The sequence below is a fragment of the Impatiens glandulifera genome, chromosome 1 (assembly GCF_907164915.1).
Source record: "Impatiens glandulifera chromosome 1, dImpGla2.1, whole genome shotgun sequence".
Classification (NCBI taxonomy): Eukaryota; Viridiplantae; Streptophyta; class Magnoliopsida; order Ericales; family Balsaminaceae; genus Impatiens; species Impatiens glandulifera.
Window position 1 is genome coordinate 46,800,830 of NC_061862.1, and position 72,089 is coordinate 46,872,918.

The 72,089-nt window shown below is 30.9% G+C and overlaps 6 protein-coding genes across 9 annotated transcripts; 4 read left to right on the forward strand and 2 right to left on the reverse strand.

Moving 5' to 3' along the window:
• The first annotated feature begins 3,982 nt into the window (after nt 1-3,982).
• On the forward strand, nt 3,983-6,586 carry LOC124921618 (scarecrow-like protein 13). Of its 2 annotated transcripts, none has more exons than XM_047462394.1 (2): nt 3,983-4,046; nt 4,938-6,586. In XM_047462394.1, the coding sequence occupies exon 2, from the start codon at nt 4,991-4,993 to the stop codon at nt 6,491-6,493; it is 1,503 nt and encodes a 500-aa protein (XP_047318350.1). In that variant the 5' UTR covers nt 3,983-4,046; nt 4,938-4,990; the 3' UTR covers nt 6,494-6,586. The 2 variants fall into 2 exon arrangements, with proteins under 2 accessions (XP_047318350.1, XP_047318287.1); XM_047462331.1 differs by having other exon boundaries at nt 3,995-4,046; nt 4,945-6,586.
• A 2,448-nt stretch (nt 6,587-9,034) lies between these two features.
• On the forward strand, nt 9,035-10,751 carry LOC124921769 (heterogeneous nuclear ribonucleoprotein 1-like). 2 transcript variants are annotated; one of them, XM_047462500.1, is made up of 3 exons: nt 9,035-9,312; nt 9,454-9,682; nt 9,752-10,750. In XM_047462500.1, exons 2-3 carry the CDS (start codon nt 9,461-9,463, stop codon nt 10,463-10,465), a joined length of 936 nt encoding a protein of 311 aa, XP_047318456.1. In that variant the 5' UTR covers nt 9,035-9,312; nt 9,454-9,460; the 3' UTR covers nt 10,466-10,750. The 2 variants fall into 2 exon arrangements, with proteins under 2 accessions (XP_047318456.1, XP_047318521.1); XM_047462565.1 differs by lacking the exon at nt 9,035-9,312 and having other exon boundaries at nt 9,456-9,682; nt 9,752-10,751.
• Nucleotides 10,726-12,218, reverse strand: LOC124921927 (ras-related protein RABA5a-like). The gene is made up of 2 exons (XM_047462665.1): nt 11,318-12,218; nt 10,726-11,234 (listed from the first exon to the last, which is right to left on the reverse strand). The coding sequence occupies exons 1-2, from the start codon at nt 11,649-11,651 to the stop codon at nt 10,906-10,908; spliced, it is 663 nt and encodes a 220-aa protein (XP_047318621.1). The 5' UTR covers nt 11,652-12,218; the 3' UTR covers nt 10,726-10,905.
• Nucleotides 12,219-17,879: 5,661 nt separating this feature from the next.
• On the reverse strand, nt 17,880-19,794 carry LOC124922016 (U-box domain-containing protein 4-like). The gene is made up of 2 exons (XM_047462773.1): nt 18,360-19,794; nt 17,880-18,275 (listed from the first exon to the last, which is right to left on the reverse strand). Exons 1-2 carry the CDS (start codon nt 19,668-19,670, stop codon nt 18,207-18,209), a joined length of 1,380 nt encoding a protein of 459 aa, XP_047318729.1. The 5' UTR covers nt 19,671-19,794; the 3' UTR covers nt 17,880-18,206.
• Nucleotides 19,795-61,743: 41,949 nt separating this feature from the next.
• LOC124926842 lies at nt 61,744-62,566 on the forward strand. Its single transcript, XM_047467156.1, has 4 exons — nt 61,744-62,001; nt 62,088-62,202; nt 62,289-62,370; nt 62,467-62,566. The coding sequence occupies exons 1-4, from the start codon at nt 61,744-61,746 to the stop codon at nt 62,525-62,527; spliced, it is 516 nt and encodes a 171-aa protein (XP_047323112.1). The 3' UTR covers nt 62,528-62,566.
• Nucleotides 62,567-65,537: 2,971 nt separating this feature from the next.
• Nucleotides 65,538-67,952, forward strand: LOC124920922 (rho GDP-dissociation inhibitor 1-like). Of its 2 annotated transcripts, none has more exons than XM_047461511.1 (5): nt 65,538-65,952; nt 66,021-66,087; nt 66,161-66,382; nt 66,461-66,585; nt 67,653-67,952. In XM_047461511.1, the coding sequence occupies exons 1-5, from the start codon at nt 65,746-65,748 to the stop codon at nt 67,728-67,730; spliced, it is 699 nt and encodes a 232-aa protein (XP_047317467.1). In that variant the 5' UTR covers nt 65,538-65,745; the 3' UTR covers nt 67,731-67,952. The 2 variants fall into 2 exon arrangements, with proteins under 2 accessions (XP_047317467.1, XP_047317468.1); XM_047461512.1 differs by having other exon boundaries at nt 65,548-65,952; nt 66,164-66,382.
• Nucleotides 67,953-72,089: the final 4,137 nt, after the last annotated feature.

Consider the following 72,089-nt stretch of genomic DNA (forward strand, 5'->3'; position numbering starts at 1 on the left):
GATTCTGTGTTAATCCGTCCATAAACTTAAAACGGTTAAAAATAAAATTAAAAATGATATAGGTATGTTTGAACTCGCAAACTAACAAAACAAGTACAACTCTTTAACCAACTAAACTAATAACACTTTATATTTTAAATTCAATAACAAATTTGATGAACGCGGGATATTTTTAACTAACTAATATATATATATATAATGATTCTTAATTTTTAAAGTGTCCGGATTGTCGGGACGAGAGTTGTGGTTATTTTGGATATATATGTAAAATTAAATGGATATTTGGGTTGGATTCTGGGTTGACCCGCCCATAAACTTAAAACGGTTAAAAATAAAATAAAAAATGCTATAGGTATGCTTCGAACTCGCAACCTAATAAAACAAGTACAACTCTTTAACCAATTAGGCTAATAACACATTATATGTTAAATTAAACACCAAATTTGATGAACACGGGACATTTTTAATTAACTAATATATATATATATATATAATGATGCTTAATTTTGAAAGTGTCCGGATTGCCGGGTCGAGAGTTGTGGTTAATTTGGATATATATGTAAGAGTAAATTGATATTTGGATCGGATTTTGGGTTGACCCGTCATAAACTTCAAACGATGAAAAATAAAATTAAAAATGCTATATGTATGTTTTGAACTCGCAACCTAACAAAACAAATACAACTCTTTAACCAACTAAGCTAATAACACATTATATTTTAAATTTAATAACAAATTTGATGAACGCGGGACGTTGGAACAATATATTTTTATCCGTGTGCATCGCACGGGGATCTTCCTAGTTATAACTAAAACACATTAATCACAAGTGGTCTGATGGTTAAAGTGATCATATTTCACACTCGAGACTTGTGTTTGAATCTTTGCAAATGCAAATTTAATTAAATTATATTTGTGGATAAGAGGCCCACACTCAAGACAATAGTTCGAAATGATACTTGTTATCCTGATTAGTAATATGAGAAGTCAATTATGTAAGAAATTATACTTTTAGTTGATTGAGAAATAGGGATAAAATTAGTGAAGTAATGAGAAAAAAGTTAGATGAATGTCTCCTTATCAAATTTGTTATCCTGTTTCACTTTTTTTTTGATAAAAAAAAACAAAACAACGTTAAATGAGAGGAGTTTGATGACGACGACAAATATGTGAGTATTGTCTATTTTAAATTTGTAAATGTAATTTTATTTATTCTAACGACGCAGAAAGATTATGTTACTTAAGTTAATAATCATATAATAATTTATGCGAATATAGCACATTTATATATCATTTCTCATCATTTATATAATGATTCAAAAAATAATTTATTACTTTCATATTATTTATATAAATAAAGTAAAATCACATTCTAATTTGAATGATGCTTCAAAAAAGTTATTTAAATCATATAGCTTATCTTTCATTTTTTTTAATTAAATGAAAAAAGTCAAATTCAATATTTCTATTTCTATTTTAACTAGTAATAAAATAAATAAGATTATTGTTGATCTATTAAAGTCAAAAATGGGTACCATTGATTGGGAAATAAAAAATACATAAAATCTCAATCAACTCTAATCAGAGTTTATTTAGGGAAAAAATAGTTTAAGACTATTTGCTTTTATTTAAAGAATTTGAAGTATTTATAGAATCCTAAATAATATAAAAAAAATGTTCCAAATAAAGCATAGGATCGATGTTGAAATCTTTAAGTTTAATTCAATGTTTTATAATACAAGGCAATTACAGATGAAGTATGGTTAACTTCCATTTATTTACAGGCTTCCTTTAAAGCTTGGACTAAAATTAAGTGAATATTATTAAGTTAAATTAAATTCATTTTGAAATTTCAATTTATGGAAGTTAAATTTGACTCTTTATTATTAGTTTTTTCCACCATTTTTTTAATACACATCTTTTCATGTGTAACTTAGATTAGTTTATATAGAAGCTTTAAAAAAATATTTATATGATATCATGAATTGTCGTTTAATCACATAATAAAAATATTAAAAGAATAAATAAAAAGACTAGAATAATGATTTATAGATATAATCTCTAACTTATTATAATAAATTCAACTCAAGGATTAGTACATCTTTTTCGTTAGGAATCATTTCGGAAATTTCGCGACAGCCATAGTCAAGTTCAACCAACTTTTTCCTTGTCAAATTAATTAACTATTAAGATAGCTTGGGTTAATATATCTTAACAATTCAGTCATTTTAGAAGTTGAGGAAAGTCAAATTCATTTATTTGTAGTGTTTTAAATTAAACTTTAAAATATATGTTTGCATAATATTGACTTATAATCTAATTTTAATTTGATAAATAAAATGCACCTTGTCTATTAAAAAAAACAATAATATTTCATTTGACATAAATCACTTCCAATATCTCAAATTGTATATACTAAAAATATTTTGTTTACATAAATATTCACAATTATTCTTATTCTCTCTTATTTTAATGCCATTTATACTAATAGCATGTTAACTAGATAGAACCCTCCCTTATATGTTACATAGTAATTGTTTTCAAATAAGTCAAATGCTATCTCTACCATATTTGTAAATTTATGAATTATTCCATTTTTAAGTATGGAATCCATAAGTTATTTGAGTTTTATTAGGAATGTTAGTTGGATTTCTACCATATTTTATCAATAAATTAATGAAACCTTACACTTATGGTTGAGCACCATATTCTCAACACTGATTTTGTCGAGATTGTTATTTTGATTCGGATCGATCAAAAATCATATATAATTTCTATAACCGATTTTTTCTTTTTTTATGACTTTCGCTTAATAGTTCAACGGTTGAATGAAACATAATTTTTTGTTTAGAAAAAAATGTCAAATTAGGTGTTAAATATAGTGTACATGTTTTCTTAACCATTATTAATAGGACAATTTATAAGTTTATTTATTAATATTTGTTTAATTTTTAATAAAGAGTATAAAATGACCTATTTAATATTGTCACAATATTACATCATCATGATTTAATTTTAAAAAATCTTTAAAATTAAAATGGAAGGTAATTTATTGTTCTTATAAAGTTGTTTAAATCGTCATTCATATTATTTTATAGACCATTATTCAGATTTTATTGCGTTCTTATGTTAATTTGATATGATTTAAAAAATTAATTATGTAAATTAGTGTAATTTTTTTATAAATATAAAATAAAATGAATAATAATCAAAATTATAACAACGAAAACAAATAAATAAACTAAATACTTCATTCTATACATTTTTTTAATGGTCCATCCAAAATGATATAAATGAGAGTCGTTTAAGCTCAATGATAAAAACATTATAAAATTGAAAAAAAAACACAACACAAAATAGTTTACCAATGATCAAACAAAAACAACAAATTTTAAAGAGCACGGAAATCTTCAATATGCTTAATGAGTTCTCCAACTGCCTCAATTGATGTACCAAATAAAACCTCTGATTGTCATAATAATATAATTATGAATTAAACGATAGGTCGATAACGATCATTAAACATTCTACGATTTTTTTCGATAATGATCACTAAAAACAAATATAAATTTTGGTGACGAAATCCAATAAGTTGATCAAACCGATTCATTTGTACATGTCAAAATTCGGATAATAATTTATTTTGTTATAAACACTTTACTATTCACCTAACAATATCAAGTAATCTAACCACAAACATCCATACAATTTCGAGAGATTTTAAATTTAAGAAAAAAAATGATCTTAAATGTTAAAACAAATGAGACCTAAAACCCAAAACAATAAAAGGAAAAAGAGAAAACATTTGAAGAAAAAGAGTGGCAGGTGGCGGTAAAAAGTAAAAAATTATTGAATCCAAGAGGAGTAATGATTTGGACGTTATAATTGACCTTTAGAAGGGCAAGTTATGTAATTTATAGGGAATATTGAGGTCATTTGTTTATTAGTCGGCATCTAACTTCTTCTATTATTGAAAATGGCGTCTTGACAAAAACCAGAGAGAGAGAGAGAGAGAGAGGCTTTACGAAGTAGGAATCGAAGATCAGGTATGAACAAAGTTCGCCATTGATTTGTTGTTTCTGATTCTCTATTCGACATATGTGTTTGCTTAATGATTTTTCCTTTCGTGGTAACATAATTGGTTTATCTAATCGATTTTCGGATGTTAATACGAACTATTTATTGTCTTCTGTTAAGGATGCCTTTATGGGTTTGGAAATTCATGTTTGATTTGAAGTTTGGGATTTACAGAAAATTGATTCATCTTGTTCCATTTGTGAATGTAGAAATCAGTAAACAGAGAGATTAAAGATTCAGATAGAAGAAATGAATTGAATTGAAAGGAAGAAGAAAATCTGAAATTGTTTATCATCAAACCCTACCCTGTAATGATAAATTTTGAATTTGATAGAGTATAAAGTCGGGTATATATAGGGTTTTGGTATTAACAGTCTTTACTCAATCATATTTGTCTTTCAGTTAATTCAATTACACTTAACAATTGTTATATATTATTATTTGTTAGCACTGGTAGACTTGATTTCATTAGGGTCTTTGTAAGAAACAGAGTTTCTTCAATTTGAATACTTATTTGAAGATGTTCAATTAGTTTATAAGAATGTGAAATCTAAGTTCATGAATGGATCAGAAAATTGACAAACCGACCATTTGATATATGCTTGATAAGGGTCTTGATTGGGCCGGGGATTGATATTAGTCAAATAATCGAACCATCATTATCCAATATCACCCTTACTTATGACCCTTTTTCTCGATTTGCTTGGATTTCTGCAAATGTTAAGGACTTAGGATTGGTAGTGGAATGTTATTGATAGGCATCTTAGTATCAAGAATTTACAAAAGAGTTGTCAATTTGTGTTGCTACCTTTTTCTTTTCCTTTTTTTTTATCATAATGAACTTATTTTGTTACCATTAGTTCGCAGGGAACTTTGAAACAAACTGGCATTAGAATTTGGTGGCGCAGCGGAGATGCGGACGCAGCCCCAAAATCAAGGCAGTTACTACCACCATCAGCCTATAAAGAAAGTGGATCAATACTGCTACTCTTCTTTGCACATACTAAACAACAATATGTCCCCTGATCATAAACTTCCCCCACAAACTCAAATTTCTTTCCAGAGACAAGAAGATTCATACTTTACACTCGAGTCATCTACACTTTCTAGCTACCCGAGCCATGAATCCCCTCCTGCAGCGAGCGTCTCATCTAGCAGAACCCCCTTATCATCGCAAGAAGGTTCACAATCTCACAATTCAGACCCAACCCATAATTCTTGCAATAACACCCATGATTCCCCTGTTAGCAACTCTTCAACTTCAATTGTGGATGATAACGAAATCCTAGACTTGAAACAACTGCTTATCCGCTGCGCGGAAGCGATATCAAATGGTGAATTTTCGAAAGCGGTGAGGATGACTGAGACTCTAGAACACATGGTCTCGGTTTCAGGGGAGCCCTTTCAGAGGTTAGCCGCGTACGCGTTGGAGGGACTCAGAGCGAAGCTCCTATCCTCGGGAAACATAATCTACAAGAAGTTGAAATGCGATGAGCCAATCACAAGCTCTGAAATGATGTCATACATGTCCGTCTTATACCACATATGTCCTTATTACAAATTCGCATACACGTCCGCAAATATCATCATCATGGAAGCCACTCGAAACGAAAATCGAATCCACATTATTGATTTCTGCATTGCCCAAGGAAGCCAGTGGATGGACTTCATTAAGATGCTGGCAAAGCGGCCAAATGGGCCGCCTTCCCTTCGATTAACCGGAGTTGACGATTCCGACTCGTTCCACGCACGCGGAGGAGGAATGGATATAGTGGGGACTCGTCTTAAAGAAGTAGCCGATTCATGCAAAGTTCCGTTTGAATTCCATTCCGCGGGCATGTCAGGTTGTGATGTGGAACTCGAGAGGCTCGGAATCAGAACCGGAGAAGCCATAGCAGTGAACTTCCCATACATGTTGCACCACATGCCAGACGAGAGTGTGAACACTTGGAACCACAGGGACCGGTTAATAAGACTTGTGAAGAGTTTATCTCCGAAAGTGATGACACTAGTCGAGCAAGAATCGAATACGAATACTTCTCATTTCGTGGCGAGGTTTTGCGAGACTCTGGATTATTACAATGCCATGTTTGAATCTATAGAGGCGGGTTGTCCTAAAGACGATGATAAGAGGAGGATCAAAACAGAGGAGCATTGTGTGGCTCGGGATATTGTGAGTATAATAGCTTGCGAGGGAGAGGAAAGGGTGCAAAGACATGAACTATTTGGGAAGTGGAAGGCTAGGCTTATGATGGCCGGTTTTAGTCCTTGTCAATTGAACCCTTATGTGAGTATTGCAGTTAAGGAGATGCTTAAAAGAGAATTCAGTCCTAATTTCAAAACAGCAGAGATGAATGGAGCGTTATACCTCGGGTGGAAGAACAGAGCCATGGCGACTTGTTCTGCATGGAGATGAATTAGTGGTGCCAAAAGAGGTACAAACATATGTAAAGAAAGGAGAACCTAATTGGAGGTTGTTTCTAGTGATTAGGTTTCAAATTCTATAAAACTTGTTTAAATTCGTTTCATTTCTTTTTTTAAATGGTTCATGAAAAATTAAGAAATCAAAAGTCAAAAAAAATTAACATTCTCCAACCTACTCTTCGTTTTTTAGAACAAATTTCAAATAACAACATAATAATGACGTAGATATATTATATACATCGGTGTAATTATGTAGTTATGAAAATTTATAGTACAATTTTATTATATTTTTGTCTGAAAGCGCAAAAATACTACATTTAAATATTGATTTTAAAGTATGTCAAATATCAAGATTGATTTTAAAAAGTTAAATATTACGAATTTGATTCACATCTAAAACGATTTAAGTTGAAAGAAAATTTATGACATTATATGTATGCTAGATTTTTATATTAGGATTAAAAAAATGATTTACAAATATAAAAGAAGATAATTTGTTTATAAAGATAATTTGTTTTAGGGAAATTAGAATTAATAAAATGAAAGTGGGGAGTGTCAAAATTACATGCCTTCATATTTGATTCTAATTGAACACATTGATTTAATCAATAACTTTGTCAAATGTGGTATACTCACTTTAAATTATTAAACAACAAGAAGTGTATATATGTTCCTAAACTGACATTGAATTGAATTGAGGACCAAGTCACCTAGGTAGATGTTGATTCATTCTTTGCCTTTAAATGAAGCTAACAACACTTTGTTTAGTTTGACAATATAAATTAAACTATACAATCAAAACATTTATTAAAGTGTTCATTAGTTACAAACTTTAAATAACAATGGTCCTATAAAAATATTCTATTAAATATTTAATTTATTAGATTAAATTATCACAGTTAAATTGTCTTAACAAATATAAAATCAATCATATAACAAATTAAAAATTGAGACATCATCACAACCAAGCAACCACATTTATTTTTTAAAGAAAGTGTCATTTTATGACCACAAAAGTTCAAGGAGACGAAATTGAAAAGAAAAACACGAAAAAAGAGAGTATAATTTAAAAATAAAATACATGGTAATAGTTTAACTATTTTTACCTTTCTTTAAAGAGATGAATAACTATTGACATCGGTTCACGATTTTGATATCCCGACATGATCTTCATAAAAATAATAATGATATGGTTATTATTATTCTGATTGATTTAGCTTTAAACTTAAAGTCCTACTATTATTTTTTTAAGACAAATAATGAAGAGACATTCATTATTATCCGATCTACTTTCCTCACATAACCAAAGTTAGGTGGTGTGAAATATCGTCCAATAAATTCCAATAACACTAAATTGAGATAATCTAAACCAAGCAACCACATTATCTTTTAAGGAAGTATCATTTTATAAATAAAGTCGATCTTAAGATTACAAAAGCTTAAGTAGATGAAAGTGAAAAAATAATAGAGAACATAATAAAAAAAATAAAGCATATTTAAAAAAAATAGAGAGAGCAACGCTAACTTTATTACTAACCATCTTTAATGTTTTAAGAAGATCAACAATGAAACGTTTTAGAATTTTGATTGATTTAACTTTGAATTTAAAATCTTGATTACCTTTGTAAGATAATTCAAACGATAATAGACAATCAATGTTTCTCGAATGTGATCATTTTATCGGATACACACTTTTCATAACTCAAAGATATTGTTGGAGAATTGTGGAATGAATGTTACTATCCATATAATATCATATGCATCGTCACAATAAATTAGAATTTACGGCAAGCTAATTCTTCCTTTTAAACATATAGACTAAGGAGACACCTCTTCAAAACTAATTTGCATACAGATTTGTTTTTTAATACAATTTAGATCATGTGACTTTTTTTACATCATATCACCTCTAACAATAATTTGTTACATGGGTTTATTATAACATCTTCCATTATTAGATAACAATGAATTGGAACAGTAAAACACAAAGCCCAAGAATGATGAAACATAATACATGTTACCATGTCCTTACAATTGGAAGCTTCAATTTGAATTCTGTTGTTAACCTAGATAATAATGGAAGAAGAAACCTTCATGTAGGTCAAAATTCACATGTAATAATTCCCTAAATGTAATAATGGAGTAACCTATATACACTGTTTAAATAATTCCCTTCAATCATTATTAACTTATTATATTGTCACTCTCTTCTAATTAATTATATTTTATTAATTTTAGATTATGAATTATCTCAAATAATAATACCATAGTAAAAAAAAATTAAAATTATTCTAAAATCCCACTAAAAATGGATGCCATTACAAATGTTTTGGGATATGTGATCTTAACATAAATAAATAAAAAAATTGATTTGATGAAAAGAAAATATAAGAAAAAAAAGAGAAATTAGGAAGAAAATATAAAGTTTTATTTGAAAAAATGGGAAAATTCACCATCATCTTCTCTTCTTACAATAGAGAGGGTTAGCCGCTTAGCGCCACATTATAAATATTACAAACAATTTCAGATGTAAAAACCCATCATTTCATCGCCGCTGCCTCTCTTCCTTCACTCACTCTTTATCACTTGATGTCTTTGATCTTACTTCACCCATCTGGGTTTTCTTCAATTGGAAGAATCCTTTAAGCTCAAAGAAACTTAATTTTTAATCTGCTCCCTAAATTCCAATCAAAGTTTGAGTTTTTCTTGCTTTGCCAGGAATCTTTGTTTATTGGTACATCGGCTATCCATTGATCTAGTACCCGTTACTTAAGTTCACACTAGTTCCTACTAAGTGGATTCTTTGATAAGGTATGATTATCCTTCAATCTACATTACATTACATTACAATGGTTTCAGTTTGAATTCACAAGTTATTTTCCATTCCCTTTGTAATTTCATATTTGTGATTACTATTAGATCTGATATACTCATTTTCTGGTTGTGTAATAGGCAGAGAATGGAAATAGGACCAGGAAAGCTGTTTATAGGTGGTATTTCTTGGGAAACAAATGATGTTCGTCTGAAAGAATATTTCCAAGTTTATGGAGAGGTAATGGAAGCAGTGATAATGAAGGATAGGATCACCGGCAGGGCTCGAGGTTTCGGTTTTGTTGTTTTCGCAGATTCATCTGTTGCAGACAGAGTTGTTAAGGAAAAACACATAATAGATGGTCGAATGGTGAGTACATCAATTCATCATGTTCATTTCTTTCTTCCTTGTTCATGCTGAAATAGTTTGTATGTACAGGTTGAGGCAAAAAAGGCTATTCCTAGAGATGATCAAAGCATTAATGTAATGATAAAAAACAATGGCATCATTCATCCTGTTCGAACTAAAAAGATATTTGTTGGAGGATTGGCATCAACTGTTACCGAAACTGAATTCAAAAGGTATTTCGATCAGTTCGGAACTGTTACTGATGTAGTAGTTATGTATGATCACAATACACAAAGGCCTCGAGGGTTTGGATTCATAACTTATGACATAGAGGAAGCAGTTGAGAGAGTATTAATGAAAACCTTTCACGAATTGAATGGAAAAATGGTGGAAGTTAAGAAGGCTGTCCCTAAGGAGCTTTCTCCTACGGTTCCTAACCCAAACCGAAGTCATCATGCCATGAATAGAGTACTCGCAAACTTACTCAACACCTATACTACTAGATTGAGTCCAATTACAGTTGGGGAAAATGGGTATTATGGAATGGGACTGAATTTCGAGCCTGGCTTGAATAGACGTGTATTGAATTCCTTTTATGGTGGTAGTTCAAGCAGGTTTTTACCCAAAAACCAGAGTTTGTGGCTGAATAATGGCGGTCAGGATGAACTTACAGGTTCTATCTGGGGTTCTAACTATAATGGAGGGAATAGTCTTATTAGTCATAGAAGAAACGCGATGTATTTGGAATCGATGTGGAGGATGCCGTCTCTGGAATTCGAGAAATTTGATTTCCTAAGGGTCTGAAAATTTGAGTTCAAATGTTGGATCAAGCAGAGGTAAGAAAGGTGGTTGTTTTACAGTTGATAATATGCTTGTTTTATGAGATGATGCAGCAGAGATAGTAGTTACCTAATACATTACAGCTAATTGGATGAGTCTGAGTATTACAATTTCAAAACAATGTCGATTTTTTTTTTGTTTTTTTTGTTTTAGATCTCTTGTTCTTGTTAGTGGGATTGTATCGAACAAGATTGATTGATTTCTACGGGAAAATCTTTAATGGGTCCCTTGAATAAAAGTCCTTATTTTCATTATTTTTAAACAAAGTTTATTATCATGATCTCCAGGGAAATGGGAAAATTTCTTCTAAGCAAAAAAGAAAACATGAATTAAGGATTGTAATGAGAAAGGCTTTTTTTTTTTTTTTAAAACAATTTACATTTGACAAACATTGAAGAATTCTATCAAGAACAGCAACCGCTTCTTTCAGCCGAATCTCTGTCGGTTTCTCCTTTTAAAACGACAGTTTTTCCCGCCGCCCATGAAGGAGGAGTGCCCTGCCTCTTGAGTTCTTGCGACTGTATAACTTTCCGACTCAAAATCCGGTAGATTTCTCCGACAACCGTCTGAAAGGCAACGGCTACATTGGATGAATCAAGAGCAGATGTTTCGATGAAAAACAAGCTTTGTTCTTCAGCCAAAACCTTGGCTTCTTCTGTCGTCACCTCCCTGTCTTCTCTGAGATCTGACTTGTTACCGACAAGTATTGTGACAACATTCATATCCGAATGAGCTGTTCATAAGTAACCCTAACCCATATCAGAAAAATGATTCGAAGAAATATGGGATTGAGAAGTTGAAGAAGAAGATACATACAGTGAAGTTCTTTAAGCCATCTTCCAACGCTATCAAAGGTCTGTCTTTTACTGATATCATAAACAACAAGAGCACCAACTGCTCCTCTATAATAAGCAGACGTAATCGCCCTGAACCGTTCTTGGCCAGCCGTATCCCAAATCTGTGCCTTAACCATCTTCCCTTCAATTTCCAGTTTCTGGGTCTGAAACTCAACTCCAATCGTCGATTTCGAATTTGGGTAAAACTCATTTCTCGCAAACCTGGCCAGCAAATTTGATTTCCCAACAGCCGAATCGCCCAACAATACAATCTTGAAAAGATAATCCCCCTCCGTTGGATCATCTTCCGCCATTGTTGAACTCTCTGTAGGAGGATGGATAAAAGGGAAACAAACAGAGACTGTGTTCGTTTTATATAGAAAAAATTCCTCTCTCCGCTGCCATGAGTGGTCACAAGTTCTTATCCAGACATAAAAACATGTCGGGGGACCAATGATTAAGTAACTAGGTGACGAGAAGAGGAAGAAGGTAAAGATGATGAATTGAAGAAGAAGAAGAAGATGAAGATCTGAATGTAGGGAAATTAAAGGGAAGGGGTGAAGAGTGAAGAGAGTGGCAAGTGCTATAAATGGCACAGAAAATTGAATGGCATTAATGTCCCATTGTGGGAATGGCTGCAACAATCAGGAAATGTACAGTGGCTGCAGAGCCAGGTTGTCAGTTTTTATGGAGATTGCAAAATCCTGCAAATTATACACACACATTCACACACAAGAGAGAAAGAAGATGATGATGATCAAGTCTATAGATATATATAGAGACAAGCATAATGATTGTGATGATAGATTAATTAAAAGATTGATTTAGTCATATTGCTATGCCCCCACTCAAAGTGTACTAGTTGTACACAACTCTTTAAATAAAGAAACATATTAATAAATGCTATCTAGCTTCTAATATGATTTTGGCCTAAACCCTAAAAATCAACCCATCCCCACAAATGTTGCTCCTCTTTTAGCAATATTATATATTTCTTTCCATCCTATATATATAAATAGTATAGTTTCTTAGTTTCATTAACCTTATTCAATCAAGATTTTTGGATAATCCCTTTGGTGGAAGCTCTTGTAACAACTTATTCACAACTACAAACTTATTCATAACTACAATCGGATGACTATGTGAACAAATTTGGTTTGAGTCCTTGGGGTACACATTATATTTGTTGAAATTCTTGAGAATAAATTTACAATATTACAATTATAATATGTTTATGATACATAATCTTAGTATATCTTATAGTAATATATTCAACAAAAGAAAATTATATATTTATGTCTTGATATTAGGAAATCAGATTAATAGAAAAGAAAATTAAATATTTTGTTATGAAAATACAATTAGGAAAATATGGTAAAAATATTTTGGAGAACTATCAAAGAAATCTGGACAAGATATTGATATTAACTTAATTTAATTGAAACTTATTTAAAAGTACAGTCGAACACTTTAGAAAGTTAAGTGTTTGTTTTGAGAACATCGTTTCCTTGTAAATTGTTTATGAGTTTTCATTATAAGAGAATCATTGTAATATTCCTGTAACATTCTTGATAATACAGTTGAGAGTCTATTGTGTTTCGAAAATGAATGTAGGCATGTTTCGAGTCTCTTGTGTTCGCGTTCTTTACTTGATTTTTTTTTCATTTCCACAAGTGTTGTGTTGTTATTTTTGCATTAAAGAATATTTCATCTCCTGATATCCCAAAACAGTAGTGTGGTGAATTCGATATGTTTAGATATCCAATGAGTAGGAAATGAGTTAAAACAAAATGGTAATCATTCATGTAAGTGGGAAGATAGTGGTTGAGAAATTGGCAGCACAACAGTACACTATGAGGTATTTTTGCGTTCAACTCAATTAGCACATCAACATCCAATTGCCACAACTAGCACATACTTAGCACATCCATGTTTTAAATGAGACTGGAACTTAGATGTCATGGTATATGATAAACCCTTAATTAGTCCAATGCTCTTATCCTTGATCTATCAATGGTTGGCTGTGGGTCATTTTCCTACATAGAATTGGATGAATGTGTTTCAACTATATATAATGTTCTCTTTAATGGGTGGATGTAGACATGTAGTTTTCTCTTCCTTTTCATTTCTTATGGTGAGTTGGATCATTTTGTTAATCTCTTGTAGATTGGAGTGTTTAAATACTTTTAGTAGATATATTAATTTATAGTAAAACTATAAAGAAATAAATTATGAAAACGCGGGACAACATAAACGGATATAAAAAGAAAAAGAAAGTTGAAGACAATTAAATTAATTTATAAAATTAACTAATAACTTAGTAGTAAAATCCAATAACTAATGTCTTCAGGTCATTAATTCGAGTTTTCGCGGGGACCATTTATAAAAAAAATTACATTGTTTGAAATATCTCTAAGACCTTTCATTTGCATGCCTCATTATGACTTCTTCTTTTTATTTATTTTTAGCAAATCCAAAATCATTTATGATAGTTCAAAACCAGGATTTAGTTCCTTTTCATTCTGATATGAACTAAATAACTAACTATGAAAGATGGTTTCTTTAAACCTAGGTCCCCATGCATTGGGTGAGTTGTCCTTAGTTTGAAAATAATTTGTTTTTCCCTCTCTTTGGTTGTATGAATTATTAGATGTAGACTATATATCAAAGGGAGATGGTTTTCTTTAATCACCGGTCCCCAATACATTGAATGAGGAGGTATACACGTTTCAATATGTTTGCTTGAGGGTCAGAACCAATGTTAATGATAGCAAAAAAGAGGCTATTACATCTTTTAATGATTGGTAGTAGGAGAATTGAAAGTGATTGAGACACACCTTAAATCAATATGGGTAAATCCTTAAATTAGATAATAATTAGAGCAAAAGCGAACCGGTGAAGAATGTCGATGAAAACACGGAGGAGGGGACTTGAAATGCGTATAATTTGCGACAATTCTAATATTATACAAAGTTTTAATTCTGAAAAATGATAATTGGTGCACTTTAAGATTCTATTGTGTAGTTGCTAAGTTGTAAGATTGTTATGAGGGAGGTGTGGCAACTGGCAAATCCTTTCAGTCCTAAAGCTATTATTATTGATCCATCATCCATGTGTTGTCAAACATCTTGGCCAGCCTTCAGTAGCTTGCTTCCAAGTCAACTTTTTATTTAATTTTTCAATAAGGAAGTTTGTATTTATGAAATTCTTACCTATATATATATATACTTTGCAATAAAAATAAAAATGTTCAACTTCAAAGAAAGAAAGAAAAAATCTACAAAAATGAAGATTATAATGAATTAAAAATTGAGGAAACGACACCATATATATATAGTGACAATTAATAAAACTACTAAACACGAACTATGTTTATGAAGCTTCTACCACAAATTATTATGTAATTTTGAAGTTACAACAAAATACCAACAACTAAATAATGCAAAAAAAAAAAGAATTTAAAAAAAAATTACCAAAAACAAACTTAGAGCGAAGAAAAAAATAAAAGTGAGAAACAAAGTGTGGCCAAAAATTTCTACAAAATTTAAGTCTCCATTAAATTAGCTAGACATTTGGTGTAGCTCATTAAGAATACCACTATGAATTAGAATGAAAGTCCATTGTTTATTTAGATCCACTAAACTAACAACTTCAATATATGAATTCTAGCAACCCGCAATTAGGGATGGCAATGGGGCGGTTCGGGGCGGGAAATGCAATTACCATCCCCGCACCGTTTTAATTTCGGGGATTTTTTTAATACCATCCCCGCCCCGTTCGGTTTTTTTCGGTTTCGGGGAATCCCACGGGGCACCGCTATTAATTTTTATTTTAAAAAAATAAATAAAAATTATACAATAAAATTATATAAACGAATTTTTTAATATAATATATATTGTAATATATTAAAATTTTATATTATTATAAAGAAATAATTTTAATACTCTTATAAAATATAGTAAATAATTAAATATATTGGTAATTTAATATATTTAATTATGTTTATGGTATTCGGGGCAGAATCGGGGTGAAAACGGGGTGAAATCGGGGCGGGTCGGGGCGGGGGACACAAATACCATCCCCGCCCCATCCTCGTTCGGTTTCGGGGAAAAACCGTCCCAAACGGGGCAATTCGATTCGGTTTTCGCGGGGCGGTTTCAAATTGTCATCCTTACCCGCAATAATACCTAATAAATTTCGGTGAAACACCAAAGTTAGATTCCAAATGTTAATATATAAACATCTTGATCAAGCAAAAAAGATAAGAAGTTGTTTACTTGACTTAACAACAAATTAATGTGAGAATATCGGCTAGCAATAACACAATTTCTTCATTGATCACTTATATCGAAAACAAAAAGATATTTGGTCGACTATAATCTTACAACTTCCTCCAAGAACATTCAATATCTAGGTGATGCAAGTTCATAATATGGAAGAAGTAAATTATACCCAAAAATTCACTCTTTCAATTTCTTACAAAGGGATCATACTAAAAAATCAGAGTTTGGTTGACTTTATTTTTGATTTTATTGCATTAGAGAAAGCTTTAAAGGATTCACTATTTACATGAAAATTCACCAGTTTCTATCATGTCTGATACTTGGAAATTTTGAGGAGTCAACTTCAAAGTAATGTCAGCATGAGATTCTTCTTTCAATACCAAAGTCCAGAAGAAGATCCTAGCACATATTTTCCCTAGAAAATCAAGTTCATCTTCATTAGCTGAATGAATCCATCATCTCTGGAATGTCAGGAAGATCCTGTTGTTCATATCAAAAGTCCATTAGGTCATCTGATCATTTTTCAGACCCAATATATATAGTTCCAGCTGATTGTTCTCCAGTTTTCAATGTTCTTCCCTTTATTGTCAAACTGTGCTTTTAGTATTGCAGTTTGGGTATGAATCTTACAATTTGTATCCATTCTTTTTCTAATCACTTTTTTTTTTCATTTTCTTTTCTAAACTACACACCTTTTAATCATTATTCTCTCTAAATTTACAAATTATTTAATTTTATAAATATAAAATATAAAATATATGCATATAATTAAAAAAAATCAACTTAAATATTATATATTATAATAAAAATTAACTTAAATATCATACATTAAAATAAATTACATTACAAGATAAGAAAGAAGTCAAATTATTACAAAACTTTAAAATAGAATACATATTTTATCAAAATAATACATTATATAAATATTAAAATTAAATATATTACAAAAATATTAAAATTAAATATATTAAATAAAAATAAAAATTAAATACATTAGTAAAGAAATTAATTATTGCAAAACTTATTAAAATAAAATATATAATATGTTAAGCTATTTTATTTTATTTTATGTATAAAATTTAAGTTAGTTTTTATTTTAGTTATTTAATTTAGTGGGTTTAATTTCAATTATATATGTTTTTTTTATATTTATAAAATTAAATAATTTGTTAATTTATAAAGAAATCTGGATAATTTGGACAATAAGTATAAAAATGTGGAAAAGAAAATTGAAGAAGTGGACAAAACATAAATGGATCTAGAGGTAAAATCACTCTTTCTAAAATGAATGAATTTATAGATTCAAAACAAAGGAAATACTTTTATTGAATTGATTAACTTTTTTAATGTAAGTATCAATTGTCTTTTAAAATAATTCTAAATTTGAAATTAAAATTCCACGCTAATTAATTTTTAAATGATATATGGAGTTCTGCCTAATAATTTTATACATATCTATGTTTCTTGAAATTGATGAATTCAATAACTGTTTACAAATGTCAAGAATAAGGGCTTGTTATCATATGATTCATATGAAAGTTGAATTACTATTTAAAACACCCCAAGTTAAAAGTTTGGAAGTAATAATGGTGTTTTCTATTCTAATAGTCAAAATAAATTTTTTTCTTAATTTTCATTTTTTTGGCAAGATGGGTTGCCTACAATTACATTACATGGGATATGTTTATATGTTGATAACATAATATATGATATGAAAACCCATAAGATGTAATTATAACTTCTAAAAGAAAACATGTGAAATGTCAAAGGTAAAGCTAGTTAGGTTATGTTATAAAAGGACCTTTACACCTGAATTTGTGAAAAGAAAATTGATGAAACCCTTATAAGAAAGAATTCTAAGTAGAAATAAAGCTGGTTACATTTTAGTTTCTTAGATAAATTTTGCCCTATTAAGTATTAGACCTAACCAAAGATGTAAAGGGTATAATAAGAGGGTAGATGTTAAGTTTGAGAAAATAAGTGAGATGAAATGATGAAAGGAATAAAGAGGGTAACAGTGAGAGTGGGCCAATTATCCACCGTCCTTTTGCAACAAACAACCAAAGATGGGGTGACCCTACCCTAAACCCTACCCTACACAACCCAAACCCTACCCTACCCTATATTACTGCACCTTGCACCTGCTACTACTGCTGCACCCACCACCCCACCTACCAACTAATGCAAATGCAATCCAACCATCAAAACACTCTAGACTAAGAACAACATCAAGAACTAACTAACAAGAAGAAGAAGAAGTAACAAAACACTATCATTTTGCTTCTGAGAGCAAGCCAAAGAATTTGTCTCCCCCTTACAATAATAATATATCACAACACAAACATAAAATAAAACCCATCATCACACAACCAATAACAAAGAACAACAACAACAACACAGTTTTCCCATTTCAAAGCAAGAAGAAAACACACCAACCATAAGAAAAAACCCTAGAAAAAAACTGTCATACTAATATAAGAAAGAAACCAAACCCACTCTATACAAACTAAATGCCTATTCTTTATATACACTCACTCTCTTTATATTACTAACTAAAGTCAGATACCATCTTCTTCTTCTTCTTCACTAAGGACTTGAAGAAGTAGATGCTTCATCCCTCGGCCCTCTCCTCAAGTACTTGAGCAAAGTTTCAGCCTACATAATCACCAAAAGTCAGCCAATATGCAAATTATTAACTAATCAATTACTTAACCTCAAATCAAAACACAAAACACACACCTTGTTCTTGGCTTTGGCTGTTCCACTCTGAGACAGAGCAGCCAAAGGAGGTATTCCACCTTCTCTTACTAACAGTCCTCTGTTTCTCACTGAATCACAACAAAGTTGCAGCAATGTCACCACAGCAAACTCCTTCCCTTTCCCTGATCCATCCTCCATAGCTTCAACAAGAACAGGAATCCCACCTTCTTCAACCATAGACTCTTTCCCTTCAGCTATCGCAGCAAGGCTACTCAACACAACCATCGCTTTCTCCGCCATCCCATTACCCTGATCCGCTACAAGCTCCACCAGTGCTCTAACCGCGCCGGCTGCAACTGCTCTCTCCTTATTCATGTTCACCGAACACAGCTTATACAGAGCTGTTAATGCGTCCTTCTTCCCCCTATTAGACCCGTTTATCAGTAGTGAAACTAGAGGCGGAATAGCGCCGCAAACGCCGATCGTTGTCTTGTTTTCTTCGATCAGAGATAGGTTAAGCAGAGCACAAGCGGCGTTCTGCTTCGATGTCGCGGTTCCGGTCTTTAAGACGTATATTAGAGATTTTATCGCGCCGGATTTCGTGATTAGAGCTATGTTACCCTCGTGGAGAGACAGATTTAGTAGGGCTGTCACCGCGTGTTCTTGAGTCCATGGATCGCTGCTTCGTAGAAGAGGAATTAAGGCAGGAACAGCGCCGGATTCGCCGATTAGGGCCCGATTGTCGGCTCGGTTTTTAGCTAGGAGTCTTAATTTTGCGGCGGCAGAACGCTTTACGGCGGTGGATGCTGATTGAAGGCCGTCGATGCAGATCTTAACCGTGGGTTGAAGATCTTCAGGTGAAATACTCTCGATAATCTCAGTTGAGAAGTTCTCTCTATCCAGAAACCCAGTGCAAGGCTCGGTTTCGACATCTGGGTTTGGATCAGATGGGTTTTCCGACGAAGGGATGGTAGCTAACCTCTGTAATTCACCGGAAATATCACTGCTACAGGCTGAGAAGTCGCTGAAGGCGTGAGAAAGCTCTAGAAAGTTTTCCTCATCTTCCTCGGAAAATGATTTAGTAGAAGTTTTATGGGTTTTAGCTGCGAGCTCTCCCAGATGCAAATCGACGACGGAATCAGTGAGATTCTCGGGGAAAGTGGTAGTGTCGGCAATAGAACTGGAGAAGGAACAGGATCGGTCGCTCTGGTAATAATTGGAGCGGACTGTTCGCATGGAGCGGCCGAGGGACCTCTGGATCTTGACGGAGGAAAGTGCAGAAGGTGAATAGATGGTCCGAGTGATGGGAAGACGAGTGGAACTGGATTGGGAATCCTCCAAGGACACCATGGCTGGGTATCTTAGTGAAGAAGAAGAAGATTAAAGTAAGATGATCGATCGATCAGGGAAGAAGAATCATGGGCGTGGGAATTGTTAAAGAGAAATAATTCTGTGGCAGGAAGAAGAGCTTTGGATAAAAAGGGTATGAGATTATTAATGGCGGATTTATAATTGAACATCTTCTTTTCAGCTCAACGCGCTCACACACTTCTACCGATAAATTGCCGGCGGGACCCACTCCAAGTGTGCTTAACCTCGAACTTGTTTATTCATAATAAATGGGCTTTTATTTATTTTTATTATTATTTTTAATTTTATTCTCTTTCTTTATTTATTTATTTGCACAATTACTATGATAATATTTTAAAAATATTAGGTTAAAATGTAGGCAACGAATCTAATAATTAAAGTTGGGACTTGTTTAAAATTTATTTAAGCTGGACTTGAATTTTTTTAGAAAAATTATGATGGAAAGATATATTAAAGTTTTACCTTTTACAAATAAGGAAATAAATATTGAATTAAATTTAAAAAAATTAAAAAATTAAAATGTTATGTCACATATTTAGTGTAATTTTTTTTTGGATGGGCTTAATTAATCTAAGTTAGACTAATGTAGATATGCTTTTGAATTTGTACTGAACAATTAATAAACATTTTATATTACTTTTAACATTAAAATATTATTATTATTATAATTATTTAGTTGTAATTATTATTAATATGAGTAATGAGACGTTGGGGGTAGCGACTCCACATCGAACTCCACCGAACTCCACCTAGCAGCCTAACAGTCACCTAACAGTCACGTGAAAAAAATAAGGTACAGTGAAAAAAAATTATCATGTAGAAAGTTAGAATAAGAAAATTATGTTCAAGACAGAATGTTCCCGAACATGGCCATTATCGGGACAAAATGCTTTCTTTATTCTATTAATATTGATGTAATTGACTAAATATATTCTTAAGGTATCGTCTCTTTAAAATTATTAAAATATAATTCTTTGTCTTGCTTATATTTTTATGTTTTGTTATAAAATTTATAATTTGAGAGAAGATCCATTAAATGAAATAACAAACATAATGTAGCAAATCATTTGTGTAAATGTTAATGTCATTAATTAAACTTTATATAAAAATAAATAAATTTAATCATTAAAAAATTAATTTAGTGATAAGGGAGAGAAAGTAGGGTTATCGAAGGTTGGAACCAAGTTTGGTGTGGAGGTCTGTGGTTGTGCGTCTGCAAGAAGAGTTATATGATAAAGAATGTTGATTTTCTTCATTAAGGGTGAAAGTAGGGTTGTCGAAGGTTGCAACCAAATTTGGTGTGGAGGTCGGTGGTTGTGCGTCTGCAAGAAGAGTTATATGATAAAGAATGTTGATTTTCTTCATTAAGGGTGGATGTAAGGTTCACTTGGTCAATGATCACCCGTAGGTGAGGGTGGACTCGTTCCTGTCATTGTCATTGTCATTTAGAAGGGCATTGGGGGAGCTGTATATGTGTGCAAACCGCCGATAATCACTCGAGTGTTTTGTTAGGATTTGTATCTCCCAAATCCTACCAGCTGAAAACAATCTGTAAAAACACAAGAAAGAAGAACACAAGAACACACAGATTTATAGTGGTTCACTCAAATTGAGCTACATCCACTTCAGCCACCACCAGATTTACTATGAAGAAGAAGAAGGAATACAGAGTTTTTGCCTTACACTTTATCTCTCTAGAATTCTGTCTACCAAATGTAAACCCTTAATAATTACATATTTATAGGGTAAACATTCAGGTAATAAACCTAAATAACTTTGGTCAGGCCCAAGCCCAAAACCAAAAAAGATAAACCCAATAAGCTCTAATTAACAATGTAGAGTTTATTATAAGTGTAGGCTCCATAACTCAACAATCTCCCACTTGGAGACTAACTTCATCATCTCTCGATCGGTAGTGGCTTTCCATTCGGTTTCTTAACGAAGAAGACCAACTGAAGTTACACACAACTTCAGTTTCTCATTTGTCACAATTTTCGTCAACATATCAGCTGGATTCTCACTCCCGGGAATCTTCTCAAGAGCTAATACTCCATCTTCTAAAGCTGACCGGATGAAATGATAATGAACCTATATATGCTTCGTCCTGCCATGATAAACAGTATTCTTTGCCAAATGAATGGCACTTTGACTGTCGCATCGCAACACACTTCCCTCGTAGTCTTGACCCAATTCTCGCAAAAAGGTTGTGACCACATCATCTCCTTAGCAGCTTCTGTCACAGCAACATACTCTGCCTCACAACTAGAAAGAGCAACAATCTTCTGCAATTTTGAAACCCAACTGATTGCAGTACCTCCCAGAGTATAAATGTACCCTGTTGTGCTCTTCCTACTATCAACATCACCACCATTGTCAGCATCAACATATCCTTCCAAACCCATATTAGACTTTCGAAAACACAAAGCAAGACCCGTACTTCCTCTTAAGTATCGTAGTATCCACTTTACTGATTCCCAATGTTGTCTACCCGGATTGCTCATGAATCTGCTAACAACTCCCACTGCATGTGCTATGTCTCGTCTTGTGCAAACCATCGCATACATAATACAACCAATGGCAGAGGCATATGGAACAATTGCCATGTAATTTTTCTCCTCCTCTGTTGAAGGCGACTGATCTTTAGATAGTCTGAAGTGACTAGCTAAGGGGGTAGTAACTGGTTTTGCATCATACAAGTTGCACCTGCTAAGAACTTTCTTCACATATTCTTCTTGTGAAAGCTTGAGAACTTCTTCATCCCTGAAAATTCTCATCCCAAGGATTTGTTTTGCAGCACCCAAATCCTTCATTGCAGACTCCCACTTAACTGATTCATCACACTGTTTTGCTTCCTCATAACATTCAGGTTCACCTTTATCTGTCAACAAGATATAGTTCAGAGATAGAGACCATCTCTCAACTGGTTTTTGATTTATACATTTGTAAATCAATGGTTGAATAATACAGTAAAAATAAATCCTATATGGTATCAGAGCTCCACGACGAAAGTCTAGATTTACTAATATTCTCAACTGTATAACTGGTGTTTGCTGATTTACCTCTAGGGCCACGTTCTCAACGATTTCATCTTCAACAACACATTGTTCTTCTTCGACAATCGGTATATATTCAGCTGAAAATTCTCTCAAATCGACTGTACCAATCTCTTCCAACTTGAAATCACCACCTGATGTCTTCCCAACACAATCTTTGTAGAGAACCTGTTCATTGAAGATAACATTTCTGCTACGAATGATCTTCCGATTTTGATTATCCCAGAAACGATAACCAAACTCGATATCACCATAACCAATGAAAAAACATTTATTAGACTTTGGATCAAGCTTGCTCCTATCGCATTCATTAATATGAACATATGATAAACATCCAAACACTTTCAAATAAGAAAGGTTTACCTTTTTATTGCTCCAATCTTCTTCAGAAATTCTGAATTCAAGAGGAACAGAGGGTCCCCTGTTTATCAAATAGGCAGCAGTATTAATAGCTTCTGCCCAGAAGGTTTTAGGCAGCCCTGCATGCAATCTCATGCTTCTAGCACGCTCGTTCAATGTTCGATTCATTCTTTCAGCTACTCCATTTTCTTGAGGCGTTCGGGGAACAGTCTTCACCATACTGATCCCATTCTCAACACAATACTCTTTGAAATCTGAATTGATATATTCACCTCCGTTGTCGGATCTCAAGCACTTAACTTTCTGATTTGTTTCATTTTCAACCAAAGCCTTCCACTTCTTGAAAATAGCAAATACTTCAGACTTTTGCTTCATAAAGTAAACCCATACTTTTCTTGTTGAATCATCTATAAAAGTCACATAGTAGTATGATCCGCCAATAGAAGAAACAGGTGCAGGTCCCCACACATTAGTGTGTACCAACTATAGTCTTTCTTTCTTGAGCTCCTTCCCAGTTTTTAAGAAACTCACCCGTTTTTGTTTTCCAAGAATGCAGGTTTCACATAACTGATGTTCAACAGACTTCAGTTCTGGAATCTGCTAATTCTTCAAAAAAAATTTCATCCCTTTTTCGCTCATATGGTCCAACTTGTAATGCCACAGCTCACTGTTCTTCGAATCATCAACTACAGCAGCAACTGATTCTCTGCAAGTTGAAGTCGTATATAACGTTCCAGTTTTGTGACCTCGAGCAACAACTATTGCTCCTTTAGTCACCTTCCACGCACCATTTCCACAACTGAAATTGTGACCTTCTTTATCAAGTTGTGTAACAGAGATCAAATTGCGCATTAAACCTGGAATGTGTCTCACCTTATTAATCTTCCAAACAGAACCATTTGCCATCTTCAATTTGATGTCACCAATGCCAACAATATCCAGTGGCTCACCATCTGCGAGATAAACTTTCCCATAGTTTTCAGCCACATAATTCTCCATTAATTCTTTGTGAGCAGTGGTGTGGAAAGACGCTCCTGAGTCCAAAACCCATGAATCTATCGGGCTATCAACAGACAGAAGTAACGCATCAATGACAGATTCTGTAACAACGTTGGCTGCATCAATTTTATCATCACCGTTTTTCTTCGGTGCTTTGCAGTTCCTCTTCAGATGACCCTGTTTACCACAATTCCAACACTCAAATGTCCTCCCAGACTTGGACTGACTCCTCCTTCTCCTTGACATAGATCTGCTCTTACCTCAATTGAAATTTCTATCATTACCTCTGCCCCTGTTTTCCACATTCAGAGCAGAACCTTTGAATGTTTCACCAGAATCAATTTTACGAACCTCTTCAGCAAGAATACGATCTCTAACTTCAACAAATTTCAGTTTAGCATTTCCAACTGAATTACTAATTGCTGCCCTCATAGGTTCCCAGCTATTTGGTAGATATGCTAACAAAATCAGGGCACTAACTTCATCCCCAAAATCAATCTCAACAGATAGCAATTGATTCACAATTGTATTGAATTCATTCAAATGAGTAGTGACAGAAGTACCATCAACCATTCTTATGTAAAAGAGTCTTTTCATTAAGTGTACATTGTTGTTAGCAGATGTTTTCTCATACATATCAGAAAGAGCTTTCATCAGACCCATGGTGGTCTTCTCCTTTGCTACATTGTGAGCAACTGTCTTGGCTAGCGTCAATTGGACAACTCCCAAAACCTGTCTATCAAGGAGTTTCCATTCAGCTTCATCCATCTTCTCTGGTTTCTCACTCAAAGGAACATGAAGCTTCTTTCGATAGAGATAATCTTCAATCTGCATTCTCCAGAAGGCATAATATGTCCCATCAAATCTTCCAATCCCATGTCCTATACTATTCTCACTTGTCATCATTTCCAATGCTCAGATCTAGACCAGCTGCTCTGATACAAGTTGTTAGGATTTGTATCTCCCAAATCCTACCAGCTTGAAAACAATCTGTAAAAACACAAGAAAGAAGAACACAAGAACACACAGATTTATAGTGGTTCACTCAAATTGAGCTACATCCACTTCAGCCACCACCAGATTTACTATGAAGAAGAAGAAGGAATACAGAGTTTTTGCCTTACACTTTATCTCTCTAGAATTCTGTCTACCAAATGTAAATCCTTAATAATTACATATTTATAGGGTAAACATTCAGGTAATAAACCTAAATAACTTTGGTCAGGCCCAAGCCCAAAACCAAAAAAGATAAACCCAATAAACTCTAATTAACAATGTAGAGTTTATTATAAGTGTAGGCTCCATAACTCAACATGTTTGTGAATCCTCAAAGGCCATCTCTAGTAGTCGGGTTCAAGGAAGCAAGATGGAGGAGTGAGAGAGGTAAAAAGGTGTGAATAGTTTCTGAATTTGGTGTTGGCGTTGGTAGTGTTGGATTGATGCATCCGTTGGGCTGAACTTGAATATGAGCCGTAAAACCAAGGGCAATAGTGGTAGCACAAAGGTGGGGTTGTTCTAGTGTGTAAAGATGTTGGGAAACATATTTCTCATGTGGCCGGTACTCCGTCGTATGCTAATATTATGAGTGGTGGTAGGCTTACAGTTTAGAGTGATTGGTCTAAAACAACGAAGACAAGATCAAAATCTTTTGAGTTCTCTACGTGGTGAAGTAGAAAAAAGTAGTGGTTATTACTAAGATAAAGAATGTCAAATAGAAGACAATCGAATTTGGGTTGGGTCATTTGAAATTGATTTGTAGGATATTGTCTTTATCAGTTTGAGAGAGAAGCCGACTTGAAACTGGCCTCTTAAATGTTGATATTTTGTCCGAATTTAACTCCAAAGGAATGTATATTGCTAGATTAGATCACGCACTATTTTCACTATGCCCCCATGCAAAGATTTTAATCCATATGGTAGAGGAAGAAATTCGTTGTCTTGATAACAAACGTATTAATACTAGGAATAATGGAATGATTAAAAGTTCAATGGTTGTTGATGCGGGTGAATATGCACATGTAACTAAGTTTAATAGGGATGGTAACAAGGTGCATGCCAAAGAGTTTTCCATCAAAACTGAAAGGATTTGTGATACATGGATCCGACTATTTGAGTTGTCATCGACTTATTGGAGCTCTAAATGTTTGAATAGTGTGGGAGATGAGTTAGGTGGATTTGTGGAGATGGATGAAAATACATCGTTGAAATGTGAGGTCGGGTGGGCAGGGATTAATGGAGCAATTTTCGAACACAACTGATGTGGAAAAGGGTATGTTATTTTATAGAGTGATGGTATGACCTGAAAGGTCGTTGATTGTGTCACCTGCAACAAGGATTGGGGAACCAGAAGTGTCAACTAAATTTCCTCCTACGAATCTAAAACAGAACAATGTAAAAAATAACCTTAAGAAGTGTAATGGGTAAGTCAGGGATTACAAAGGTTATAAATGACCATCAACATGATGATGAAACACTTGTTACAAACGATTTAAGTATATTAGACAGTGTTGTGGTGGGGGAGAGTCGGGATACCAAGATTGAAAATGGATCGACGAGTGGTGTGCTTGGGATGGTTAATGAGATTTCACTCCCTCATACATGTCAGTATTCGACCTTCGTATAACATTTGAAGAGATTCCTCAAAGTATTATTAATAAGCCTCATAATAAACTTGAGATGGTTATGTATTAAGAACTGATGGGTTCATCATATCCTAATTTAGAGATGGAACATGAGTACAGGATCTAATGAAAGAAATAAAGGAGGAAGAGTTATGCACTTCCATGGACAAAGCGATTAATGTTAGACCCATCAGATCTCTTTATATAAATCACAAGTGAGTCGTCTATTAGGGTGCACGAGATTTCATGAATCAAATAAAGATTACGACACAACTGAAGAGTTAAATGAGATATTCTCGACTCATGACATGACGTCGAATGAATATAAATCACCTTTAAGAGAGATTCTTGCTAAAGAGTCAGAAATATGGAGTGAAATTTGTGAAATCCCCTATTTGAGAAACAATTATAAAAGTAGTTAGATGACCTCCCTCCTAGGTTTCTAAAGTCAAGAAAACATACATCGAAGTAATATCGGATATACTCCACTTAAAATTTAGATAATTGGAAAAATATTAGCATGGAATATTTGCGGGATCAATGATAGTGTGAAACGTGCCATCCTTAAATCTTTTGCTAAATCTATGAGTAGTGTGATCTATTTCTTTTGTGAAACGAAAATTCGTCATGTGGATAAATGGATTATTATGGATATGTAACTTTTGATTGAGTGGTTGGGAGGCATTTAATTTTATTGGGGAGTCGAGCGGAATTTTAATTGCTTGAAACGATGATTTATTCAAGAAGTTGGATGTTGAATTGGGAATATTTTATGTTAGTGTGCAACTAAAGAATAAGGGTGACAATTTTTGTTGGTTAATATTAGCGATTTACAGGCCGATGCTCCAAAATGAGAAATTATAGTGTTTTAACAAATTGTCGAGAATGACAAGTTTATGAGATTTGCTAATCATTTTTGCGGGTGATATGAATGAGGTGAGGGATCTATTTGAAAGAACTAGAGCAGAAGACTGACTAGCATAATGAGTTAGTTCTTTAAAACTATTTATAATCTCGATCTTGTTGACCCATCGTTGAATAGAGAGCGATATACATTCAGAAGAGGTAATGGAAGAGGTAACCAGTCCTACATCGACATATTTCTCATTAGTAAATCGTTTTTTCGGGGAGTCATGAATATGTTCTCGAAGGTCCCTTATTGAAATTGTTCGGAACATCGATATATCATGCTTGTGTGTAGAGAGGTGTCTAGGGAGTGTCGTCCCTTCAGATCGATAATAAGTGGTTGGTTAAGATCGACTTTTTGCAACAAGTGCAAGAGTGGTGGAGGAATCAGAAACCCTTAAATTTGGCATTGTCGATTCTTTTTGCAAATTTTAGGAACTTGAAAAAGCTTTTAAAAAGTTGGTACGTGGGGGGAAATGTGTAATTTTTTATATAAAAGTCGACAAATTATGTAATAAAATTAATGAGATCGATGAGGCAGAAGAGTTTTAAGATCTTTTAACTTTGAAAGTTAGTTCTCATATTTATTTGGTGAGTAACATTTTAGATCTTTGTAAGGAAGACGAGATCGGAGCGAGACAACACAATAGAGTTATCTAGCTGAGAGAGGGTGAAATGATTTCATTTCATTGGGTATCAAAGGCAAAAGCAATAAACAATGCGATTACTCAATTTTGGTTCAGGACTTACTTTACGATTGTGAACCGGTAATTTCAGATAGTATCATGCATTTTTATAAGAATTTGTTCAAAGAACCATAGATTATCCGTCTGAAATTAGATGGTGTGTTTTTTTATGGTATCAATGAGTAGTAGAAGAGTGTTTTGAAAACTCATTTCAATCTTGAGGAAGTGGAAGCACCAAGCATATGATGTGGAAGTGATAAGGCTATTGAAAACGATGACTTTACATTGGTATTTTTCAAAAAGGCTTTGGTTGTTCTTTACTCATATATCATGAAAGTGTTTGAGTATTTTTTTCTTATTCTCTTCCTTCGATAAGCGTTGTAACTCAACATTAATTTGTCTAATCCACAAGGCTCCCAGAACCATCGATATAAATAACTTTAGATCGATTAGTCTTGTGTCATAATTGTATAGGATTATATCAAAATATTTGATGAATAGGTTGCGTGAGATTCTTGAACATGTGATTTCACCTAATCAGATAACTTTTATCAAGGGTCATAAAAATTTTAACATAACACTTTATCGCAAATGAATTCATTGACTCAACAAACTATAAGGGGATACATCATATGTCTTTATTAAGTTGATATCGAAAAAGCATATAATCACGTGAATCAAGGATTTTTATTTGATGTCATGGATAAAATGAAAATAAGGATAAATGGATCGGTAGTATTAGATTATGCATTTTGACGATTGTAACACCCGGGAAGTCCATTGTGTGCAGCTTAGCACGTGTCGGAAGACACATGACTATATAGGGAATCCGGGGTAGCCCGAGGTTCGATGCGTTTTAACTTTAGTTTGCGTGCCAGACATCTTTTTTAAATTTAAAACTTTTATTTATAAAGATTTTGACAGTATATGGGTGCTTTTGAAATTAACTATATAAAAATAATTAATTTTATACAAATTTTAATAATATGGGGATTTGTTATAACTAAATGGTAATCTAATTAAACTTAGTTTAAATTAATCAAACATAATTAATTTAATAAGAGATTATTTATTTGAAAACAGAGTCACCAAATAATTTTAGAAAAATCAGTAAAATGTACATGTATAAACGTACTTTATATCAGAGTTTTTTTAAGGGATTCGTTATTTGGTTATACTCGGGAAAGGGCTTTCGCGTTATATCATTTGCGCCCGTCGAAGACAGTTTTATTTTTTTAAAAGTCTAGCTATCAAAAAGATTTATTTATAATATTTATTTCCTTTAATTAGTAGTTTGGGGTCCTAAACAATGATAAGTTTAGATTACGTAAATAATTATACAAATTTATTTAAAAGTGCGTACCTGCGATTGCGTTGATATAAGACTGAGTATAAGACTTGAGAAATATTAGAAAAGTATTAGAATTTAAAAATAAATTCCAAACGGGCCTTAGTCAAAATATTTGTTTGGGAAATATCCCAAAAATATTAAAAAATTATATTTTGACCTTTCGGGAATATTTAAAAATGGATTGGGGTTAAAAAGTGGAACCAAATAGTCATTAGGATCGGAGCATCGGTTTGGGACCGGATGGGTATGGTCTAGAACGAGGGTGGTTTAGATTGGGGCTCGGAATACTTGGTTAGAGGACTAGAGGGTTCATCCCTAGGATTCAAGAGGCTCGGTCCTGAACTTAGATTGTTCGGTCATAGGCCTGAGTCTCGGTCCCAGATATAGATTTTTTGGTCGTGGGTCTTAGGAGGCTCGGTCCTAGGTGAAAATCCTCAATCAGATTTCTCAATCCTTGCTTAAGAACACTAGTCCTAGGGCTCTTTCCTAACTCAAGAACACCGGGCCTTGGTCTCGGTCTTAGGTCAATTTTCTTGGTCCTTGATATCGGTCAAGACTGAGAACTTTCGGTCCTACTTCTCGGTCCTTGGTCCTACAAGACTTAGTCTAAGAGGACTGAGTGTTCTTCATTTGGTATGAAGATTGCAGGTTTGTATCTTTTGATACAGATCATGAAAACATTAACTGTAAGTTGTTAACAACTCATATGGATGTAGGGATCATAATTCTAACCTAAACCCGATCAATCGAGCTCTACAACGATCAATTTCTCAACCCAATTTCTAGGAAAAGATTTGGGAACGTTTGATATAGGTCATCTCATGGCCTAATTCTTGCCCCAACAGCTTTAAATGATGTTTATAGTCGAACACAACTAAAACAAGAACATCAATCAAGCTCTGTAACAACTTTTAAAACTGAAATTTAAACTCATTTAAAAAAAAATTCAGTTACATCAAATATGATCGGGATATTTGTTTTATGAATTTGAAATCATCCTAATGTGTTTACAAACATGTTAGGCAGCTAATTGAATCAAAATTCAAACTTAAAAGCTCAAGAATACCAAATTTAAAATTTTCAGATTTTCAAATCAAATTTGGATTTTTTGATTGAGGTTGAATTGATGAAATCTCTTTCGATAGAAAGCTTAGAAAACATCTAAGGATTGATTTCAACTATAGAAAAGCATGAAATTGAGCACTAAATAAGGTCAACCCGGTCAAACTTGGAAAAATCCAATTTTGAATCCTAACTTGAATTAAAGTAGGTCTGGAAGCTTACTAGTGATTGTAGAACATTCCAATGATGTGTAAGAAGATTTCTCAAGCTCTAGATCGAAACCTAGATCACTGGAACGATTTCTTCAAAAAGACAGTCACCGAAGTTCTTCACAATTCTTTGAATTTTCCTATAATGTTTGGATTTTGTTCGATGGATTGGAAGAAGAACACTGATGGACTATTTATACCCAAGCTAGGTCGGTTATAGTTGAATTCAACTTCAATTTTGCTTCTAAAGTTCTTCTTCTCTGTTTCTGTTCTGTCTTTTCCAACTTAGCTCTAGGATAGGTATTGAATTCAAACCTTAGAGGTAATGATGGTGAGGAAGAGACGTGCACGTTGGTGAAAGAATGGAGGGATAAAGTCGAAAAATGGAAGAGATAGAATTTCTGGATGGATCGTCGGCGTCGATCGCGACCTTCCGACGTTTGTCCTATCAATCAGGGAAGACGAACAAAATGACATCGTTTCATTTAATGTGAAATGCGCCGTTGCGTCCCGTTGGTGTTCTGTCAGCGACCGGGCATTCGGGCTAACGAGGTTAGCGTCCCTTTAGGTGATCCCGTGTAGACCCGGGCGCGCATGTGCTTTTGCTATAACGGGGTGCGTGGCTTCTTCTTGAGCGCTAAATGAAAATTTAGCGCCGATCCGATGGATTAAATCCCTACTGCAACCAATTCTTTTATTTTCGACCACACTAGATCATCAGTTCTTATTTTTAATAAGAAGGTTATTTGAAATCGAATTTTTAACCCTTTTTTTACGTTTTTCTTCACCCAATTAATACACAAAAATAATTTTGATAACATAATAAAAATTATGTTCATTTATTTTATTTTTGGGTATTTTGGGGATATTTATTTAATCGTTTTAAGTCATAAGTTATACATAATATAATTTATGTTTAAAATCATAATTAAATTATTTCAACCCCTTTTTGGGTTTATTTTTAGATAAAATAAATATAATATTTTAACCTCAAATTATTTTTTTATTTTTATTTAAATTTTCTAATTAGGGTTTAACTATCACAATAGTTAGCCCTAATTTGATTTTAACATCTCCTTTTGAATGTTTTCAATTAAAAAAATCAAAATATTATTTTAATATTAATAATATTATCATAAATTGGGGTATGTCAAATTTACATGCTTACAATGACCAAGTTCTCTATATTGTGAATGGAATTCCTAAATGATTTGGTTTTTTAAATATGAAGGGGTATTAGACAAGGTGATCCATTGTCTCTATCCTTGTTCATCATTATCATAGAAACACTTTCTAGAATGTTGAAGTTTGCAAAACAAGTTGGTCTCATTAGAGGATTGAATTGCGGGGCAAGAATGTCTCCTTTTGCCATATCTCATATGCTCTTCTTTGACGATACATTGTGCATGATACATGCCACATGCAGAAATGTCAAGTATCTACTCGATATTCTATAGTTGTTCGGAGCATGCTCTGAATTACGGGTCAATATCGATAAGTTTAATATTTTCTTCTCAGACATTGTTTCCAATAGGAGGGAAACATATTTGGCAAGTATTTTAAGCTTCGTCATTGGAACATTTCCGTCTACTTATCTTGGTATGTCTCCTAGTGCTAAAGTCCGCTCCAAAGTCTCTTGATACCCGATTATCTCTAAAATTGAGAGGAAGTTACATATCTAAAAGAGAAGAATGATTTCGAAAAGGGATCATCTAGTTCTCATTAAGAGTGCATTGGCCTCTATGCCCACTTTTATGATGTCTTTGTTTCTTATTCCTAAGAGCGTTACCGTGAAGATGTACAGATTTATGTGCAAAATTCTTTGGGGATCATCTGAGTCCTCATTTTATCATTTGGTGAGTTGGGCTAAAGTGAAGAGATTCAATGATCAATGGGGCTTGGGAATTCGAGATTTAGATTCATTTAACAAATCTCTCTTGTCAAAATGATGCAACAAATTTTCTTCAGAGACTAACTATTTATGGGCTAATATGATCAGATGCAAATATGTAAATGATTGGTCTGGATGGTTCACCAAAGCTAGCTCCTAACTAGCTGATTGTAGCGTTTGGAGAGACATATCTACTACGTGGAGGTCTTTTCGTGGGTAGTGTAGAATCTCAGCGGGTGACGACTTATCGATCAGCTTCTGAGACGATATTTAGTGTAGTGTTAGAAGTCGTGCATTGTCATTCTCAACCCTTGCTTCGGCCGCGATCTGTAGAAATGTTTCAGTGAAGGATAATTCGATCAAAGTTCAAATAATTTTGCGAGTAGAATACTTAAATGTTGTAGCATTATCATCATTTCAAATTCAAGTTTTTTTTTTTTATTTCAATAGTAAAAAAGATAGTTGTAATTATCGAGCTATTTTCACATGTATAACATTTTACAACTATATATTCTACATTATGAATTCACTATTTGATTATACATGTACATGTAGAAAAATGTAGATGATAAATGTTAGTTTTTTCAAAATAAATATTTTATTGGTAGATATTTTTATTCTGCATTTAATGAATGCAATTTAGTTATATATATATATATATATACATATATATATATATATATATATAACAACTCAACTTAATATGTTAATAATAAAAATTGAATCATTTATATTATTTTTTAAATAGAATTTTCATCAATTAAATTAAATTATCCTAGTAGGTTAGTGAGATTTTATTTTTATATATATAACAAATTATTATTGAATTATATTTTAGGATCAATGTAAAGCTGGATTATAAGTTTGATTTATAATATTTGAGTTTTCAACCTAGCAAAAAGAAAAATAGTAGGATAAAAATTTAAAAAGAGAATAAAAAAAATATGCAATAAGTAAAAACATATTAAAATTAATAAAACGAAACTGTCTATAATACTAACATCATTTTTTTTCAATATAATATATATTTGAAATAGTTTATTGACATGTTTGCATGCATGATGATATCATTAACCGTGCCGGCCCTGAGATTTGAGCTGCCCTAGCCTCGGATAAAAAAAGATCGAAAATATTGTTGCACTAAGTCTATTTTTAAAATAGATTGAAAAAATAGTTTTTAATAAGATTTGAACCCACAATCAATTAAACATTTTAAATACTTATCTTTCACTATTAAGCTAACACTTTTTGTTTAAAATTATAACAAATTTAATATAATATCTTATTAATTTTAATAATTTGTCTGCCTCTAAGAAGTGGGCTGCCCTAGCCTAAGAGTTTGCTGTGCTTACCCCAAGGTCCGACCCTAATTATTAGTTGACTAGTAATTAATTTGTTAGGATTAGTTGACTAGTAATTAATTTGTTATGACATGTAATTATATAAATGATACATATATTAATTGAGGGAATGAGAGAATGTATAACATAATATCACCTCATTAGTTTGTTTGAAAAATAAAAAAAATTGAAAAAAAAAGAAAGAAAAATTATTTAATATTTTCAGTCATCTACTCTCATATTATTTCGCTCAAATTCATTCCAATCATTTCTCATATTAATTATTAAGAGGGTTTTAATTTTATTATTTGATTTAATTGGATAATAAACATAATTGAGGTGATGGATGTAACACCTTATAGCCGCGAAAATCAAACGTAACTTTGGAATGTCGGACGCAGCAGCTTTGGCGGCAGTCCCAATTTGGTAAATTTACTCACTTTGTGTGTGTTGTGTGTGTGAGAGAGATTCGGAGTTTACGACAACAGATGAAACGAGCAGTGAGTACACGCTGTGACAGCTGTATTATTTTGAAGGGACTTTTCAGCTTGTTTTACCCATGTCCCACTCTCCATCAAATCCTACGATTCACAATAAAAGTCAATTTTATCAAAATTAATTGGGTAGTCAAAAATGTTTTTTTTTTTTCAATTAGTTCATATTTACATCTCAAATAATATAAAATTCTATTTAAATAAAATAACAAAAATATTTATAATAAAAGAAATATTTTAAGACACGAACAAAATAAAACCAATTATATTTGTTAAAAAACTAATAAAACCTTTTTTTTCCTTTATCTAAACATTTTTAAAAATATTATTTTTATCTATTTTTTACCAATTTTTTTTTAATGACCCGTAAATATGATCTTGGTTATGTTTATTGAAGCTTATGGTCTTTTAAACTTTGACATTGATCGGATTTTAATAGTTTCTTTTTATTTATTTTTAAATTAATAAGATATTTTATATATGCAAGCGTATATCTAAAACACGGTCTTAAATTTACAAAATTTTTGATATTTAGAAAATTAAATTTTATGTTTTATTAATCAAATTATTTTTTTTTATACATTTATTTAGGTTTAACATTTTAATTTTAGAACATTAAAATAATGTGATGACTATGATGATGTTGAGAATTATAGAAAAAATACTTAAAAAATACCAATTAAATTAAAGAAGTTAGATTTAAAAATAAATTCAAACAAGTTTTAATATAATGTATAATTTTTTTCGTTCTAATTTTTTTTTAAAATATTTTATATTTTCTTGTAATTTAAAAAAAAATCATTTAAAGTCTTAAAAGGCTAAAAACATTAAAAAATAAATAAATTAAAAGCTCAGAGCAAACAAGCCCTTAGGCCATTTGGATCGGGTGGATTTGATTCTCGGGTCGGGTCGGGTCGCGGTTCAGGCTCCTAGGCGCGGGTTAATCTGAAGTTAATGGACGCGGACCAGGTCAATGCAGAGCTATAAACGTGGGTTGATGCGTAGGCATGACATTTTATCCCCCAACGGGTCGGGTACCCGAAGGAAACCGAACCGATCAGTTTGGATTTTTTTTTTCAGTTCCAGGTAATTTCGGGTCGGAATTATTTGGTTTCGGGTACCCGAGAAAAAATTATGAAATTCAACCCATCTCGTTTATTTAAATATATCTTTTTTTATAAACAAATAAACGATTTCAAATCGGTTCTAATTTAAATTTTTTATAACAAATATTTATTTTATTTTTTTATCTTAAAAAAGAATATGAAAAAAATATAGTTGACTGTTAACTTAATAGAGAGAAGAAGAAAAGAGATCAGTTAAAAAAAAAGAAGAAGATATCAGTTAAAAAGAAAGATAAATGAGAGAGAGAAATAGTTTTATTAATATATATATATATTTTTTTTTGTATAAATATTATTTATTTTTAAAATGATATAATATAAGCTGTTTTATTTTAATTAATAAAATATTCTATAATTTTTTATCAAATATTTTTTTAAAACAATGAAAAATGTTTTTTTTATTATTAATTGCTTTAAAATTAGATTAAAAGTTTAAATTAATTCAAATTATATTTAATTAATAAAAATATGTTATAAAAGTAAAAATATATTAAATTAATAAAATGAGTATTTTTTTAAAAAAAAAATTGGGTCCGGTTCGGGTCCGAGTACCGATCGGTTCCGAACCGATATTTCGGGTAATTAAAGTACCCGATTTTTTCGGAGCAAATTCGGGTTCGGTTCGGGTCCGGTTAGGATCCCCGAAACCCGAAAATTTGCCATCCCCATGCACGGGTGGACCATGCGCGACACATAATAGACTTGGGCGCGAGGCTGCATTTTGGCCGATATGCCCTTCTTCTTCAACCTTCTAACTTATATATTTATTCTTACTTTTGAAGATTCTAATATCAAAATTGATTACATAGAAAGTTTCATTTCGTAATTTAGGATAGATTCAATCAAGTTTTAAAAAAATTTAAAATCAAATTTGAGCATTTTTTTATTTAGGTTAATAGATTCAAATTGACTTCCATAGAAAACTTGCAAAATTTTAAGATAAATTCAAATCAAAAAATCGAATAATCATGCAGTATTTAAGAACACATGAACTAAACGGTATAAAATTTATTTTTTGTTCATAACATGAATGATAATTTACATCGGGTTGGGAAATCAATTCTAAGAAAATGTTGAATCATTTGTCTAGACTACAATCGAGCTTAGAAGCTTCTTCCAAAATTTTCTAAAAAAATAAAAAGCTTAAAGAAAATTTTAATGGTGATTTATTGTTAAGGAAAACTTGACGTTGGTCTCCACCTACTCGACTGAACTCTATCCACATAGATAATAAGACGACCTAAGCTTGTTGGAGAAATAAACACACAACTACTGTGATTATTATTATAAATCTTGTCTTGAAATAACATAAAACATATGATGTTACAAATAAATTAAATAAAATTAAATATACGAAGAACAATACTATCGAATTTGATGGTTGATTCGAGGCATGTGTTAGACACATTTCTCTTAAAACAACCATCCTCTCGTGTCTCACCGGATCCTCTTATTGTCTCCTCTTGTGTTAGAGTTTATTGTAGATGACTGTCTCACAGATTACAACGAATCTAGTAATGATTCAACACTATAATCATTACACAACGAACTTGAAAAGTACCTAAATCTTTATAACCAGGTTCAAAAGAGAAATGTAGAGAGAATTATCTCTTGGGAATTCTAGAGAGAGATAGTAAGATAATATGATGTAATATGTGTATTATATTTATGGATGACAATGAGTACCCGTATGTCCGATACCGTGGGTACTCGATAGTCGAGTTCGGGTATTTTAAATCTGGTTTATGGTCGAGGTTGGGCATGGGGAGGGAGAGAAGATACCCAGTCGGGTACGGGGTCAGGGATGGAGAGTGTGCGAAACCTAAACCCGATATCCGATTATATTAATATTAAAATTATTATTTTTTTATTAAAGTTTAATGTATGACTTTTTAAATGTTCATCATTACAATTATATCATAAATATATCATTTAATTTGATTTTATTCACATCGTCACAAATACTACACTTCAACTTTAAATTTCTTATATTCCCAAAAAGAATATTTCTTTATTTTAATCTTCAGCTTTTATTTTAATAACAAAATATTAATTTTCTCTCATGTTTTTCATGTTTCATCTATAAATTTGTTTCAATTTTCATTCTCATTTCCCCCACTCTAATTTATCTTTTTCAAGATCTACAAAAATAAGTATATTGGTATGTAATATTTTTATTTGTATTTTTAATATTTCTATATTACTAATTTTAAAATTATTTATTAAAGTTGTGTTTTTTTTTTCTAATATTTATAATCTTTAATCGGGTAATGGGGTACCCGTCGGGAATCGGGTATCTGGCGAATCGAGAATGGGGATAGAAGTAGAGATATCCGTCGAGTTCGAGATCGGGTAGTGAAATGAAATCGGGTTCGGAGATGAGTATTTAACTACCCGTCGGGTAGGGTACCGTTGTCTAGGGGCGGAGCCAAGTACAAGTCGGTCCGGGCTGTAGCCCGGGTAGTCGTAAATATCTTGTATGTTTATTTCCCATCGCTAAAAGGCACTAGTGATAGTAAACTTAGTTTATTTTGTTTGTTTATTTGATATTATTATAAAATTAGCCCGGATAGATTTTTTGATAAAAAATTAGCCCGGGTAGGTTTCAAATCTTGGTTCTGCCCCTATCGTTGTCATCCCTAATTATATTAGAGAGTAGTGATATATGTTGTTAAAAAGATAAACTATAATAAAAAAAAATTATTCATTAATTATTGATCGTGGTTTTAACCACATTTTCATTGTCTTTACATTTTCTCTTCATTTAGAAAAGACCCATTAAATAATAAATGGATAATAATCAATTCATTAAGGTTACAATGACAATTAAAAACATTAAATTATTGTGTTCTTAATTTATAAATAATTAATTATAATATATATACATTCTTAAATTAATTAAGCGTGTTAGTACTATCGATCGATGAATGCGAGATGTTTTAACAATATAAGTTCAACTTTTTAACTAATTAATATATATATATATATATATATATATATATATATATATATATATATATATATATATATATATATATATATATATATATATATATATATATATATATATATATATATATATATATATATATATATATATATATAAGGTTGTCGGTCGAGAGTTGTGGTTAATTTGGATATATATTTGAAAGTAAATTAAAAATGATATCATATTTTAACCATAATTTTTTTTAGTTTTTATATTATTTATCGTATAAATGCACGAATTACATGCTAGTTATTTTAATGATTCAGAATTATTTTATATCATTTGAGAATTTTTAGAGTTAAATTTTGGTGTCTACTATGACAATCATATATTTATATCAACCAAAAATATAATCATTTTTCTTTTTTATTTAACATTTTAAAAATATATTTATAATTGCTATGTTGTTCAGAACAAAATACTAATTTATTATAACTTCTAAATATGCTGAATAAAAACCTATACATTTTACAATTAAAAAAATATACAATCATCAAACACTAAATAACTCAAAACACAAAACGATCCTATAATGAGACAATTATGACTTTCACCTATTTTCAAATGTTTTAATGGAAATTGAACTTAAAATATTTAATTTATTAAAAAAAAATCATTATACAAAAGAGAGAAGATAATGTATATTTTAATCATATTTTAAAATATATATATATAATATATATATATATATATATTTTGTTTTGTTCCATATTTAAATTATTTGATAAATACTAATATTTTTAATTGATAAAAACACCATCCAAAATTATATTATACATTTTTATGTGACAAATTTAATTGAATTAATGGTTAAATTGTTAGAATATATATATATATATATATATATATATATATATATATATATATATATATATATATATATATATATATATATATATATATATATATATCTTAGGTGAAACAAATTGTTTAAAGTTTTTGTTACAGGATATTAATAATTTAATAGACACACTGTTGAAGATCTTTAATTAACAGTTCACGTCATCAAAGTTATACGTATCATTACTAATTAATTAAGTTCCTACGTCATTAGCGTGATATATAATTATCTTAAAGGATTAAAATATTAAAACATACACATTTCCATAAGTAGTTCAAATCCAGTGAATACATGATGTAGTGGTATTAGGCAAGCTAATCAATAAATATTTTTTAAAATTAATAATGGCATATTATAATTTATTATGATGAGCTGTTTATCGAATTAACAAATATATTTTGATTATGGGATTTACTATAGAGAAGAGAAAAGTTAACAGAAAGATTAATTAGTGAAAAGAGGTTAGGTGGAAATTAATTAAGCACACGCATGTAAGTGGCATCACATGATAGTGACATGTTTTTGGTCATTAATCATAAATTTTAACTTGAGGGATGTGGAATGGGGAATTTTTTTATTCTTTATTTAATTTGTTATATTTGATCTCCTAGTGTAAATATTAATAATTTTATATTATATTTATCATAATTAGTTTAGTTTTATTTAGTTCGTAAACTATATAATACTTTCTAAAAGTTTTGGATTCGAGTTTTGAGTTCCGCGTCTGGTTAAATTGTTAAGTGTGTTTGCGAACGAATGTTTAACTTTTTTCTGGCCACATTTCTTATTCATCTTCTAGCAGCCTAGCGTCAACAAGATATGGATATCCCTAGCCTCCTTGAGAGGTTCTGAGTTCGAGTCCGTCAGACGATAAATTTCGTATCTAATCAAATTGTTAAGTGTATTTGCGAATTATTTATTTAACCTTTTGTGTCAATCTTTTTTTAGTTTATAAGAGGTCTTAAATTTAAACCTTACTAAGATATTTTCTTTTTATAAATTTTTTTGTGATCATAACATTATTTAGACAACTGCATGGTTGTCTTACCTAGTCCGGCCCACATATAAGTCTTATATGTATCACTTAAATTTTAACCGTTTTAAAGTAGAGATAGATGACTATTTTGACTTTTACTATAGTGTGAACATTAGAACACTAAGATCTTGCTTTTTTTGATTTGTGAAAGTTGAAGAGAATTTTTAATTTTTGGCCCCACGGGGGCAAGTGGAGGTAGGATATATGAAATAATAATTAGTAGAGGTTGAAGTGGTCAAATGGCTGTCTTTGCACTTATTAAATATATTAAGTAAAAATACTAATGGTTTAATTAGAAGCTAGAACATGTGATTAATAATCATCATTAACATCAACTCAACTCAAGTCATAATTAATCAGATTTTCATGGTGGGTAAGGTTACTTCCAACTTTATTGTTTGTGACCATCTCATCATTCCTTGTGTAGACTTTATATCCTTAAATATCTTTTTTTTTTTTTTTTTTTTTTTTTTTTTTTTTTTTTTTTATCTTGTTAAAATATAGTGTGAAGTGTGAATGAATTCCACTTAATTAAATATTTTTATTAGATAACCTGCATATAATTTTTTATTTTATTTTTAGAACACTGATTCTACGTCTCTTTAAAGTGCGATTAATCACCGCAAGTTAAATAATAGTCTTGTAAACACATTTAACTAGACATATCGCCTGACAGACTCAAACCCAAGAACTCAAGAAGGCTGGATACATCCACAATTTTTTTTACCGTTAGACTTGAAGATCTAATTCTAATTAAGAAAATTATGAGTCACCTCCCGGTTCAAAAGCGACCTGTCTAACACTAAAATAATTCACATATATCCATCCAACAAATGACATCAATATTATTGGAGTTTTTGTTAATATAATGAATCATGGACACCCAATTTAGGAGTCAACCATACTAATAAAGTTTCTTACACTGAGAAAATGAGTAATTGATCATTAGGGCATGAACAATTTTATGAGGAAGGATGAGGTGTCGCAATCTCTAAGGGTATGGGATGACTAAAACTAACCACATCATCCCGCATTGAATTTGTGGACAGCTATCTTCTTAAACTTGACTTTGCTACTTCCATTTCCTCATTTATTTTTTTTCTCTCCCTTCTCTTGCACAATGCTAAGCTTTTGGCTAGTTTGATTCAGTTTAATTGTTGCATAATAGTTAAGAATTGATTAAGCTAAACTAAATGTGTTCAAAGGATTTAATCTCGGGTTGCATATATTAAACTGAATTGATCATGATTAGTCCACATCTTAACGCCTAACTCTATCACTCATGAAAAATAAGAAATATGAAACAAAATCATAAAAAATTAATTAGATAAAAAAATGAAGATATTTGTCAAAATATAAGGTTATATATTTGTTGAAAATGGTTAATGGAAAACAAAGAGAATGAAAAACTTAACCAAAAAAATGTACAATCTCGAGCATGAAAATCTTTTAAGAGAACAATGAGATCACTCATCGAATTCACATTTTTACCGGATCTCACCTTAGACAATGTCATAATAATGACATTGTGAATGTACCACATCAGTTGTCAAAAATCGGTTTCATTCCAGTCAAAAACGAATCAAAATTTTAGAGTTAGGATGAACTTGAAGAAAAAAATTGGATGAACTTGAAAAAAATAAAGAGAAAAATATGGATTAAACGGGTGGATGAATGTGGGTTTTGATTTGTTTTTTTTATAGAATTTTAAAAACAAGTAGTGAATTTAATTGAAAAAAAAAATTAGGGGTCATATCACTTTCATAATAGTAACTTATTTTTTTTGGAGTGGACTAAACTCACCTCAGCCTTAACATAAATCTATCTCTAGTTCGATCCAAATAATCTATAAAAGATAATAGGGATAAAGTCCATTAATATTTGAGACTAGTCAATTTGGTATTCTCCACCAAAACCTCTCAACAGTTGTCAATGAACTTTAACCTAACTCATTGAACTCTAGTCAAGTCCAAAAAAGGCTTTAAATCCCAACCACAGACTCACAATGTAAGAGGCTATGCAAAATCTCCTTCTCCGTGTACACATACGTAATTGACTCGCCATGATACGCATAAATTTCTTATACTACTATTCCTTCATGAATATCACTCATTCAAAGAACAAGATATTGGTAGACACATTTGAGTCTCATAACATGTCCAAATAAAACCAGAGGTGTTACTTTTTTTGGAAAACAGTTAATATCATTTCATTAAAAATCTCAAAAGTGGGAGGATCAAGAATCAAATCTAGACAAATCCTAGCTATAATTAAATGATGACAATTAAAAGATCCTAAAAAACTGATTAGTAGCATTCGTAAAAACAAATAACATGGATTACAAACAAAAATAGTACAATCAAAAACATATTCTAACTACCACAATCAGGGTATTTATTTCCATATAAACCTATTGCGTCATAAGACCTTTTTTCCCCCTTTCCCCTTTCCCCTTTCCCCTTCCTCTTGCGATGTAAGGAGATTGAATTGGAGAAGATGACGAAGCTTGCTTATTCATATTGAGTAATATTTCCTTGTACGAACCCGTACTAATTTGATAGAAAGAGTTTATTTTTTAGGACTTCAAGGTTCTTATCTTTGTTGTTCTCTACTTGAATTTCAAAATTCTTACTTTTGTTTCCTTCAACATCAGCTTTGGTATCCTCTGTATCAACCTTTGTATCCTCTACTTTAACTTTATTAGTTTGAGTATCTTTCTCTTTAGTTTCCTCTACTACAGCTTGACTTGTTTGAGAATCAACTTTCTTCTTCTTCAACCTTTGTTTCATTACAACTTGTATCCTCTTCTTAATTAGATTCCAATTTACCCTCTTTCCTTCAATCACATTACTTTCTTCCTTTTCAGAGTCCTCATTAGCTTCAACTTCCTACTATTCCTCCATATTTTTCTCTTTAATGTTAGACTCCTCTGTTTTTTTCTTATTTTTTTCTTCATGTCCTTTCAGTACTCTGTGTTTTTCTTCCTTAGTTTGAGCACATTTCGTGCTGACATGTTGGAAAATATTGCAGAATGAACACATGTGTGGCCTCCAGTCATAAGTGATTTTCATGATAGTAGATTTTCCTTTCCTGTCAATCACTATCATTTTATTTGGTAATGTGCTCCTAGGATGCACTTCAATGCTAATTCTAGTAAAGAAAAGACGCTCTCCTCCTTTAGTAATTTGGTCCATATATAATGGTTTACCCAATAAACCTACAAAATGACTAAGAGCTTCTACATTATACATGTGTGTAGGGATATTCTAAAGTTTGAGCCATATCTAAGTTATTTCTTTAGGTTTACTTAACAAGTTCAAATTTTTAGACCATCTTTCCAACTTCGTGTAGTTGGATCCATAAAAAAGTATGCCCATTTTCATAATTTCATCCATATTTGATCTATTCTTGAATTTTAGAAAGTAGAGATCATGTATACTTGCTGAAATTTTCTTTATTCCCTTTTCCTCCCATTGCTTCATAATTGTCTCTTTAGTGACTAGAAAAGAAACTCTATTCTTTCCCATGTAGTTTTCCACAACTACATTTTCCCATTTCTTAACATATTTTTTTCTACTACAATAAATAATTTAAATTTAAAAAAAGAATTCAGTACCTCCACTTTTGTCTATACATTACCCAAGTAAATTTTTCCTTATGCATGATCTTTAGTCTTTTTCCCAATGTTGTTCTTCCAGACTTCATTGATGTTCCATGTAGAATTACTTCTGATAGTATGAGTCTTCGATTTAAGAACATTCATTAACTCTCTCATTGTTGCAAAAAACCATTTTACTATCACTTCATATTCATCATTCTTGAGTAAATTTCAGTCCTAAAGATAGTGAATATTAAGCTGCACTGTTGTGTTTTGCCTTTTCTCCTTACTAAGTACAATCTTCAGTCCAGAGGTGTTGACTTTATTTGTAACACGATCAAACCGCTCATATTTTCTGGGATCTTTAATAGTTGCTTAAAGAAAATTTATTCTTTTGGAGAGAGAAATCATAATATTGTGAAAATCAAATTAGACTTTATAGTTCACCCCATAACTTATCTTCTAGTCGAATCTCAATCGAGATTGAGAATAAAATGATAAGTTAACATATGTCTTTTTTAACTTTTTTGATTTAAAAAACAAATCTCATGTTAAAGAGTTGTTCCCTCATTTTTCTCGTAAAATTAGGAAAATAGAATTTTGATGTATGAACACCAAGAATTAGACGTGCGGAAAAGGAGACCATTGCTATACCCACACACCCGTCTAACTAGACGGTATCTACTACTATATTTTTAATTTTTTTAGAAAATATTATCTTATACTTTACTATTTAAATATTTTTAAACTCTTGTTTAAATTGTCCTAACATGCTAACCTTAGTGTTAAAGATAATTGATCATGTTTGTGTGTTCCTTGTGATGGTTTGTGACGAGCAAATATAAGTAAATACAACAAACAATAAATAATATAAGAATAAATAAATGTACATGTAAAATATATAAAATCCTACAAAAGAAAGTGTTAAATAAAGTGTTAAATAGACATAATATACATGGGCAAGCATTATAAAAAAACATTTAACATCTCAAAAACGTCTATTGGCTGTTTTTTTTTTGAAAAAATCAAAGTGCCTAGGAAATTATGAAATTTGGATGTTGATAGGAAATCTTGTGTGCTAATAAATATATCAATTCCATATTTTAAGCACAAACAATTTGGAAGTTATGACTCTATAAAGATATAAAGATAAGAAAATGCTAAATTCTTGTCCAAACGGGCCCTTATCAGAATTGGTTTTAAGTTTTTGTTGCAAATATTCTTTTCAGGTATTTTATATTTTTTTTGAATATTTAGAAAATAATTAAAGCAAATAAATAAATAAAACACACAAAATAAACAAAAAAAAAATACACAAAGCATGTGAACAAACAAGGGCTAGGGCTAAACCGGACCGGTCAGGACCGGGTTTAAGCAAACTGGAAAACCGACCAAGAGATTCTCGATCATTGGTCAAATTTTTGACCGTGTATAGAAATTTATTGGTTGGAAATCAAGCGATGACTAGTTTTCTCTGTCGAAAACTAAGTCGTGGCTGAAAACCTCGATCGAAAGCAAGGCGTGGCTAGAAAGTACAGTCGCGTCATAAATTTCTCGGTTGTAGCATGGAAAATATGATGGGAGGCGAGGCTGGCGGAAATTATAGGTTGCTAGCTCAATTTCTTAGTTAGAAACGAGGCTTTGGTTTATTTTCTCAGTCGAAAACCAGGCCACGACCAAAATTCTCGATGGTTGGCTGGATTTTCTAGTCTTGGGTATTCCTCAATCATTTCTTCAGTCGGAAATACTGCTAAAGGTTCCAACCCTCGGTTAGAAACCATGCCACAAACGTTCCGACGAACTAAACAAAAATACACACTACAACAAAAATATAAGTTCCCCAAAACACCCTGAAATTGAAATCTTTTTGCACTCAAATGTTATTTTATATTACATAAACAACAATTCATCATCATAATATCCATAACATTCATCAATAATTAAAATCAAAGAAGATCATGATAATAATCACTTGAGTAATTTTGTAAAAATTTTTTAGTTTGTTATAAATGATATTTTTAAGGGCTGCAAACTTCCAATTCATTTAATAAACAACAATAAACATGTTCTTAAACTTTTGTCTTTGAACAAAGGTCCAAGAACATGCTTTAATCAAATTAAAACCCTTTAGTCAAATTTGGCATTTTTATCTAGATTGAATTATTGATTTTGGCATGAATAGAAAATCTAAACTACTTTAATTTGAATAATATTCAATAAATTTTACAATCCAACAATCACACACATAAATAATTCAAAAATAATTATTAGACATTGACAATGCAAACAATGGATTGAAGGCAGGGACGAATCTATGTAGGGGCTCGGTGTGCTGAAGCCCACCCCAATTTTTTTTTTTTTTTTTTTACAGTAGAATTATGACATTATCCTTAATTTCTTAAAAAAAATTAATATAATTCATTGTTTTTTATTTAATTATTAAAAAAATGGTAAAACTTTACTTTTATATACTTGTTTTTTCCAAAATTTTCTCGTTATTATTTTAAGCCCACCCTAAATTTTTTTCAAACCCACCCCAGTTCGAAATTCTAGGTCTGTCCCTGATTGAAGGGACATACTTTATTACAAATTTATAGAAGCTTACTTTATAATATCGAAAAGACCAAATCGATGTTCTTGCTAGAAAAATTGGTTTTTAGAGTTCTAGAGGTCTTGTTTTTATAGGGTAGCTAGATAATAGTATTTATAAACCACACTAAATGTTTCAGCTGAAAACTCCTAACACAGTGCTCGAATTGCAAAAAAAGGCTCTAGGTGACCATAGTTGCCGATTTTTTTGGAGGACTTGTGGTTCTTCTTTAATGAAATTTCTGATGAATTTGAATTCTACACTCATATGATGACACGACACTTTATAGAGCTCAATTCGGAGTTATAACAAAAGAGAACAACGCATTTTAAGAAATCGTTAAAGTTTCCACTCGGTTGCTCGTTGATTTTTCAGAAATCAGTTGAAGAACAGCTAAAGAACACCAGATGGGCTTTTCTCGGTCGAAAACTAGGTCACGGTCGACTCCATTTTTGGGTAGGGCCTTCGGTCAAGCCTTCGATCAAAAATCAGGCCATGGTCTAGGCCAATGCCTGGGCCTTGTGGCTCGGTCGTGGACCTACGCTTTCGTCGTTGACTTGGCCCAATAGGCTTTTCCGATGTCCACCAACAATTTTGCAAGAACCCTTGCCGACCGACGACTTTTCCGACTACCTCCTGCCCATTTTTGTTTTCATTTTTCCAAAAATACCTAAAGACAAATAAACTTACATTAATATCAAATAAATTCATCTATATATATCAACATATCAGTTATCTTATATATTTTGATTTATTTTATGCCGAAAAAGAAATATTCGGAGTCCGATTGACGAGGCCATGACTCCAAAAATAATTATTTATTTAAAAAAATAAAATATATCAATAATTAGTTAAATTATTCAAATCTAATTTATTGTATTTCTCATTATTTATTTATAGTTCGAAACTAATTATTTCCAGTTCGGTCGATACGATGATGAATCCAAAATAATTATTTTTTAATAATCCGTATAATAAGTTCGTATATGAATTTTTTATAACAAAAGACTCGAGAATTTTTAAAAATATAAATTATATAATTGAGAAGTGAAAATGAATGTCTACATTATTAAATAACGTATAACAATGACTAACATTTAATATATTCTTATCATAGTTATCGCATAATATCACGAATAATCAGGTTGATTTCCTTAGAACCTACAGTTCCAACAATCTCGTATGGTTGTGAACTTCAACACTCCTAAGGTGTCTCTTATATCTAATCTGTTAGTAAAACTATCGGAATGTAGATTAAACATGTCCTTGACAATAACATCTCTACAAATAGAAATAGAATCTAATACTAAAAATTATGTATCAAAACACTTCCCTCGCATCAAATGTCATTCCAGAAACAAACTCAAGTTCTATCACTAGCAATAAATATGAAATATTGACTACTCTCGAAAGTACTTCCACGTGACAAAAATACCTCCCAAATACTACAACCAACTAAATGATTGGATAACTTAGTGAACCAACTAGACCTGATCATATTTCTTGTAATTAGTTTAGCCCAAAGACTACCAAGCTCGTATATTTGCTACACCATTTAGATAGAAAAACTTTATTAAAAAAAACACATCATCTTTAATTAATTTAACTTTCTCTCAACTAAATAAATGAGAATTTTTTTTTGACAAGCCCCACAAAATTTATTAAACAAAAAAGATATTATATCTTTTTGGTGTATAATCTTATATAAGGAAATAAGATTAACACAAAGAAAATGCGATATTTTGTTATGATAATATAACTAGAAAAGTATTGTGATAATATTTTAAAGATTATTTGCCAATATATTAGTGTTGAACTAGTTAAGGCTTATTTCAAGGTGTAGAAAGCTGAAGTCTTTGCCTTGAGAACATCGTTTTCAGTCCCAATTCTATATCTGTTAGGGTTTTGGTGGATCGAGTGTTATATAAACTCGTTCATAGCCTTAATATGTAATTATATAATCTCTCTTTTGATCTTCTCAATAATATTCTCTATTTCTAGTTTATGTAGTCGAGTTTTATCTCGGTGAACCACATTAAAATCTGTGTATTTCTTTATTATTTACGTCATCTCCCGTATTTTCGTTACAACAAACTAGTATCAGAGCCGATGTTTAAATTCGATTGTTTGTTTTTAAATTGAGACGATAATAGTAAGAATTAAGATCGACAAATTCCAGAGGAGAAGATGATGTGACAGATCAAAAAGCGAGCTTTACTAAAAGGACAAGGCTTATGGGGTTGCTGAAGTTGTCGACAAAAGCAGAACTATTGAGATGATCATTCTAGAGAACAAAATGATAGATCAAGATACATGCTCTACTAAAACAACATGTCTTATAGGAGTCGCTGAAGTTGCCAGTAGGAGTAGAACAACCGTTGAGATGCCCATTATGGAGGATAAAGCACATTCAATAGTTATATTGTTGTGTCTATTAGATGATGATGATATCATCGACGTCGTAGAGGAGGAGAAGATCTCCGAGTTATGGTTGAAGTTTAAGAGACTCTACATGACGAAGTTGGTCACTAACAAGTTGCTTTTGAAGTAACGTTTGTTACATGAAGATATAGTAAGTCATGAAGACGTAAAGTTTTCCTTAATTCTAAGGATCTGTGTCATAAGGCAGTTGGTACAATTGTAGACAGTCAAACATTGGGGTTGTTTACTAGTAGAGGTAATGGGCGATTGAAAGAGAAGAAGTACAACAAGTCGTCTACTTCATAGGGTCCTAATCTGAATGATGTATTTAATTACTACAAAGAGATTTGTTCATCTATGTTTGATTAGTTTTGCAAGGATGTACAAATTGCTCTTCATCACATAGTCAGACATACACCACAAAGTGGTGTGGCTAGGAAGATGAATCAGACATTATTGGAAAGAAAGAGGTGCATGTTCACTACGGTAAAGCTATATAGAAGGTTTTGGGTAGCGACAATCAATATAACATGTTATTTTCTAAATTGTAGGCATCACATGGTATTAAATACAAAATACCTTACGGGGTGTGGCCTGGAAAGTTTGCAGATAATTCAGGTCTATTTTTTTTTGGTTTCATAGTTTATTATCATGTGAATGATGGTAAGATAAAGACAAGAGAGAAAATGGAGTATATGTGGACTATGGAGATAGTATCAAAAGATACAAAGTATGGTATCCATCTAAGAGAGTAATTTTGAGTATAAGCATCATCTTTGATGAGAATTCTACACTTAGCTCTATTGTGAGGTCCGTAGCAAAAAGTAGTAATGTTGATAAATAGGTGGAGTTAGAGTTTTCTCTATAAGAATAGAAAAAAACACCACATTGAGGCTGAGTTGCCAAAACTTGAACTATTAGATTATTAACCGTTAGAAGTTATTCATAAGAGTTTAGTTGAATGTCGTCAAAGAGGATTGGAGTTAGACCACCTTCAAGATACGATTATAAGGATATGGTTGTTATGCACTACATGTTACTATGGAGGAGATGGATATGTTAGAATAATCCACATACAAAGAAACTATATTCGGTTCTGAAGCTGCACAATAGTTTGCAGCAATGAGAGTATTCTAAAGTCAATGTGGAGATCTGTTGAATAAACTTGAATATTTGGGTTAACAAAGAAGTTGTTAAGTTGTCTTGGAGACATATCTGAATCTAGAAGATATAGACGATAGATCATCTAGGTCATCTAACATTGACGAATACATCTGGACGACACTTGGCATTGACTAATGCATCTGAGCCGTCTTTAGCATTGACTAATACATCCAGTCCATCTCTAGAATTGATAAATGTATTTGGGCCACCTTTAGAATTGACTAATGCATTTGGACCACTTATGGCATTGACTAATACATAATGGGCCATCCGACATTGACTAATACATATGAGCCACTTCCGACATTGACAAATGCATCTAGACCACCTCTAACATTGACAAGTACATCTGGGCGAATGCATATTGTGTGTGAGCGAATAAGGTATGACTGAACAAACTTTTCGGATCCGCAACTTCTCATGATGATCTCGAACCAAGTCTATTTACGAAAAAAGAAGCGAAACATTGCTAATGCATCTGGGCCACCTCTAGCATTGATTAATATATATGGGCCACCTCCGAAATTGACAAATGTATACGGGCTATCCGACATCAATGAGTGCATCTGAGCCATCCAATATCGACAAATACATATGGGCCATCCGACATTGACAAATGCATCTCAGCCATCCGACATTGACGAATGCATCTCAGCCATCCGACATCAACAAATGCATATGGGTCATCCAACATCGATGCATGCATTTAAGTCACCCGACATCAACGAGTGCATCTCAGCCATCCGACATGGACGAGTTCATCTCAACTATCCAACACATGTGAGTGCATTTAGGCCATTCGACACTAGTAAGTGCATCTGGGACATCTAGCATCGACGAGTGCATATGAGTCATCCAACATCGACGAGTGCATTTGGACCATCTAGCATCAATGAGTGCATCTAGGCCATCCTACATCGACGAGTGCATCTAGGCCATCCTACATCGACGAGTGCATCTAGGCAATCCGACATCGACAAGTACATATGGGCCATCCGACATCGACCAGTTCATTTGGGCCATCCGAGATCGATATCAACAAGTGCATTTAGGCCAACCGAGATCGACGAGTGCATATGCATTTGGACCATCTAGCACCGAAAAGTGCATTTGGGTCATCTGACATTGACAAATGTATCTAGGTTATCCAACATTAATGAATGCATCTGTTAAGTTGTCTTATGGAAACTCTAGATCAGAGAGAGAGGAGATAGAATATCAGGGGCATTGCTTTATGTATTTGGGACATTTAGGAGAATTCAAGTCGATGTGGAGATTTGTTGAGTTGTCTTGAATTGATGGTGCAAGAAAAGAGAATATTGAACTAAAAGAAACTATATTTTTTTGGTGTATAATTTTGATTTAAGGAAATAAGATTAAAACAAAAGAAATGTAATATTTTGTTATGGTAATATAACTAGGAAAGTATTGTGATAATAATTTGGAGATTCTTTACCAAGATATTAGTGTTAACCTAGTTGAGGCTTATTTAAATGTGTAGTTGAACACTTTAGAAAGATGAAGTCTTGTTTTGAGAGCATCGTTTCTAGTCCCAATTCTGTATATGTTAAGGTTTTGGGGGACCGAGTGTTATATAAACTCGTGTCATATATATAGCCTGTAACGATGTAATCTCTATTTTGATCCCCTCAACAATATTCTCTATTTCTGGTAGACGTAACTAAGTTTTATCTCGGTGAACTACGTTAAAATCTGTGTATTTATTTATTATTTACGTATCTCCCGAATTATTTAAGAAGAACAATAGGGTCTCATTAATTTTGATATGTTGATTGGTAATTTGATTAATGTGATTGATGAATATATGGAATAATGGTGAATTATTTGAAATTGTTCAAACTATCTAATGATATAAGTAGTGGTTATGTTTGGTCGTTTATTTATTAAGTACAAATTTAAATTGTTCATGCCGATTTAGTAAATTTTAAACTGTTAATTTAATAGTTTATTTATTTCGATTAATAAAATCATATATCACTTCTCTCTCATTCATCAAATCAATCAATTCATTAACCAAAATACCAAAATATTCTTTATTTTAAATTATTATTTTTTATTTTATTAATATATATCAATACAATTATGTTTTTAATTTTAAAAAAAAAAAACATCTTTAAATTCTCAAAATCGTCACAAATTACCATTTTTTCGTCTTTATATTATTTCAATGACTTCAAATGAAAAAAAAAATCAAAGGAAATCTGATCAAAGACAACTTAATTATTAGAAGACTTTTTCCATATGTACTTATATTAATACAAAAACATTTTATCATAAAGCAAATTATATATATTTTTTAAGTGAAACAATTCATTAAACACCCATAAAATAAAATGAGACAATTTTTAGTGAAACCACCTAAATAATACTAGAGAAAAAAAAGTCATAGATCATGGCAATAAAATTAAATTAGTGAGAAAAATAAATAAATTAAGGAATAAAAAATAAATTAGAAATGGGGATGATAATTGAGCGGATCGAGACGGGATTGTATTTATCCTTCTGTCTCGTTCTGATTTTAAAGACTTTTTATTATCATCTCCGTTTCGTTCGGTTTCAAAAAATTCCCAACGAAAATCATATATACTATATTCCTAAAAAAACAAAATAATTTATCTGATAAAATTATATAAAATGATATTTTTTATATAATATACGGGTCATCTAATTCATATTATTATGCAAATATAAACTTAAAAATCTTATAAAATATAATAAATAAATATATATATCGGCGATAACGAAATTTGTGTGAAATCGAAGTGGAGTCGAAACGGTGGACACAAATATTTTCCCAATTAACTACCGATCAAATATAAAAAAAAAACGCAACAAACAAACCAAAACTAGGTACAAATTATAATTGGCATTCTTGAATTCTTAACTAAAAGTATCCAAACAAGATAATGTTTGGTGTAAGCAACCGAAAAATATGCACGGGAGAGAAAATACTATTAACTAACTTCTCCACTAATAAGCAATAATTTTTAGCAATTAAATTTATCAAAACATTCCAAACAAAGATAATTATGATATTATCATCAAATATTAAAAATGAATAAAAATAATTTAACCAGGAAAAATTGAGTATTTATGTAAAATTATAGTTAGTTATAAACTCTTGAAATTTAAAATTTATTTGAAATAATAAGAGTTTAATTTAAAATATATTATTTATATATATTATTATTATTATTATTTATATATATAATTAATTATTTTATACCTAATCAATTTAAAAAAATATATATATTTAAATATAAAATACACTATAAAAAATACATTTATAAAACTATTTATATTAATTTATTTATTGGTATACATAATAATTTTTTTTAATTTATAAATATAAATTTAAATTTTTTTAATGTAAAATCGTATGAAATTATAAAATCGAAATTATTTATACACCCGTAAAATTTTATTATCTTAAATTTAAAATTGTAAGAATAACCTATTTAAGAGTTCCTTAAAATCAGACTCGTTTACCTTATCTAGAATCGTAAAATAATAAAAATTTAAGAGTTAACTCGAAATTTTAACAAATTAACCATAAAAATATTTTTTATTTTTAATATATATAAAAGATGTGTTTTTGTTGCATTTTGTTTTAGGTTATTTATGATTCAAGTTTGTTTTGAAGTTTTTTTAATACTTTAAGCTAATGATTAATTTAAATTTCAACTTGTCTTTCAATACTTTTTATTCGATCAAACTTTTACCATAAATTTATATTTTTTGCAAAATAGATGAATCAATGATAAGCCGATTATATTGTTTTAGAGCAAGTAGAAGAAGATGATCTCACCCACAACTCATCCAGTACCGTCGCAAATATCTTAATAAATATACACCTATTGAGCCTATTTGAATTCAATTTTACTTTTTTAAGTTAGATCATCTGAACAAGAATGAGAAATATTCAATTTATTTTTTATTCTATGTTATACTAAGTTCACTTATTAAATATGTTATTTTTTTAATAAAGTTTATTTTCAAAACAAAATTAACACGCGCCTTGACTTTATATCCCCCATTTAAATTTTAATTTGAGAGTTGAGACATATCATATTCAGATCATAATTAATACAATTTTCATGAAAATAATAATAATAATAATAATTCCCCATTTAATTTAGAAATTAGGATGACGAAAACAAAGTACATAGAAACCACATCCGTCTCTGTCTACTATCATCATCCTTTCATTAATTTTTTTTGAAGACAGCTATCTTCTTCTGCTCAAACTTGTTTGACTTTGCCATTTCAATTGCATCATCTTTTTATTTTATTTTTTATATATCTTAGAAACACAAAAAAAAATACCCACCATTTGGTTAAAAATTAATCCTCTTTTATCTAATGAAGGATGGAAGATTGTGATCAATCTTGATTATTATGAAAATCTGAATTTTTGAAAAGTTAGATCATAGTAGGAAACGGGAAGAAATTCATTGTGATCTCTAGCTTATGAAATATTTAATTATTTGTTGGCTTAGATTACAGTTTGAAGCTTCATTTATTCAATTTTAAAATAATCTTTATTGGTAATGGGTTTTTATCTCTTTCAAATGTTGCGCTTCCAAAGTTTTGTTCTTCGAGTCTCATTAAAATTGTTTGATGATGATTTTTTAAATGTCCTTTTGACTTCTTTAAATGAAGCTGCCTAGCAAATCTCTTTTCTTTGGAGGGTGAGGTATGCCATCCCTCTTAATTGGTTTGTGCATGTTGGATTGTTCTTTCCATTTTTATATATGAATGTGGGAGTTGATTTCCATTTTTCTCTTTTTTTTTTTTTTTTTTTTTTTTTTTTTTTTTTTTTTTTCCTATACTGGAAATGATCTTGGACATTATGAAATGAGTTGTAATGTAAATTTGTATGCGGTATTAATACGTTTGACTCAGCTTGAATCTGTCATTTTTGTTTCACTATGGTATCGTAGAAGTAAAACTTGTTTTGCTTTCTACTTTTTATTCTCAATTAGAATTTCTCTTCATGGAATCATAGTTTAAGAAATAATTATGATTGTTAGTTAAGGGGATAGATTAAGGTTTATTTGAAAACTTTCGCTTTTAACGCTTCTCAACGCTTAGAAAAATTTTCAATTTTTTGGGGAAGGGTCAAAAGCGAAAGTTTTTTAATAAAACTTTCGCAATTAACAATTAAAAGCGAGGGTTCTTTGAATAACTTTCGCAATTACCATTTTTTTTACTAAATCAAACAATTATTTAATTTTCTCAAATAACCCATTAATAAATGAAAAAATTTCATAAACAACAATAATAAACCAAAAGATAATAATAAATCATAATTCAAAACACACCAAATCTTACATCAGTTCGAACGAAAAAGATTACTCATAATAAATTAAACACTAAAATCACTAATTAGAAGATGAAGGGGGAGGATGGGGTGGTTGATTATGCTTCTTAAAATAATTAACTTGTTGTTCGAGATTCTCCAGTTTTTGCTTGATTTTAGCATTATTCGCTTTTAGTTCAATAACCAATTGACCTCTTTCCGCGTCCCTCAATCGAATTTGCTCCAATTCCAACGCTAGTTGTCTCGCCTCTTCCGCAGATTTTAATGCTGCTATCAAATTCTGGTATTGTCGGGACAATTTTTCTGGTGTCTGCCGAATATTTTTCCATGATTCACTAATCCTAAATGCATTTCATATATATTAATCAAACAAAATAATCATAATCCAAATCTAATATAACTTAAATCAAACACAATAACCAAAATATATCATACATTTAACAAAATCTAACAACATCATATATATATATATATTTAACAAACAAAATATAATATAAACTAACATAAATCTAATCTAAACAAAAACAAATCTAAATGAAACTACCAAACAAATAAACTAAACTAGCCTAAATCTAGATAATATAAAAGTAACCGATAACAAATCTAAATCTAATAATTAACAAAACAAAATAAATCTAACCTGAATCTAGAAGAAGAAGTGAAGCGGCGGAGGCGACTGCGGCGCGGGCGGAAGAGAGAGAAAGGAGAGAGGCGGAATGAAAAAGATAAGGATTATGGTTGAATTTATAAAGGTAGTTATCGAAGGTTTTATATTACTTTCGGTTTTGATATTAATCAAAACCGAAGGTTTATTGAAAACCTTCGAAAATACCTATCACCAAACTTAGAATTATTTTTCATGTTTTTTGGGATGAGTCAAAACCGAAGGTTTATTGGAAAACCTTCGCAATTAAGAATTTCAGAAAAGGTATTTCCGAAAGTTTATTGAAAAATCTTCGGAAATAACCATCACCAAACTTAGAATTATTTTTCATGTTTCTTGGGATGAGTCAAAACTGAAGGTTTATTGGAAAATATTCGCAATTAAAAAATTCAGAAGAGGTTAAACCGAAAGTTTTTTTAATAACCTTCGCAATTACCCAATTTCCAACACTTATAATTATTTTTGTTTTTTTGGGAAGGTCAAAACCGAAAGTTCTACAAAGAATTTTCGGTACTAATTAGTAAACCCGAAGGTTTTACACCCTTTTGGAATCTATTTTTAATACCGAAAGATTTGTTCCTCTCGGGATCAATTATGAGAGTTTTATAAAACCTTCGGTAAAAATTGTCGGTAAAGGTCGATTTTTTAAGAAATTTGTTGGCAGATTGCGGTGTTCTGGTAACAATAAAATTTGTTGTTAATGTTTGACGGGACTATTATGTTGGAATTTATAGGTCCCTATTATATTAAGAAATGGTATAAAATGTCATTTTTAATATAAACCAAAATAATGTAATTAATGCATTGTTCGGATAAACGTTTTTAAAAAAACATGGGTTATTTAAAAATAATAATTTTTTCTGATTTTGAGAAGGTGATAATATTTTTGGATAAAAAGACTAAAATGTATTAATATATAATAATAAAATACACTAATAATTTATAATAAAATGTATTTTAGTATATTTTTGTTAAAGAATTAAGTGATGTGATGGAAGAGAGAGAAAATAAAAATATATATTTTTTGGATTTGGGTTATTCTTATAACCCAAAACGAACAAGATCCTAGTGTGAAATCATGTTTTTGAATTATCAATGTATTTATCATTAATATAAAGTAAGAATAAAGTAATAATATGGTATTTCTAATTACATAATGTTGGTTGGTTATTTTGTTATACGATTATTTTCTACGTTCTTATTAACATAGAGATAAAATTAGTAGATGTACTCATCAATTAAAACCATTCAAACTTTAATAAAGGAAATTGGGAGATTATCAATTCAAATAAACTATGCATTAAGACTTAATTTATAATAATTTAAATTAGAATTTTATTTCGGATAATTCTAACCATTCATATTAGTGTTATCCTAATTTTATTATGGCAGTATATATATATATATATATATATATATATATATAAAGGATGCAGATATATATATATATATAGATTTGAGTAATGAACATGAATTTGATGTTATAAATGATATTGAGAATGATGTGGTAGCAGTGTGGACTTGAAATTTAATAAAAGATGGTAATTTGATTTTTCAAATTCACTCACGGGTTGCCATGTCATTTCTGATACCATTCATGACAACAAATTCTTATGGAGAAACCAAATGGTTAAGAAATTCAGTAGTTTAGGAGAATCTATCTCAAATTCCTTATAAAGAAACGAAAGCGTTCTACTTATAGGCCTTGAAAATTATTTGGCAGAGACTAACAACGACATTTGTCAGCGTGTCGTTGATAGTCTAGATATCGAAGTATCTATAACGTAATATCTTTAATGGCTCTTTGTAAAACCGTTAAGATAGTCTATTATCTATAACGTCATTCACATATAGCCGTTATAAATACCTTTTTAAAAATAAAAACGACTAACGTGATATTTGTAACGGTTATATAAAGAACCGTTACAGATACTTATATATTATTAGGGGTGAGAATAATTACCGATATTAAAGGTATATCGAAAATACTGTATCGTAATATATCGAAAATATCGATTTTTAAGGTATACCGAAAAAAAGGTAAGGTATGATACCGATACCGAAATTATTGGTACGGTAAATGTATGAGATTTTTAAAATTTTGGTATATCAAGATATACTGAAATACCGAAATAGTATATATAAGTTAAAATATATATATATATATATATATATATATATAATAATTATAAGGAAATAATTAAATAAATTTGATATTAATTTAATTATAGAAATATATTTTTTGAATATCAAAATATAATTATACTGAAATATTATTTAATATATGAAATCTTTACCTTACTAATAAGATTGATTTTTTTAAAGTTAATATGTTTTTTTATGTATCATATAATACCGATACCGTACTGAAATCAAGGAAAGGTAAATGTATAATTTTTTTATATACCAAAATTAAGGTATATCGAAATCAAGATATACTGAAATTAAGGTAAGGTAAAGATATGCATTTTTTACATATCGAAATTTTTAGTAAGATATAAGATATGGATAAAACATTAAGGTATACCGTATCGACCCACCCCTATATACTATCTGTAATGACATTCACATAGATCCGTTATAGATATCCTTTTGGAAAATAAAACGATAAACGTGATATTTGTAACGGTTATACAAAGCATCGTTACTGATTGTTTATAAATTTCTGTAACGGTCTTCCTTAGAGCTATTATTGATACCCTTATTTTAAACAACGGAGAGAAAACCATTTTATCAGTAACGACTCTTCCTTATAGTCGTTACTGATAGCTAGTATCAGAAAGACCCGGTAGAACTGTTACTGATACGAGACATCGGTAACGACTCTATAAGGACGTTACTAACCTTCGTTACATATAGTCATTTTCTACCGTTGATAATTGAAAATAATTTCATAAAGCAACCTAATAAAAAACAAGAATGTCAAAAAAAAAAAAAAAATAAAGAAAAATGAAAGTTCCAAAACAATATATATTATGTTTTCAATAAAAATAAATCTTTTAAATTTGATTTGACTTTAGCTCTTTAATAAATATGGATCCCATATATTAATCTTTTACTATTAACATTTTAGATATTTTGAAATTCAATTGAAGATTAATGTCACAACTTTGTTGATATTTTTTTATATTAAAAACATAATTGAAAAAATTAAAGATGTTTTGTTGTGAAAGTAAGAAATCCAATTATTCATGTGTTACATGTCGAGAATAATATCAAAAAAATTCTTTATAAGGTCAAAATCCCCGCTCCATGTATCTATATTATATGCTTCCATAAGCTAGCAGAAGATCAATAGCCAACAATAAACCCAAATTCCTTTCTAAATTCTTCAAAAAGTGTACTAATGACTCTCCATGTATTAGTAATACACCCAAAAGTTTTGGGTAGATTGTCTGTTTACATATTTTGGGTCCCTTGGATGAATCAGATAATGCATTGGGCTTTCTAGACGATTATCTATTAATAAAAGTTTATTTAAAATTGTTAACTAATATGAACTCAAGATTTATTTGAAACCGTAAAAATTGAATTTAAAAAATATTAGTTATATACTATTATTATTATTTATATATATAATTAAGTATTTTATATATTAATAACTTTAAAAAACATATATATTTAAAATTAATTAAATAATAAGTAAATGACATTATAAAAAAGTTATAATTACAAAATTAATTATATTAATTTATTTATCTAAGTAAATAATAAAAAATTTCAATAAATATAAATTTGTTATTTCTAATGTAAAATCATAAAATTGAAATTAATTATAAATTTATTATCGTATATATAAAATTTTGTAACTGGTTAACTTTCTTTAAAATCTTAAAAATAAACTTAAAATTAAAAAAAAAAATGAAATATCTAATAATTGAAATAGCCTATGGACCCTTTAACACACTCGACCCATAAACAAAGGTTCATTAATAAACCAATTATGCATAGGATTAGTCCACTTTAATTTAGCTGGTTAAGAAAATCAATTATTTATTTGAAACCCTAAATTATTAAAAAAAAATATTAGTTATATATTATTTACATCTAAAAATAAATAAATAAATAACACTAAAAAAAATTATACTTACAAAATTAATTAAATGAGTTTACCTATTTAAATAAATAATAATTCGTTAAAAAAATTTAAATATAAATTTACTTTATTTTTCAAATAGTATAGAATTATAAAATAAAAATAATTTATTAACTTGTAAAATCATAAAATCTTTAAATTTAAAATAATAATACTTTAACTAGTTTAAGAGTTTAAAATTCTTTTAAAATCGTAAATATTAATATTTTAAATGTTAAATAAAAATTCCAACTTTCTTGATTATCATTTAATTTGGGTGTTAACGATCAATTTTTTCCAATGATAACATACATTTAGTCCATTTTTTTTAACCCAAACTGATCATCCTAATCAACAATATATTTGTGAAAATGAAAAAAAAAAAAAAAATCTTTATTGACGCAGTCAACACAGATCATAAAGTTTCCAAATCTAGTTTCAGAAAAAGAATAAAGACAATGCTAAGATCCTTAGCTTGCCACTACTGCATACAGAACCTTAGCTTGTTTGATATGTTTTTTTTTTTTTTTCAAGTTTTTGAGTTTTCTAAAATTATATTTTCATTATAACAATGTCATTTTAATAATCAAATTACTTTAATAATCAAATTACTTTATTCACCGATTAAAATATCAAAATACTCTTACTACATTTTTATTAATTTTATATTTTAAATATAAAAAACATTTTTTACTCAAATAATTTTATTTTATTTTTATCAAATAAGGGTTTCGTTGAATAAAACTTCAAAAAAAATACCCTAAAAACTCGAGATCAAACGATGTCTGAGTTTGTTTGATGTTGGGTTTTATTTGATAAAAAATCCTATAGAATGAAAAATTAGTATAATGTATTTTTTAATTTAAATTTTATAAAAATAAAATTAATATATTTTGATATTTTAATTGATAAATTTTAATGATTAAATGGTTTAAAAGAAATAAGATGAGATTAAAAATCCAACATCAAAGAGCTCTTAGACATCACACCCACCTAATATTATTATAATGTTAGTTTGTGCTTTTTACTTCTTTTTTTGTTCTCACAACATACAAAAACTATTAGAGCTTAGTGGGAATCATATTTATTGCATTTCAAGATTGATTTGATTAAAATGATATGTCATGCTTCTCTACCATCCCCATCTTCTACTCATCCCTTCTCCAATTTTATTCTCACAAGAATTTCCTATAAAAGAAACTCTTATTATCATGTCAACTTCAAACCATTTACCATGGCTCCACCACATGAAAGTGCCTTAGCCATTTCCTTTCCTCGGCTAAGGCCCTTGAGCTTACCCATAATCTCATTTTCATTGAGAGATCATTCAGGATCAGGGGAGGAGGAAAGCCACAAAGCTTTGGAAACAGTCCTCAAGCTTTACACTGCAATAAGGAAGCGAAATATCATCGATATATCTGACATAATCGCAAAAGAATGCCGTTGTATATCAAATCTTATCTCTAGTCCACAAAAGTTCAATGGAAAACAGGTATATGTACAATAAGGATCTACCATTTTTTGTTTTTTGAGTGTATATGTTTCTGAAAAAATGAACTTTTTATTTTGTAAATGTAGCAAGTGTTGAATTTCTTCAACAGTCTAATGATGAGTTTAGGCAACAGTAACATAGAGTTTGTGGTGCAACCCACAATTCAGGATGGATTGACTATTGGTGTTTCTTGGAAATTAGGTTTGTTTTCTTAATTTCAATTCATGGAATCATTGAAAACTTCATCATTTCTCCGTTCTTTTTCATCTTTTTTAATTTGGAAGCAGAATGTAAGAACACTCATATACCTGTTGGAGAGGGCTTTAGCTTCCACATATGCCATGTTTATCAAGGAAAAGTGGTCATTAGGTGAGAAAATCAGTTCAGATTTAAATCCCATACTTAGTTTCTTGGCTCGACTTTGATTTTGTTTTGTTATGTTTCACAATGTTATATCTGATTCAGAAATGTCGAGATGTTCTTTAGGGAACCAATTGAACCCTTGCAGATGGTGAGAAATGTGTAAGGAATATGCCATAATTTTCTTTTGTTGCTTCAACTTGGGTTAACAGTTGAACCAATAAGAAATTTTCTTCTTTTTCTTTTGGCAGAAACTTTTGGCTGCCATTGTTGCAATAGGAAACAAGATTGGTTCTTCTGGACTTCTTAGTGGTAGATCTAAAAGAGTCGCGCTTATTAAGATAATGTCATTTGTGGTTGTCGCGTTATTTTTCTTTATAAAGTTCACATTTAAGTAATTAAACAAGTAAAATGTATGTCAAGAAATTCTATATTAATGTTTGGAAATTATAATTGTTGATTCTTGTTTCTTAAGGACTTTTTAGAATTCTAACTAGCCCACTTGTTTAAAAAAATTCTTATGTTTCTCTATAACCAAGTAATTCATGGTATAATAAGTTGATTAATACCATACTTAATGTTTTCATTAATCAAGAACGAAAGTTGGGGGCTTGAAGACGATCAGATACCGTCCTAGTCTCAACCATAAACGATGCCGACCAGGGATCAGCGGATGTTACTTTTAGGACTCCGTTGACACCTTATGACAAATCAAAGTCTTTGGGTTCCGGGAGGAGTATGGTCGCAAGGCTGAAACTTAAAGGAATTGACGGAAGGGCAGCACCTGGAGCCTGCGGCTTAATTTGACTTAAGGAAACCTCCAAAATGGTGACAAAGTTCATGGTTAATATAAGGTTCCTAAATTAGTTATGATCAACTTAAAAGTTGTTTTTTTTTATCATAATCATGATTCATGAGCAAAACTAGCTCTCTATAATTTTTGAGTTTCTTCTTCAGCTTGTATTTAATTAACAATATTTTCTTTTCTATGGAAGAATGTTTGATCTGAATTTTATTAGGGGTATATTTAAGATTTTTTTGAGGTTTTTTATTTATTTATAAATTCTCATCAACCTAACTATTAAATTACCCATTTATTCAATTAAAATATTCTTACTTTTATTTTTATCAATTTAAATTTTAAATATAAAAAGAAAATTTTAATAATTGAACTAACTAAAATTCAAATAATTTTTTTTATCAAACATATGTTTTTTGAAAAAACCCAAAAAATACAAGATCAGGAGCTCTTGATATTTGATTTTCTAGACTTTAAAAAACAATTACATCATATTATATACTATTGTTCTCATAATCAAATTATTTTATTGATCAATTAAAATAATAAAATATTTTTACTTTACTCTTATTAAATTTTAAATATAAACAAACATTTAAATAACTCATTCTAAATAATTACATATTCATCCAACAAATTTATTTATTTATTTAAAAAACCCAAAAATAAATCCTAAAAAAGTCTAAGGTAGAACTTAATTAATATTTTTCCTTACAAAAATAGAGATGAGGATTAACATAGGAAATTATGAATTCTGAAATATAAACATCATTATGTTGTATCTAATCATTTGGATCTAAAAGTTATAACTGATATACACAAATTAAAGAAATTAGACGAACTGTCCTTATCGCATTATCTTGAAACTATAGATCTTTATTTTTTACTTAAAAACAAATAATTTGATAAAAAAAAACTTAATTATTTAAAATAAATTATTAAAATATCATTTTAAATTTAAAATATTATTTTATTTTTATAATATTTAATTTTAAAATAACTCACAAATTAGTTCCGTAGTAAGAGTCGGTTTAAGAGATCAAAATGTCACAAGTTCGAATAATGCATTTTGAGTTGAAACGGAGGGTCATGACCAAAACCGTTAAAATCGAGAGTTTACGTAAAATCGTTTTACATATGTAAAATCGTAAAATCTAGATTTTACTCAAAATCGTAAGAGTTTACCTAAATTAATATTTATTTACATTAATAATAAAAAATATAAATTTTAAAATAATATATATTCAATTCATATATAAAAAAGTCAAAATAAATATTTAATACAAAAATTAATATTTCTAAAATATTTAACAAATTTAAATTTTATAATATAAATATATTGTCTATTCAAAAATCATATGAAATTTAATTACTCATATTTATGAATATATATTAAAATAATAAATAACTAAATAAAGTTAAAATAATATATATATATATATATATATTATTTAAAGATTATATTATTAATTTAAAAACCTTAATTTCTCTATTTCTACTTTTCATTCTGTCTTTATTTTCCATTTCCCATTGTTGTTGCGGCACCTCAAAAAAGACTCTTTTCTTCTAACAATAAAATAACAATCCTTTCACACACTATTCTTTGAAGATGGCCATCTTTACTTTCTATCCTCCTTGGTAAATCGATTCATTTTCTTTAACACAATTTCGATTCTTACTCTTCTTCTTCACATAACTAGATCTACAAGCAAAAGAATCTATAAGGTAAAATCGTTCGATAACTCTGATTTCAACGATTTAAATCGCAACTTTATTACGATTTTGTTTATAAACCTGTTTGTTTGACTCTTAAATCGTTTTCGCTTAGTCGACTCGCAAACTCGAACGAGTTTACGAGTTGACTTGCGATTTTGACAACTTTGGTCATGACTATGAGTATTACTATGAGTATATGAATATGGGTGTCATTCTAGTTTTACTTAATTCAAAAAAAATAATAAAATATTTAATATAAAAATATAACAATTTAATCCAAATAATTATTTAATAATTACTCCTCTTCAAAAATAAAATATTCATTTCCTTATAAATAATCAAGATTATTTGAAATAATTCCACATCATTGCTATCCTCCATTGTTGTTACATGTCAATTTAAAATAGTAATGATTTAAACAATAACATCAATTATATCAATTACCTTTTTAAAAAAATTAATTAATTCATAATCATATAATATTAAGTAAATTTTTAATTCTAAAAAAGAAAATGATAGTGGGGGTGGGGTGGAAATGGAAAGAAACAACATGTTGACTTGTACAATCCCATCCTATTTAGCAATATAATAATGGGTTTTGTTTAACGGTTACGAGTTCATTGGCCAGGATCCCCTGTTCCCAAATACATGTTAACTCATCCAATAAAATTCTAGCCAACCTGGTACCATTTCATCCAACCAATCATAAGCTTTCGTGCATGCAACACAGCTTCTTATTTCAGTTTGTGATCTTCACGATCTTTCTTCTTTCCCTAAAAAAAATCTTTTATTTCTCAACTTCAATTTCAGCACCAGCTTAAAGGGTTATCCTTTTTTTTCTTGGTACATTATTACTGTTCTTAATTGTGATGTCTCTAGACATTGGGTTATCCCAAAAATTGGGTCTTGAAGAGAATTCAATAGAGGGAAAAGATGGAATTACAGAGGAAATGCTCTGTAGAAAGATGAACATGGTTAATTCAATTGACACTGAGGAGGAGAACGATGAAGAAGATGATGAAAAGATAGAATTGGGTCCGCAATGCACCCTTAAAGCCCAACTTGAGAAAGACAAGGTTTGTTTTTTTTCTCTCTTTTCTCTCCTGGTTTCAATTGCAATTACAATTTGTTGGGTGAATTTAAGGATGATGAAAGCTTAAGGAAGTGGAAGGAGCAATTACTTGGAACAGTGGACATTGAGTCAATTGGGGGTAATGTTTTGATTTGGTTAGATCAATAGATAGATCCGTCCATGGTAGTTCTAATTTTCATCAATTGATCTAGCAGAAACAGTTGATCCAGAAGTAAAGGTGTTGAGTTTTGCAATAAAGTCTCCGGGCAGAACTGATATGATTCTTCCGATCCCAAATGAAGGAAAACCAAAAGGTGTATGGTTTAGTTTGAAAGAGGGTAGCCGTTACAGTCTCAAGTTTACATTTGAGGTTAGAAACAACATTGTTTCAGGTCTAAGGTATTCAAACACTGTTTGGAAAACGGGGATTAAAGGTGGGTATTTTAAGATTAGTGTCTGATTCATACTTATTATGTGTAATTAAACATCATCATAATCATGATATTTGGCAGTGGATAATACAAAGGAAATGCTTGGGACTTTCAGTCCACAGGTGGAGCCTTATACACATGAAATGGGAGAAGAGATAACACCTTCTGGGTTTTTTGCTAGAGGTTCATATGTGGCTAGAACTAAGGTAAGTAAAAATACTATTTTTTATCTATTTATTTACTATGAAAATTTCAATCCATGGATTGAGTTCAATGGGAGTGGTTTGACCCGAGATCAAATTGAACAGGGTGTGACTTGACCCGGAAGGACATATAGAAAAAATCACAATTGTTTTTTTTATCATTGTAACAAAAATAAATTTTCATTTTCAGTTTTAACTCAAAATATAATGATTTAAGTGAAGTGGGGACTCTGCCATTCTCCTCCAATGAATAAACCTTTTATTACAAAAAAAACTTATATATTTACTACCTTTCATTTTGTTAAAAGATAAATTTGATTTAAATATTTTAGGAAATAAAATTGTTATTAATTTTTTTAACGGGTAATAAAGATAAACAAGGAAATTTGTAATATAGATTGATTTTAGTGATATAAAAGAGTAAGTTGAAAAAAAACTGAAATTATTACAAAACAAAATTCAAAAGTTAGGAAATAATAAAGAACCCTATTAACAAATTAATTATTTACACACACAAAAAAATCTATTTTTTTAAAGATTCAGATTTAATATTCAATTTATCACCTTAAAGACATGAATTATGTGTTATTTGTGATTTAACACTTAACTATACATGATTCTCCAAAGTTAGTGACAATAATAAATGTAGTTAATTCCTTGTAATATTGAGACTTTTCAAAATGCATGATTGCAGTTATTTATTTATATATTTATTTATTCATTTTACAAAAACCCGACACTTATCCGCCAGAATTGACATATTTGTTAACACCAAATGGTTCAAATGTGCAATAACTTTAACTTATCTCTATTTTATATAAGCTGTCATTACTAGTGGGTATGGTTGTTTAGGGCCCAGATGGAGACATGTGTTAGGGTCAAGTCATTTTCAAGAATTAAATTATTACATGTATGTGCAATCCAAATTATCAAGGACATTAAAATTGCAAACCCTAGTCGATCAAGGATCGATCATCTATCTCCTTTTGTGTCTAAAGCCTGCAAATTTAAACTAGTAATTATAAATAAATGTTATTATACCTTCCTTGATCGTGTTTACTATGGTGTAGTTTGTGGACGACGATGGAAAGTGCTATCTCGAGATCAATTATGCTTTTGATATCCGTAAAGATTGGCAGCCAATCTGAACTTTTAAGTCGGCTAGCTTACTAGCTAAGAAGGCGGCATTACTCAATGATATTCGCCTAACGCTTCCAACTACGACTATTATTGATTATAACATTTGTTCTTGAGCTTGGGGAAAAATTAAATATTGTTCTTTTAGATATGTTTGTTCAGTATATTTTAAAACTCATTTGTTTATTTTTATGAATTCGAATCTTGATGAAAAATTGTCAATAAGATTTTGATTTATTTCTCACTAAGTTCAATTTTTAATATGATTGATATCAATGAATTCACATTGATAAAATTTGGAAAAAAGTTTTTTTTATATAAATTTATTGAGTTTTCTTGAGAGTGATATTTAATTTGTCACAAAATTGACCATACATATGCTGTTTTCCATTAAATAATATAAAGTATTCAATTACAATTTGAACTTTTTTTTTTTATGAATAAATAAATATATTAATGATTTTGATAAGATGTACAAATTGAATATATATGGTACAAATTAGAAGAGAGTAAAGGCAAAAAAAAAAAAAAAAAAAAATCAAAGTTTGGAACATGAGTGCTTCACGACGATTCCAAAATAGGTGTTTCTGGAAATTGGATGTGATATCATATCGCATCAAGGATACTAAAGTGAGATCTCACCTTTTGTATATTTTAGAAAGTGGACATATTCATTTATAAATTCACAAGTAATCACCTTCGTAATTAGTGTGGCTTGGTTGAAGAATCATTGAGTTCTCTTCATGTTATTTTGTAGTGAATTAATTAGCTTGAAATGAATTACATAACATTTAATTACAAAAATTATCATGGAAAACTCATTCATTAGGCTATTAGTCGAGGTTACTATGAATAGTCAGTTTTTTTTAGAAAAACAACTTAGCGTCATTTCATTAAAAATTCTCAAAATTTGGAAAAAAAAAAACGAGTTTAAGAGATCATTCTAAACAGGACTATAATGATTTTGAAATTGTAACATTCTGAATAAAAGTTAAAAACGTAAATGAATTATCTGATTACAATGTTTTCAATTCTAGTGAGTTCAAAAAACGGTAAATTCCAGTTTCTATAGATATTCCAGTTCTGCTTCGTGCTTGAAATTCTTCTCCACGTTCCCGCGAGGGCGCAGCAATCCTATACAATATCTTTCCATAACTCTTCAATGCTCTTACGGGTTCTGTCATATACACTTGAATTTTGTTCTTGCCAAATGTTATACATCATTGCTCTAAAGCCGCACTTGAACACGCTTGTTGCAAATCTATTTCCCTTGACTTTGTGTAGTGTTGTTTCTTTGATTTCATTACATTCGCTCGGGAAACTGATCAGTTCTAGGCTTTTATAGAATCTGTCCCAAAGCTCTGAAGTAATACAACAGCTCCCAAATAGGTGATCTATGGTTTCTTCATTTCTTATGCATAGAAGACAACTCGTGTTCGGGATGCTCATATACTTGCTGATACGATCACGAGTGTTGAGTCTTAGCCAGAAGGCGAGCCATAAGATGAACTGGTATCGAGGGATAATCTTCGTTGACCATACAAGAGGAGCCCATTCTATTTTCTGTGTTTTTTCCCGAGTTACCTCCAATATTTTCTTCGATACCAGCTTCCTATTGTCCTCAGCTTTTCATTCATGAATATTCAGTCTGTCGTGTAGTTGTATGTTACTTATATGATCAACTATCCTCTTTCCTTCTGAAATTCTTCTCAGGAGCGAGTTCCAATTCCCGTCTTTGATGTATCTAATTTTCGCTTTTGCGTAGTCCCTTCTGATACGGGTATTTTGAAACTCCTTCTTGTGGATGATAGGTTGGTTTTCGAACCAGGGGTCGTGCCAGAATAAAGTTCCTATCACGTCCCCTAGCCGGATGTCGTAAAGATCTACAATATCGCTTCTTAGTTTAAGAATCTTTTTTAGAGACCAGCTCATACCTTCGTGAATTTTGCCGGTCCAGATGTAGGTTTCGTGTTTCATAAACCTCCTATGCACCCATTTGATCCATAGTGACTCCTGATTGCGCTCCAAAGGCCACAGATGCTTGAAGGTTAGAGCATTGTTCCACTCGATACAGTTCTTCAAGTCGATGCCTCCCTCGTCCTTCGGTTTTCAGAGAGCGGTCCATTTGACTTTCTTTCCTCCTCTTCCACTACTGCCCCAGATAAAGTTCCTCATCAGCGTGTCGAACTCCTTCATTACCTTCTTCAGAATGACCATCTGAAGTTCGATCCTCCCTACATAAGAAAGTTTTTTCGCTGCCCAACCAGATATCATGTTTTTTACCTTTTCAATCAGCGGCTTGCAGTGTGAGATCTCGATCTGCTTCGCGGTTAACGGAATTCCTAAGTACCTTATGGGAAAACTACCTTCCTTGATGCCAATGATGTTGAAGATGTCCTGCTTTGTTTCATCCTTCACGCCTCCATAAAATGCCACACTTTTACTTTCATTAATAGTTAAACCTGTAACCTCAGAAAAGAATGTTAGTGCAACCTTAATAGTTTTAATGGAATCAACGTCTGCGTGCGGTAGAATGAACAAATCGTCAGCAAAACATAAATGTGTTACCTCCTCTACCTCACAGAATGAGTGAAAGATGTATGGACAATTTTTTCGGAACATCGCGAAGATGCTCTCAAACATCGCCATGATAACTATGAAAAGATAAAAAGATAGGGGGTCCCCTTGCCTTACCCCGTTTCACCCTTGAAATAGCCTCCGTGGACTTCATTGACGCTAACAACAAAGTAGGATGATGAAACACACTGCATAATCCAATCGATAAAAATCATAGGAAAAACAAAAATAACCAGAAAGTCCCGAATGGCTTCCCATCTAATAGAGTTGAAAGCTTTCTTGATATCTATTTTGAAAGCCACTCTCGGGGATATTTTCTTTTTCCCGTAGCCTTTTAATAGACTCTGCATGAGAAGAATATTATGAGAGATTGTCCTACCGGGGATGAATGTAGAATGATTAAGATTTATTATTTTTCCTATGACATTTTTAAAGCATTTAGAAATGATTAAAATTATTTTATAAATCACATTGCAATAGGAAATTGGTCTGAAATCTTGTACTTTCTCGGGTACCGCGGTTTTGGTGATCAAGTTTAGGACCACTATATTCCATTGCTTTAACATCTTCATGTTCTTGAAAAACTCGAGAACTCCATCAGTAACGTCTTTACCCACAACCGACCAATTATCTTTGAAGAACTGTGCATTAAACCCACCAGGACCCGGGCTTTTATTCCCTTAAATACTAAACATAGCTTCTTTAACCTCAACCTTTGTGACCACCCTTATCAGCTCGCGACTATCTTCTACAGAGATTTTCCTATCAATAATCTGATACAAGGTATTCAGGTGACTTTTATGCTGCTTTCTTGTACCCATAAACTGCTTATAGAAATCGATAACCAGATCTTGTACACCCTTTTGACCCTAAACATATTCATCATCATCATTCTTCAGCCTGTACACATTGTTTCTCATATTTCTAGCCTTGCATTTTCTGTAGAAGAAAGCTGTGTTTTTGTCACCCAACGAGAGTCAACTCTGTCTTGATTTCTGTTTAATAAAATTCTCCTCAAGCAGACTCTGCTTTCTGAAGTTTTCAAGCGCATACCTTTCTCTTTCATTGAGTTGTTCATCACTATCATCCCTTAATAACCTTTTCTGAACCTCTTCTAGTTCTTCTCTAGCATCCATAACTCTATTGGAGATATTGCTGAACTTCTTCTTGTCAAAACTTTAAAGATTATTCTTCAGGAGCTTAAGCTTCTCAGAAACCCTGTACATGTTAGAACCTTTGACATCTATAGACCATACGCTTTCGAGAATACCCTTGAATTTGTCGTTATCCATCTAGAAATTGAAAATTTTAAAGGGCTTTTGAACCTTTCTTCCTTTTCCCAGAACAGTTTAATCGGGTAGTGATCAGATATACCCAGATTCAGAACGTGAAGTTGACTTCTCGGAAATTGGTTAATCCATTTTTTATTTACTAAACATCTATCAATTCTATTTCTTCTAATTTGCTCATTCCCTCTCGTAGAAGACCAAGTGAAGAAGTTCCCAGAATTGGTAGGCTCGATACAACCCATATCTCTGATGCAATCATTAAAGTCAATCATATCCCAAGTTATTTCAGATTCTAGGCTACGATCAGATTCGTTTCTGGTTACGTTGTAATCACCGAGGACAGCCCAAGATTTATCACTACTGATCCAGTTTCTAAGACAAATCTAGAGGAGTCTTCTGTTAGTGCTTGAGTTGCTACCATAGACAATATCAAGATTAAACACGATGCTTGTGATTCTGTCTTTGACCTCCACCAGGATTGCTTGATCATTCGAAAAGAGAGCC

Excerpts from the sequence above, each read along its gene's own strand:
- LOC124921927 (XM_047462665.1), bottom strand. The coding sequence starts at position 11,651 with ATGGCGGAAGATGATCCAACGGAGGGGGATTATCTTTTCAAGATTGTA. Across the intron at positions 11,235-11,317 it reads ATGGCTTAAAGAACTTCACT|CTCATTCGGATATGAATGTT; the intron begins GTATGTATCTTC and ends ACTTATGAACAG.
- LOC124920922 (XM_047461511.1), top strand. The coding sequence starts at position 65,746 with ATGTCTCTAGACATTGGGTTATCCCAAAAATTGGGTCTTGAAGAGAAT. Across the intron at positions 65,953-66,020 it reads CCCAACTTGAGAAAGACAAG|GATGATGAAAGCTTAAGGAA; the intron begins GTTTGTTTTTTT and ends GGTGAATTTAAG. Across the intron at positions 66,088-66,160 it reads GGACATTGAGTCAATTGGGG|CAGAAACAGTTGATCCAGAA; the intron begins GTAATGTTTTGA and ends CAATTGATCTAG.
- LOC124922016 (XM_047462773.1), bottom strand. The coding sequence starts at position 19,670 with ATGGTGTCCTTGGAGGATTCCCAATCCAGTTCCACTCGTCTTCCCATC. Across the intron at positions 18,276-18,359 it reads CAGCCAAAGCCAAGAACAAG|GCTGAAACTTTGCTCAAGTA; the intron begins GTGTGTGTTTTG and ends GTGATTATGTAG.
- LOC124921618 (XM_047462394.1), top strand. The coding sequence starts at position 4,991 with ATGCGGACGCAGCCCCAAAATCAAGGCAGTTACTACCACCATCAGCCT.
- LOC124921769 (XM_047462500.1), top strand. The coding sequence starts at position 9,461 with ATGGAAATAGGACCAGGAAAGCTGTTTATAGGTGGTATTTCTTGGGAA. Across the intron at positions 9,683-9,751 it reads ACATAATAGATGGTCGAATG|GTTGAGGCAAAAAAGGCTAT; the intron begins GTGAGTACATCA and ends TTGTATGTACAG.
- LOC124926842 (XM_047467156.1), top strand. The coding sequence starts at position 61,744 with ATGGCTCCACCACATGAAAGTGCCTTAGCCATTTCCTTTCCTCGGCTA. Across the intron at positions 62,002-62,087 it reads AAAAGTTCAATGGAAAACAG|CAAGTGTTGAATTTCTTCAA; the intron begins GTATATGTACAA and ends TTGTAAATGTAG. Across the intron at positions 62,371-62,466 it reads CAAGGAAAAGTGGTCATTAG|AAATGTCGAGATGTTCTTTA; the intron begins GTGAGAAAATCA and ends TATCTGATTCAG.